The following is a 58,168-nucleotide window of genomic DNA, read 5'->3' on the forward strand; positions in this document are numbered from 1 at the left end:
CTCGATGTCTTAATTAACAAAATTTTGAGACATTTGTGTAAAATCATGTACAAAGTAGATCTTCTATCTAAATTTTTCGTATTTATTTGTCTCAGAGAGGGCCCCATTAAATAGCTTGCTACTGGGCCCCTCGAGCGTCGGTCAAGTATGGCACTATGACTTGGGCCTGGCGCACCTTTCCAAATTTTAGTTCAAATTTTCCTTTTTGGGAATGGAGTGTGGATCTAATAGCGAGATATATAAAACATGTTGTCTTTTTGTTAGGTTTGAAAGCTTAGCTTGGTGAGTTACCTGAATACTTCATCTAAATCTCAATTCTACAAAAACTTTCAGGTTGCTATGTCTCTTTCACCCTATCTTCACATACACACTTTGGTAAAATCTTCATTGATGTTGTAGGGTAATCATACAATTTGTTTTTAAAGATTAACACTTCCATTTATTTAGAAAGTAAACCCCAAAGAATCTTAAACTATATTTTCTTTTCATTTGTAGTAATCACGCACTACGAGATAATCCACAACAATTCTACCTTATAATAAATGAAACTCTTCTGTCAAAAGTAACAAACTAACTAGGTAATTGTTTATTAATGTTGCTTTAGAAATAAAGAACAGACCTTGTTAGTCTAGAATCAAGAGTTAACTAAGAATTTAAATGAGTAAACAATTATAAGGTTTACATCAAATCAATTTCTAAAATTTTCTTAACTATACAATTTTTACATTCTCTAAATCAATATTTTTTATGCACTTCCTCTCTATTAAAATCACTAATTTTGAAGACAAATAAGATGGTTGTAAATGAATAGAGGAAATGAAAGTTTAGAGATTTTTGTATAATTGTGATGAACAATGAGAGACTTAGTTACAGGTTAAAAGTGGTTTAAGGAGAGAATCACTTTTGGACGATTTTATCGGTTGGCAAATTTTAAATTTACAATGTGACACATGTGGATATGAATGAGTTTAGAAGTCTCTCTATTTTCAAAAGAAAAATTAAGATAATGGTTACAAAAATTTAAATTATGATAAATATTATTTATTACTCTTTTCAAATTCTATCAACCATACGAAAAAAAAAAAAGTAACATATCTATTGTAGCATTTGCATTTCCTATATAAATAGTGCTATGCATATGGTAAGAAAATCAATTTTTTACATTTATATGCTAACTTGATTCATTTGTAGTATATATGTTGATCCTTGAACTTTTTCTAATAAAAAAAGCCGTCTTAGATGAATTTCAGATTTATCATAGTTTACTTAATTTTTATTTAAATTATTGTTACTACATTGTAGTAAGTTTACACACTTAATAGTTGAATATGCATTTGTATTATGTCAATTCTTGAATTTTTTTAATAAAAAAAAAACAATGTCTTAAACAAATTTTAGATTTAACATATAGTTATTTAATTTTTATTTAAACTAGTATATGATTACTAATACATTTGTGGTAATTTTTTGCATTAAACCTAGGTTTGATGGTGGAACTTTTTCAAAATACTTAAAATTTCAAAGGAGTTGAAAAATATAGAATAAAAAATGAGAAGTCTTGAAGGTGTTGAAAGTCATTGCATGACGCAGTAACCATACATTTCATATTTATTTATTATTTATAATTTAATAAAGTTACTTAAGATTTACCCCAATACAATATTTTTGTCTCACTCTTTTTCATCTACTAACAATCAATAAATATACACAAAATTCAAAACTTTAGTTTAAAAAGGGAAAATTTATAATAAAATACTTATGACCTGTGTAACAAATTTTAATCATTTTTTAAATATTACAAGTTTGCCCTTCCATCTTCCTTTTCCTCTGTAAATCGTCTTTCTTCCTTTACTGCTTTTTTTTGCTGCGAATCGTCTTTCTTTTTTTCTTTTTTTTTTCTTTTATGTCCCAAATCTATTTCTTTTTGTCGTTGTGTGTATCATCTTTCTTCTTTTCCTTCTCTTTTTTATGTCGTTTAGATTTGGGTAACCAAATCTGATTTCTTTCTATTGTATTTCTTCTTTTTCTTTTTTTCGCTATGTGCATCGTCTTTCTTCTTTTCCTTCTCTTTTTTACGTCGTTTAGATTTGGGGTAACCAAATCTAAAAGATCGTGTATAAAAAGAATCTTGAAAAAAAATATTTCCAAAATAATTTTAAAAAATCTTTTAGCTAAATATAAACAATCGTGTACCAAGATCTTGAAAAAAAATAAACAATCGTGTACTAAAAGAATCTTGAAAAAATATTTTAGCAAAATCTAAACGATCGTGTAACCAAATCTAAACCATTGTGTAACCTAATTAAACGATCGTGTAACTCAATTAAACGATCGTATAACCAAATTAAACGATAGAATTGAAAAAATAAATCATTTAGATTTGGCTATCCAAATCTAAATGATTGTGTACCAAATAATAGTCAAATCATTGTACCAAATATATTACGCGCGTTGTTGAAGGGCATTTTTTGTATTTTTCATCGTGGGTCTGTGGGCTTTTTTTCGTTTTTACAATTGTTCTATACATTGTAAATATTTTGTCACTTTGTTATATTTTTTAAAAAACCCATTTAAAAAACTTAAAGTTTTATCGATTTTGATACTCACTATTGATTTCATAACATTGTAAGTTAGACTTAAATTTGAGTTTGTGCAATTTATCAATTTAATTTAATTGTTTTCTGTGAGGCTCAATTTTATTACGACTATTAATAATACCATATCTTGAAATTTATTTTCTTATTAGACAATTTTAGGTTGCAGTTGCACTTTATAGAGCGATCTCAACTAAAACAACAAAATTTTTGTTAGATTCGAGTGTTGAAAATTTAACTGAAAAAGAAGTGTTCATCACGAGGTTACTCATTTAATGAGACTAAAGTGAGATTATTCAATCATTAGCTTCCTCCTTTTGAGATTGAAAATTTCTCCTCTATCCCATGAATACTGTATTAAAAAATTATTAGTTTAATAAACTAATATTTTCTTTAATTATCACATTACGTTTCTTTAAAGCTATTGCTTCTCAATTCAATATATATATATATATATGTAAGAAATGCTTTGACAACATGCCACGCACGTTTGTGTACATTCTAGTGTAGTTAAAAGGGTCATATAAATTCAATAGCCAAAGTGGGAGGGTCATATACGACCAAATAACTCAACACAAACTGTTTCGTATTAATATGAATATTTACATATATCCAACACGAAAACATTAGATACAATGGCAACAGGATCAACTAGCAAATGCGAGAGTCCCAAAACTTCATAAAATAAAAAGGAGAGAGAGAGAATTTGAAGAAGATAAAAAATAAAAAAAAAAAAAAAAGGAAAAATGATGAAAAGCTTGGTATTTGGCAATATGATCTTGTTGAATTTATTTTTTAAGAAAAATATTGTAATAATGTTTGTGCATTATAACAGAATTAAATTGCAAGTTATTGATGGTACCCCTATACACATAGAAATACACTATATGCGAAAAATACCAGATTTGAATACAAGAATTTTCATAGGGAAAATACACTCTAATATAACTATGGTTGCATATCACAAAAATGAATCTTGTCACTAAATGTAATGACATAAGTCATCAAATTTTGATTATGGAAACCAATAAACATGACTAAACAAAGTTGAATTTAGTACTAATATAAACAACACTAGCGTAACTCGAATTTGATGAATTTAGAAAATATCAGTTAGCATATCTTTAACGAGTGAATTGTGAGAGTGCCTAAGTATTCATTAGCATCTTTCAACGTATTCAAAATAATGATAATGTATTGTAATATATTTAAATTGTAATTAAGTCATCTCGAAGGTGCCACTATATATAAAGAAATACAATGTACGTACGTGAAATATACCATACTTGAAGACAATAATAAAAAGTAGTCTTTACTCGTTGTAAATACATAACAAAAACTTATTGGTTACAATTATTTTCCTGTCTTCCAGTCATAATAATATACACAACTTTTCAAAATATATCGATAAAAGATGTAGTACATAGAAAATAATTAACATGAAAATCATTTCAAACAAGAAAGATATAGTCTAAAAATTAGTTTAATACAATCTTAAAATAATAAAAATGAATAAGATAAACATACATATTTCCGAAATCGAACTTTAAAAATATAAATATATATTAAACATACATATATTCAAAATTTATTAAAGAGATACAACTAATAAATATCTTTAAACACTAATTAAAAATACATATAATCGAAATCTAACTAAAAAAGATTTTAAGTATTTCTTAAATATATATTTTCGAAATTTAACTAAATAAATATATAAGGATTTATCGAGGATAGATATTTTTCGGAATCTATATAAATAAAAAAAATTATATTTAATATATCAGTTCCAAGATCTAAAAATATAGGGTAGATTCAGCCCTTAAATCTCGATTTAATTAGGATATAATCTCATAACCAATTGAGTAAAATACACTATGGTTTTACAAAATCGACCATCTTATCAATGTCCACAATTACAATTACAAAACCGAGATACATTTAAAATACATTGTATGTGTGAAAAATGATGTACCCCACAACTAGGGGCTAAAAATGGGATATAATATGAGAAGTCAGAAACGAGTGTATCACAACTTTGCTAAAAATCTTATTTCCGTCGGTTTTTGCTATATTTCCAAATACCACCCCGAATTTTGCTAATTCTCTTTCACCCCCCTATCTTCACATACACAATTTGGTAAAATCTTTATTGATGTTGTAGGGTAATCATACAATTTTTTTTTTAAGATTAACTCTTCCATTTATTTATAGATAGAAACTAAACCCGAACAATCAATCTTAAACTATATTTTCATTTTATATTTTAGTAATTGCACACTACGAGACAATCCCCAACAACTCTACCTTAGTTTATGACAAAGAAAACTCTAGTGGCATAAACTTTAACCTATAATATTTGAACGAAAGAAATTCTAGTGTCACCATGAATTAAACTCGTAATCTTACTTAGTTTTTAAGACTATATCTTCTCTTTTTGTATAGGCCATCTTTTTAACACTAGAGGCTAACCATGATATTCAATATATTCACTTTAGTTTGTACTTTAAAAAATGGTCATTTTAATTCATATATCATTTTTTCACTTCATATTTTCAAGATTAAAATGGTCGGTTTTTTAAAAGCTTAAAGGACTAAAATGTACCAAAGTTGAAAATATAAAAATCAAAACAAACCAAAGTTGAAAGTATGAGGATCAAAATGAATATTTTTAAAGTATAATGACCAAAATGAACTAATTTTCAAATTATAATGACCAAAATGAATTAAAATTAATAATCAAATAATTATTTATTGAGATTAGATCTTAATTTTCATAAACATATAACTATTACTGATTATTTATAATTATATAATTATTTATTGTGATTCTTTTTTAACACTCACCCATTGTTAACTTATCATATTTACAAAACCTTTTTTAGTAGATAAATATTTTAAATCACGAAATGGTTGGAAATATTCTCCAACGTAATACAAGAAAATACATTTGAATGGTTTTTTTTTTTCTTTTGTCAATATCCGTAACATGTCATATTTTTATCTCTTTTTTTCACTTTTCATATAGTATATTGTTTATATATTTTTTTTCTTTTATGATTTGAGGGGCATTTTGAAGGAAATTTGTTAGAAATAGCTTTTAACAGGTTGTGTCTCGTAAAACTAATATCATACTTTAAAAACCGTTTAACCATCTTTTTTTCAGTTCATCCCGCATGAGATCGATTATCGAGATTTTTCTAAAATATTAAAATTTTCCAACTTATTGATTATTTAGGGTTTTCGGTGCATCGCTAGATATTAGACCAAATCTACGAGATTAACACAATTTTTCAAATCTTTCCAATTGTTAACTAATTTTTTTTCCATACACAACTTGAAAACATTGATCTATGCCGGTTTTTCAAATTAAAATATAAGTAATTTTCTTATATAATTCCTTAAATCTCTTATTCTAATTGATGTGTTGACAAGATTACCATAAAAAACTTATTTACAACTAACAATTATATATAAAATTTGTAAGATTATAATAGAAAATTTGATGAGAGTTAGGTCAAAGATTTGGTTGTTCTTGGATTATCCTATATAAAATTATACAGATAAAGTCTAAAATTATCTATTTTTTTAGGCGTTCTTAGTACAATTTTGGTCAAGATGAACTAAGATCATCAAGTTTGTAGGCTTTCCCAATACAATTTTGTCCAAGATGAACCAGATTCCATAATTGTTTTGAAAAGATAAAAAGAATTAGTTAAGATTTTTTTAAATTAAAAAAGATAAAAAAAATTAGGAAAATTATTAAGAATAACAAATGAAACTATTTATAAAATATAACAAAATTTTCAAAAGGGCTATAGTAAGTAAGATGAATGTTGCTATATTTTGTAATAATTTCAATAATTTGTTATTTTTGAAAATGTCCCAAAAATTTAGTTAAGATTTGGTGTAAAATTTAGGAAAATTTGAAAATTTGTAGAATTTCAATTAGTCTACCGAGATGCACCGAAAAACTCAAAACAACCATGTTGGAAAATTTTAATATTTCAGAAAAACGTCGATGATCGATCTCGTCCAAGAAAATATGTTTAAATGATTTTTTAAAAAGATGCTAGTTTTACGAGACAAAACCTATTAAACGATGTTTCCGGCCATTTTCTTATTTCAAATATAGAAAAATTAACCAAATACTTAAAAAAAATACAACAAGAGTATTAGATTTATGATAATAGACACTAATAGTTACTATTAATAGACTTTTTTTTTAGGGATAAATTACTCAATTTTTAAAGAATCATTGATTCTTAGTTAATTAGATTTTATCAATATATTAAATGATGTTTATTGTTTAGTTAACTAATCTATTAAAATTATATAAGATACAGTCATCTTTACTTGTAGGAAGTAAATACTAACACAAATTTGTATTTAATTCTAATAGTATTTTTTTTGTACAACACAATCATTTTTTTTTTATTTGAACATTTTACTTTTAGACCTTCTTTATTCACATACATCAATACAACTTAAGCCAAGCAAGCATAATTTTTTTTTTTTGGGTTAATCTCTAGCAACATATTTTTAAGTATTTAAAATCAATTCTCAAGAGGACATGGGTTTAATTTAGGGTAACCACTTACCTGAAAATTAATTTCTAGGTCTTTGACACACAAATATTGTAAGGTCGGGTAGTGGTGGATCCAAAAATTTTGTATAGATACACTATATAATAAACACACTAAAAAATATTTTAAAAAAAATATTAATACAGTACTTGATTTAGTAAAACGATTATTCAACTCTTGAAGTTATATATCAATGACAACATAAAAAGACTTCAACACGATAATGATGCAAATTTGTGTTTGGTTAATATTTTTGACTTTTTCGTCCTCGAACTAAAAACATAACATCCATTTTAAGAACTTCAATGTCATGACTATTGCAGAAATTAGAAACTATTTTCAATAATGAATCTCAACCAAACTCTCTTATTGTATTCACAATATCTTGATCTTTTGTCTGTAAAACTTGAGACAAGTCATTTGTGATTCTCAATATATTTTTCATGGGATGCATATTGAAACATCAACTACTGAAGAGAACATTGTAACTAAACTCGTTAAAGTGTTGTAATGTATTCTTTTGAAGAAATAAAATTATTGTGACAATTTATGAAGAAATTTGATATTTGAAGAAAAAAATCGTTGATATTTGGAAAGATATTTGATATTTGGAAAAAGAAAATTATTGATATTTGGAATAAAAATAATTGTAATTAGTAAGATTTGAACTCTTACACTTTGGGTTGGGGGAATAAAGTGAGGGTATAATCACTAAACCAAAACCAAATATTAATAATTATAAAGCATTATATAATATATATTGTAATCTAACACTTCAAAATTAATATTAAAATACAAAAATTGATAATATGAGGGGAGCACATGTCCCTGCTGGTCCCTTAATAAGTCTGCCCCTGGAGTTAGGTTATCCCATGAGATTAGTCGAGATGCGCATAAACTGGTTCGAACACTCACGAATGTTAAAAAAAAAAGAAAAAAATCAACCCTCAATTTGCTGCTTATTTTTTTAGCTGTGGGGAGAGAAATTTCACCGAAACTATAATTCTTGGAGAAGAATTAAAAAGATTCTTTCATTAATTTTTATTTTTATTTTTATTTTTTTGCTCTTCCAAAAAAACCTCTACTTGACTGGACAAAAAAACTTTGGTACAAAATTCTAAAGATAGAGCAAGATCCTCTAATATTAATGTGTTATCGACTAATATTTAAGAATATATATTTATATTGTGAATAAAAAACCATATGAAATTGATCAATAGATATATTACAAATTTACGGTGTGTGAACAAAAAGTTGCAATAGCCAAAATTTCAAAACCTATGTTGGTTAGACGGGCCCATTTTTGCTTTTTGAAAATTGGATTTGAAATTAAAAGAAAAAAAAGAAAAGAAAAGAAAATACAAGAATGGAAATAGGAAATTTCACATTTTGTTTTGAGCAAAAAAATAAAATCATGAAAGGAAAGAAATCACTTATTGAATTTCATGTTTGAAAATTTGAATACGTTACCTCAAAAAAAGAGAAACAAAAGTGCATACGTGACACGTGTACCATTTCTACCCCATCTGGAGATCTGTTTATTACTATTTACTTATATATATATATATGTATATATGTGTGTGTGTGTGTGTAAAAAGTCATATTTTAGGAAATGGACAAATAACGGAAGAGCGATGTGTAACATTTCCCCAGAAAACTGCCCTAATTTACTCTATTAACCAAACGTGTGTTTCTAAAAAATTTGATACATCATCTTATAATTCATTAGCGGATAACTCGAATATAAGACTTCCACTCCAATAAATATCGATATATTATAATCAATTTAGTTCAATTAATTTAGTTTAATGATAATTAATATGAATTTTAATTCTAAAGTCAGTAACATGAGATTAACTAATCGATAGAAATTGTATCTATATCAACCAATAAACGGAAGTAGTAGAAATTTTCCACCTCTATTAAAAATTTCAAAAAAAGGAAAAACAAATTTAAAAGGAAAAAAGAAAACATAAGTCTATTAATGACTTCGAAGTTCGAACAACCTGCAAAACAACAACTCAGCTTTCCAGTTTGCATGCATGAAATGAAAGGTGTTTGAAGCACATCATTTTTTAATTTTCAAAACCCTTTTGGATTATAGTTCTAACATTAATAACAAACTATATTTGTAGTTTTATATTTATTCATATACATATATATATATATATATATATGTGTGTGAATTCCTTCTCTGATTAATTGGCGAATGATTTAGAGAGGAATTAATAAATTTAATTAAAACACGCCGTAATGGCATCGGAGAATTCCAGCGTTGGCAGTTTCCGACCAGACGCCGCCGCTGAAGAAGATTCTCTCCGATGGGCTGCTCTTCAAAGGCTTCCTACTTATCAAAGGGCTCGTAAAGCCCTTCTGCATGGTGTTGCAGGTCAACTCTCATCATTATTATTTTTATTTTTATTTAAATTCTTATATATATATATATATATATATATATATATATATATATTTAAATATATAGATTTTGTTTCTGAAATCAATTGGCAGGGGAGTTGAAGGAAATTGATCTTCAAAAGCTTAATGTTAAGGAAACCAAAGAACTTTTAAACAGAGTGGTCAAAAATGCTGAAAGTAATGAGGAATTTCTTCACAAACTCAAGAACCGAATCGACAGGTTTCATATTCCCTCTTTCATTTTCTCTTTGTTTTTATAAATTACTCTTCCAACTGTAGCTAGTAATTTGGTAACTATTTACATTCTTCTTTAAGTTTATTTTTGTCATGGTTTGTATGTTTTTCATATAGAAGAGTTGAATCATTAGCCAAATTTCAAGTTTTTCAAAACTATACTTTTTCTAAGTTTTTAGAAACTTTGCGAAAACATTTAAATAACAAAGATGGATAGCTTCAAAGTTGTATAATGTTTAAATTTGAAAGATTAAATAAAAAACCAAAGGATTATTTATCTCGTTTATAATTTATTGGAATATATCTTTTTGGACAGAGTTTCTCTTGATTTACCAACAATTGAAGTGCGATTCCAGAATCTTAACGTTGATGCTGAAGCATACTTGGGGAAATCAGCTTCCCCCACAATCTTTAGATATTTTATAGACCTCGCACAGGTAATTGATTCTCACCTCTAACCTTCTTTTTATAATTGTTTTCTATATTTATAAATGCTATTGTGAAGACGAGAAGTCTACCAAATGTTTTCTCTTAGCTTATTGTTGAATATGATCCATTATTTGAATTGTTGAATATTCCGTATTGGTTAGGAATTGAGAAAATCTTGCATATATAAGTAAAGAAAATATTTTGAGGCAAAATATGCAATATCGTGTACGTGTTATTGCAGAGATAGAAATAGTGCAAAGGAACTATTGTGCATGGAAATCTATTTTATTGAAATGCTTTAAATTTATAATCAACCAAAGTAAGTATTATTGTTTATCTTGTTTTTTCTCTTTTTTTTTTTTTTTTTTTTTTTTTTTTTGGTCAAGAAAAATATTTGGACTCTATTTTCATAGAGATAACTGTTTAGTTATTGAATTTTCATATGCAAAGTTTGATAACATAATTTAATTTCTGTAACAATTTACCTCCTAAACTTGTGAAAACTATTATCAGCATGAATTAATCAAAACTATGAGCAATGCATGTACATGCATAAGAAACTCCATTATACTTGCCAAAGTGAGCATCACGAACATGTATATTCCTTTTCATGAGCTTGGCAGTTCAAATCTCCCATTTCCTCACTTGTCGTACTCACAAGAAAAAGCACAAAAGAAAAAACACCCTTAATAAATAATTTTACGACAGACTAAATTGTCACAAAATTACAAACTAAATAGCGAAAGTATAGGATCAAATGTGCTTTGACCTTGTTGATCTTTTTATAATCTCTCAGTTATATAATCATTTTGTTGACATCTCATAGAGTGCAGCAAATTGCATTCATTTATATTCAACCCAAAAGCAGCAAGTCTCAATCCTTTCTGATGTTAGTGGAATTATCAAACCAGGAAGGTGAGGTAATTGCTATCCATGGACCTTTTATTATATTTTTTCCTTCTTGTCTTAACACAATGCCCAAATTTTTTAAGTTCATAACTAACTAAAACATGATTTTCCCTTTCAAATTCTCTGCAGAATGACCTTACTTCTTGGACCTCCAGGTTCTGGCAAGACAACTTTGCTAAAAGCCTTATCTGGGAAACTCGAATCAAATCTACGGGTTTATATCGCTTCAAACTTGATAAAAAACTTGATCCATTTTATCAATGCATTAAGTCATGAAAACTTATAGTTGATTCTTGTTTTATGATAGTTTTCTGGGATAGTAACTTATAATGGCCATGAAATGAAGGAATTTGTTCCTCAAAGAACTGCTGCTTACATCAGTCAGTATGACATTCACGTTCCTCTGTTGACAGTAAGGGAAACCTTAGCGTTCTCAGCAAGATGTCAAGGAGTTGGCACTGGCTATGGTTTGAATTTTGAAACCCATTTTCAAGATTTCCTATTTGAAACATTCTAGGAAAGTTTAGTATTCGTTTCTGAAACTGGTTTCGTCAATGATTTAGATATGCTTACTGAGCTTTTGAGGAGGGAAAAGCAGCTTAATATCAAGCCAGATCCTTATATTGATGCATTAATGAAGGTAAAATGAACGAATGTTATCCAAATAAAGTTGAATAGTACTTAAAAACATAATTATATGATATTGTTTATACAGGCATCAGTATTGAAAGGACAAAAGGAAGATATTGTTACAGAGTATATACTCAAGGTCTGTTGTGAAATCCCATTTGTAATAGTAATAACTACTATTTAGTGTAACAAAAGAAAAATTCCCCTTAATTTCTAACATTTTTCCCTTCAGATATTGGGATTGGATATTTGTGCAGATACCATTGTAGGAAATGAGATGTTAAGAGGTATTTCAGGAGGACAGAAAAAGAGAGTGACCACAGGTAGAGATGAATGGTTAATTGAGATTTGAAGTAATATGATCTCAGCTGAATTTTTAAAACTTTGTATTTCGAAGGAGAGATGCTGGTTGGTCCTGTCAATGCGCTTTTCATGGACAATATATCTACTGGTCTTGACAGTTCAACTACATTCCAAATTGTGAACTGTATTCGTCAATCCATTCACATTTTCAATAAGACTGCGGTGATCTCTCTTCTCCAACCTCCACCGGAGACTTTCGAGCTATTTGATGATATCATTCTTTTGTCAGAAGGTCATATTGTGTACCAAGGTCCACGGGAACATGTTCTTGAGTTTTTTGAATCCATGGGCTTCAAATGTCCTGAAAGGAAGGGTGTAGCCGATTACCTGCAGGAAGTAAGTCTGCTAGTTTACTCACTAACATGTAGAACAAAGCTTATTGACATCTGCTGGAATGCCTTGAATATGTGGTTTGGTGCTTTAAACGACTAAGCACGGGGCTTAGAGGCATTGTTATATGAACCCTCTATCTTTATTGGTGCCTCTTAATCCGTATCTTGATATTAACTTTCTAATTAAAAACTACTCTCTTGTTCTGCTCGTGGACGTGTTAACACACTGTTAGTGAATTGCGTAAATCGTTTTTCAGATACTCAATTGTCTATGTCTTTTTGGTTATCTTTGCTTATCAAATTCATAACATCTAATGACATGAGAATCTGAAATCTGTTGTTTAGGTTACATCAAGAAAGGATCAAAGACAATACTGGAAGAATCATGATATCCAATATCGTTATATTTCAGCCGACGAGTTTGTGGAGGCTTTCAAGTCATTTCAAATAGGTATTGCAATAGAGCATGAGCTTGCTATCCCATTTCAAAAGTCCAACAGCCACCCAGCAGCTTTAACAAAAACTAAATATGGAGCTACCAAGAAAGAATTAATGAAGGCATGCCTATCAAGGGAAGTTACTTTAATGAAGAGGAGTGCATCTCTCCACATTTTCAAGATTATTCAAGTTAGTTCTGAAATATCATTTTTACTTTTTTGCAACCTTCATCTAAAATTTTAAAGTGTGACATGAAATTCATTTTGTCATTTTGTCAGCTTGAAATCTCTGCTATAGTTGTAGCATTAGTGTTTGCTCAAGCTAGAAAGCAGCATGATAATATTCAAGATGGACTTGTCAAATTGGGAGCTATCTATTTTGGACTCAACTCGTTAACATTTACCGGATTCTTTGAACTGCCATTAACAATTGACAAACTCCCTATATTTTACAAGCAAAGAGACTCCCTTTTCTACCCATCATGGGCATTTTCACTGCCATCCTCTATCCTTGGAATTCCTGTGTCTTTTATTGAAGTAGCTCTTTGGGTTGCCACAACGTATTATGCTATAGGATTTGAACCTAGCTTCACAAGGTCATGAGCAAATCCTACATTCCTATATTTCTCAGCTTCATTATTGCCTTGGAATCTTAAATTAAACCCTTTGTTGATTCTCTCTTTACAGGGTGCTTAAACAATTTTTTGTTTACACATTGAGTGGACAAATGTCATATGCTTTATTCAGATGTATTGCAGCATTGTCCAGGGATCATGTTGTTGCAAATACAGGAGGATGCCTTGGTGTATTATGGCTTCTGATATTTGGTGGATTCGTTTTATCACATAGTATGATTTAATTTAGAAAGTGAAATGATCAGATTGCTTGTTACAGCCTTTAGTCAAAATAACCAATACTTTGAATTCTTTTGCTTAGATAATATGCAGAAGTGGTTGTCTTGGGGATATTGGACCTCGCCACTAATGTATGCACAAACGGCACTATCGATCAATGAATTTCTTGGTGATAATTGGAATCGTGTATGTATCATGTCGAAACAGGAAGTGGTCTTTGTTGCTCTCTCTGCGTTACTGTGTTGATATTACTTGTAAAAACATATATTGTGGAGGATTCTAAATGTGGAGATCAAATTTAGGTTCTTAACGGATCAACCGAGTCTCTGGGAGTTTCAGTCTTGAAATCACGTGGGCTTTTCGCTAATCCATACTGGTATTGGGTATGTCTTGTTGCATTGATAGGATTTATAATCCTTTTCAACGTAATTTCTGCAGTGGCTCTGGCATTTTTTAATGGTAAAAATCTCCATTCATCCAAATAATTTTCGTTCTACATATATCATTCTAGTTGAATTCATTAAGTGGTGAACTGTTTTTGTTTGATCTCAGAATATGGGAAATCACAAACAGTAATCCCTCACAAAAAGACTGAGAACAAGGAACAGTCTGACATGGTCGGCGAGGAAAAGGATCCCTTATTCGAGGACACTAAACCAAGCTCAATCAGGAGTAAAACTGACAACATGTGTAAAAGTAAGTCACATTTGGCTACTGAGGTTCGGTTGTCTAAAATTTTATCTTTTCTAATGTGCTTACTAGATCTCATCCACAGATTCTGAGGTCAATAGACATACCAATCAAAAGATGCTTCTTCCATTCACGCCACTCTGCATAACGTTTGAGAACGTCAAATACTCAGTAGATATACCAAACGTAATTATGGTGTTGTAAATTACCATGCTCTATCACTTCTTATTTACTTCATGGCATTAAGATCCATTGTTGGGGAATTTCAGGCAATGAAAATTCAAGGTGAATCTTCGGGTCGGTTGGAACTTCTGAAGGGAGTTAGTGGAGCTTTCAGGCCTGGAATTCTAACAGCACTAATGGGTGTTAGTGGTGCCGGAAAAACAACGCTCTTGGATGTGTTATCTGGAAGAAAAAACAGTGGTTACATTGAAGGAAGTATCAGAATATCAGGCTTTCCCAAGAAACAGGAAACTTTTGCTCGAGTTTCTGGCTACTGTGAACAAAATGACATTCATTCACCTTATGTTACCGTGTATGAGTCCCTCATATATTCAGCATGGCTTAGATTGCCTTCAGAAGTTGACTCAAAGACTTTAGAGGTTTGTGAATCTGATTATTCGATTCCAAATGATAGTAAAACCTTTCTCTGAACTCTTCTTTAGATCTTATCTTCCAAAATTTAACCATTGCAGCTTTTTGTTGAAGAAATCATGGAGCTGATTGAATTAACACCATTAAGAGATTCGTTGGTTGGATTTCCAAATGTGAACGGATTATCCATCGAGCAAAGAAAAAGGTTAACCATTGCTGTTGAGCTTGTTGCTAACCCTTCGATAATATTCCTGGATGAGCCAACCTCGGGTTTAGATGCTCGAGCAGCTGCCATTGTAATGAGAACTGTGAGAAATACAGTTGATACAGGAAGAACAGTAGTATGCACAATTCACCAGCCAAGCATTGATATATTTGAATCATTTGATGAGGTATCCACTAACACCAACACAATACAACAAACTTCTTGATTACGTCCAATGCTCAAATGAATTTAACACATCTCCAATTTCAAACCACAGCTCATTTTATTGACAAGAGGAGGTGAAGAAATATATGTGGGTCCTTTGGGGCCACAGTCTTGCCTCTTAATCAAGTATTTTGAGGTAGGTTAAACCCATTAATGATAACTTTCTTTTCCTCATATAAAATATAAAATGGAGTGTTTTTATCAGTTTTACTCTGTGGTGTTGAAGGAAATCCATGGAGTTGATAGCATAAGGGATGGATATAATCCAGCAGCATGGGTTTTGGAAATGACAACAAGAACACAAGAAGATATTCTAGGCATAAAATTTGCTGAAATATACAAGAAATCCGATCTTTTTAGGTCAGAAAATTAATTAATTCAAGCTGTTATGAACTATGTTATTTTTAGCTGCTCTAAATGATAATCTCTTGCTAATATTAATACAGGAGAAATGAAGCTTTGATTAAAGAGTTGGGTGAACCTCATCCAGATTCTCAAGATCTTCATTTTCCATCAAAGTACCCACATTCCTACTTGACTCAGTTCAAAGCCTGCCTATGGAAGCAACACAAATCGTATTCCCGGAACACTGCATACACTGCCGTCCGGCTGGTGTTTAGTGCTTCAATGGGACTTATGTTTGGAGCTGTTTTTTTGGGGCTTGGCAGCAAGAGGTACATTAGACAAAACCATGGATACATTGATTAATTAGATTTGTAGATATAAATGTTATGATCTTTATAACTCAGGAACACAAAGCAAGATATTTTCAATAGCATTGGTGCTATGTACATTGCAATTAACTTCATGGGGTCACAAGGCGCTCTTACGGTACAACCTGTGATCATCACCGAGCGAACCGTTTACTACCGCGAGCGGGCTGCTGGAATGTATTCTGCTTTGCCTCATTCTTTTGCTCAGGTATATTTCCTTCAATTGCAATATTGATAAATGTGGAAATATCAGCATCTTATTTCAAGTAAAGCTGAACTTAGCATTTCTTTCATGGAGAATCCGTTGATCGACAAATACAGCACGGACACTTTAGTTTGACTAGCGTATCCGTGTCCGACACATATCAAACACTTGTTAAGGCAACAAATAAAATGCTTGTTGAGTAGACTAAAAAGATACATATAAGACCATGATAATAAATTTTGAGTATGAACTACATCAAACTAATTTTTGAAGCATATAAATGCATCAACCCACTTACCTTGAATTTTCTTGTGGTATAGAAATTTATATTTTATTAAACATGTCCTTGTCGTATCGTGTCCTATATTTAAAAAAAGTATGATTTGTCACATTGTCTGCAGTGTACCGTATCTGTATTTATGCTTCTTAGGACAAATCTCAACATAACATCGATCTCTGAACTAAAATTTAATCCAAACACGATGCTTTCATGTAACATCTGTTTCCTATGATGTCAGGTTGCAATCGAGATCCCATACACCTTGCTTCAGGTATCACTTTATGCACTTATAGTGTATGCAATGATGGGATATCAATGGACAGCAACCAAGTTCTTCCTCAATTTCTTCTTCATGTACATCACGATTCTTTACTTTATATACTATGGTATGATGGTGATATCAGTGAGTCCTAACCAAGCAACTGCCACTATACTTTCTGGCCTCTTTTACGCCTTCTGGAACCTTTTCACCGGTTTCGTCATCCCCCGAACGGTAAGTTGCTTGTACCGTTATTTCGTTTCATAATTCCCAGTTGCTTAAGTTTCAATTGATGATGATACCTTGATGTTTTGAATGCAGAGAATTTCTGTATGGTTGAGATGGTATTCTTGGATTTGTCCAGTTTCATGGAGTTTGTATGGATTGGTGACTTCCCAATTTGCTGATATAAAAACTAAAGTTGAGACAGGGGAGACAGTGGGTGAGTTTATTAACCAATATTATGGGTTTAGATATCAGTACTTGTGGATGGTTACAGTTGCTCTTTTAGGCTTCACTTTGCTCTTCATTTTGGTGTTTGTTTACTCGGCCAAGTTCTTGAACTTTCAAAGAAGATGACAAACACATACATTTGAGCTTCTCATTACATTATATGAGAGTGACAAGATTGGTTATCTTTTTCTATTTGAATCTTCAAACTACTTCAATCTTGTCTAGTCACCTTATTAGGATTTGACATATAGTGTATGTTCTCTTTTGTTTAGTAGTTTGATGTGAGAGAGAGATTGAATAATTTATAAGTCCGAATAATTATCTATAATATTTTCATTAGTCATTTTTATTATTATTTTGTTATATCGTAAAAATTTAGTCTCTCTCTTATACTTTATCTTTTTCATCCCTAAATCTTAGATAACCGTCAAAAATAGTCATCAAAGTTTTTCATAGCAACCTTTAACTTTTTTAGGGACATCATATTATCGATTAATTTTTGGGTTTTATCAGTAGAATGTTGGCCAGGAAGAAGAAAAAAATTATTATTCTGATTGTGTAAGAATTGGCAAAAATATGTAAGAATAATGGTTAGTCTCGATCTTCGTCCTGACCAAGATTCCACCGAGAAAGAAAAAGAATCGTTGTTTTGGATGTGTCATTAATTTTCTTTTCTTTTGTCGGTATGAATCTTGGCAAAGATGCAGTTGGGATGAGCCATTAGAACAAGTTGCCAAAAGTTGCTATCGGTTAAAGGTTGAATTTTTTTAGCTTGAATTTTTCAACCGCAGCCATATTTGGTCCGTAAAACTTGAAAATATACCCTTCTAGTTGATGAGTTTTAAGGATAGAGTTTGAAAGCAATTAATTATTATTAAGAAGGGTAACAATAAAAAAGAACTCCTACTCGTTAAAGTGAATTTAGTCCTCAACAATAGTTAATAGGACACAACCTCCTTTCTTAGAAATTTAATACTTTTCATCTTCGTGAAACTACGAGAAAATTAGAATATCTTATTATATTCACACACAAGTACAAGAGTTAATATTAGTATAATTTAAAAAGAACAATAAAGAACGCTAAACTAAAGTATTTATAATAACAAAATAACTCTAATATATCTTAGCAATTGTTATACTAAAAAAACTATTATTTCCCTTTCTTACCCATTATTTTTAATTTAAAAGGGCATGTCAAAGACTCATAGAATTTAGATACCAAAATATTGAGTATGATTAAAAGTTTTAGACACCAAAAACAAAAGCCAAATTATATCATCATAATTTGTCAAGTTGTTTTTTGAAATAGTCGAAATATTTTGATAGTGTAATTTAAATGAAATGATGAAATCTATTAAAAATAGATACTTCAAAGTATGCAGAGAATGAGATTTAGATATATTCAATTACGTGAAATAAAGTATTTGATCTTTTTAAAAAAAAGTTTAAAATGGGATACACTAATAAATTATATATATTGGGGATGAATAAGAAATGGAACATATATATATATATATATATACATACATACATATTTACCTAATATTAAAAGGGTTTAAGAGGGGAGAATTTTTCACTTCCCTCATTCCTCCTACTCTTTTTTATTAATACCCATGACCCCTACACTCAGCATCCTTCCGTTGTAAATACGTGACCTTTTAAGTTTATGTTCTTTTGAGCATCTGTTCTTTCTTCTTACTACTACTTCAAGAAGGCATTTTATAATAAACAAACTTAAAAAGGTTAAAAAATATTAATAGCTTCAAATATCAATTAATTTAATATGTATTACAATTGTCCTCTATGAATTTTCATGTTTTGAAATTGACATTAACTTATCCACTACATCTTTCTCAATATAAATTATAAGATAAATATCGATAATAATTTGAAATGTTCAAATTTACTTTGAAAATTAATATAATGTATGGTGATACATTGTAATAAAATATAAACTTTATAATATAATTTGATTTTTGAATATGATCCAAAATTTATTTATGAGAGAATAAAGTATTTGAATATTAATTTAAGGAGTCTTTTCAAAAATATAAAAAAGCGGCAAAGTATTTACATTGTATAGAATAATTTCGAAAATGGAAAAAATCGAGAGGTCCAATGTGTAAAACACCAAAAATGCCCCGTCAACAATGTACAAAATATATTTGGTAACGCGATTTGATACACGATTGTTTAGATTTGACTACGATCGTTTAGATTTGGCTGCACGATCACCCCAAATCTAAACTATTTTTTTTCAACATTTGGTATACGATTGTTTAGATTTGGGTTTAGATTTAGCTACACGATTGTTTAGATTTTACCCCAAATCTAAATGATTTTTTTTTTCAAAATTTTGTATAAACTAATTTTTTTTAATATTCTTTATACACGATCTTATTTAAATGTCTAACCAATTTTTTTAAGATTCTTATACACCATCAGATTTGGTTACCTAATCTAAACGTAAAAAAAGAAAATAAGAAAGACGATACAATACATGCAGTGAATGAGAAAAAAAAAAGGAAAAAGATGAAAGAGGAAGAAAGACATGCACGCATCTAAAAAAAAAGATAAAAACAAGAAAGACGATAGAAAGAAATAGATTTGGTTACCCAAATCTAAAAACAAACAAAAAATGGAAGAAATCGCTTCTAAAAAAGAAGAGTACAAAGGAAGACGATTAGTACAGACGAAAACAATTAAAAAATCGCAAGTATGAGAAAAAGATGGAAGGACAAATCTGAAATATTTAGAAAATGGCTAACTTTATGGGTTTTGTTACACGGGCCGTAAATATTTCAATAGTTTGTTATATTTAGGAAAGTTTCCCTTAATTTAATGTGAATTAAATTCATATTAAAACTATAGATTAAGATTTAATACGTATATTATATATGTTAAACTATAGGTTAGGAGAGAAATTTATATATGAATATGATTCATATTTGTATTAAATTAAATATAAGGGAAATTTTCATAAGTGTAACAAAACATCAAACTATTTATGGCCCGTGTAATAAAACTCATGAAGTTAGTCACTTTTTAAATATTCCAAATTTGTCCTTCTATCTTTCTTCTCCTCCTTGCTGCGATTTCTTTTATCGTCTTCTTCTTCTTTTTTTTTTTTTCCGCTGGGATTTCTTTCCATGTCTTTCTCCTTTTTTCTTCTGTTGCGATTTCTTTCTATGTCTTTCTTCTTTTCCTCTTCTTTTTTTACGTTGTTTACATTTGAGTAACCAAATTTAAACAACTGTGTATAAAAAATAGCAAAATCTAAAAGATCGTGTATAAAGAATCTTCTTTCTCTCTTCTTTTTTTTACATCGTTTAAATTTGAGTAACCATATTTAAACGACAGTGTACAAAAAATAGCAAAATCTAAAAGATCGTGTATAAAGAATCTTCTTTTCTTCTTCTTTTTTTACGTCGTTTAAATTTGAGTAATCAAATCTAAATGACCATGTACAAAAAATAGCAAAATCTAAAAGATCATATATAAAAAATCTTGAAAAAAAATCATCTAGATTAGAGTAGCCAAATGTCAACAAATAAATAAATCATCATGTAGACAAATCTAAACGATTTTGTACCAAAAGAATTAAAAAAAAAATCGTTTAGCCAAATCTAAATGATCGTGTACCAAATTTTGAAAAAAAATCGTAACTAAATTAAACGATTGTGTAACAAAATTAAACAATATAATTGAAAAAATAAATTGTATCCAAATCTAAACGATTGTGTACCAAATATATTATACGCACGTTGTTGACGGCGTGATTGACAGGGCATTTTTGATATTTTCTGACCTATAGGCTTTTTCCATTTTCGGAATTGTTCTATACAATGTAAATATTTTGCTGCTTTGTTATATTTTTTAAAAGACCCCTAAATATAAGATATTTAATTTAGCAATTAATTAGCTGTTGAATAATTAATTAATAATTCTATTTAATTAAAGGCGAATTGGTCAAAGAAAAATTGTCAAAAACAAAACATTTCACAAAATATTTACACTTTTTAGAAAAATCAAGTATAATAAAACTTGTATTTTAACGGTTTTGTTCTATAGAATATAAATAATTTTTTTTCTATTTTTTAAAAAACCACATTGTCAAAAATGACAAATTTGACAAAATATTTACAACTTAGCAAAATTTCAGATTTTATCAATGATAGACATTGATATGCTTCTATCAATCATATTAATAGACGATAACAGAAATCTATCGATGTTTATCATTGTAAATATTTTAGTTTATTTTACTATATTTAAAATGAGTCTTTTAAAAAATATAATGAAGCGGCAAAATATTTATATTGTATAAAACAATTCCGAAAACGAAAAAAGTCCATAGGTCCACAATAGAAAATATAAAAAATATCTCATCAACCATGCCATCAACAATGTGCGTAATATATTTGGTACACGATCGTATAAATTTGACTATTGTTTGGTACACGATTTGGTTGTTTAGAATTGGATAGCCAAATCTAAATGATTTATTATAATTTCAATTCTATCGTTTAATTTGGTTACACAATCGTTTAACTTGGTCACATGATCGTTTAGATTTGGTTACTCAATCGATCTTTTAGATTTGGCAACCCCAAACCTAAATAATTTTTTTTCAACATTTGGTATACGATCGTTTAGATTTGTCTACCCGATCGTTTATTTTTTTTACACAATCGTTTAGATTTGCTATTCCAATCTAAACGATTTTTTCCAATATTCTTTATACACAATCTTTTAGATTTGGTTATGACGTAAAAAAAAGAGGAAAAAACGATGGAAAAAAATAGCAGCGAAAAAAAAAAGAAAAGGAAGAAAAACGATAGAAAAAATCAGATTTGGTTATTCAAATCTAAACAACATAGTAAAAAAAGAAGAGGAAAAGAAGAAAGATGATGAAAAGAAATCACAACGGAAAAAAAGAAAAGAAAAGGAAGAAAGATGATAGAAAAAAATTGCAGCGAGGAGAAGAAAAAAGACGGAAGGAAAAACCGAAATATTTAAAAAATGGCTAAGTTCATGGGCTTTATTACACGGGCTGTAAATATTTTAGTAGTTTGTTATATTTTTAAAAATTAACCTATTTAAAAAATATCTTCTAATTAAATTTGATTAAATTAAATTAATTAAATTAAAACTATAAATTATGTAAGAGACGTTCATTTAAATATGATTTAAATAAAATATTAATTAAATATGATTTAATTAATTATTTAATTTAATTTAATTAACTTATCATTTTAATATTAATTTAATTTAATTTTCGAGGGAAACGTGGGATGTTTTCCCACATATCCCAAAATATAGACCTTCCTCTTTGGAAGGAAGGGGAGTATTACGAAATTCGAATGGTTTTCTTTTGGGTGTAAAAACCCAATTTTTCGAAATCAACTACGACCCTTCTCTTGCCAAACTTCTTGCAATTCGAGATGGTCTTTGAATCATCCACCCAGCTACTCACCTTAGATTTGTTGTGGGTTATGATAACTCACTCCTTGTTTGAAACACGGGTGATGGAAACCCTAGTTTTAAGGTTTCTATAACACCTCATTTACCCATAATCCCTTAAACAAATTCCTCCTACCCATAATCCCATAACACACTATTACCCATACAAACTCCTTCCCATAATCCCCCAAACTCCTTTCCATAAAAAATAAAAAATTGAAAAGCCTTTAATTATTCATCACTCTTATTTTCTTAATTTTTTTTTCTTTTTCAATTAAATTAATTTATAATAAGGGTTTTTTTTTTTGTAAAAAAGAATAAATTAAAATTAAATATTGTTTTAATATGCTCTTTTTTTAGTTCAACTTCAACAATTGTAGGATATGAAAGAAACCATTCAAGAAATTTCGATATTGAAAATTATGTTTAATTAAGTAGTCTTTTTTGTTTGGGCTGACAAAAAGAATGACAAAATTAAAGGTTTAATTTGGATAAATGAAAATTTTGTTTTTAAATTAACAAAATAGCAAAACATAAAATTTTTAAATAAAAATTGGGGAGCAACGCCTTAAATGCCCATATCTAAGAGGCAAATGCGATTCCTAAATACAGTTGTTTCTAATCCCAAAATACTCTGTAATTAAATATTACTTTTCACCCACAATAGAATATTCTACTTTCCCCCAAAACAGAAAAAACCCATCAAATCTTCGTCCATTCTTCACTTCTTCGTTCGTCCGTTTGAGCCTTGGTCACATCTCCTTTGCTTCGTCACTTCGTTTGTTCGCCTTCGTCAGTTCACTTCGAGTTTGCTTTTTTCCGTTTTCTTTCGCTTCCCTTCACTTCTAGTCTAAAGAATCAACGTTCGTCCATTTTCTTCCCTTCATATTCTATGTTCGTCCATTCGCTTCCCTTCATATTCTACGTTCGTCCGTTTGATTCCATTTGAAATATCTTCAAAGGGGATGTCTGCCACTTTCTGCCGTTCGTTCAAAGGGGATTCAACATTTTCTATTATTCGTACACAGACCACGACAATCGTATGTTCAACGTTTTCTGTCGTTCACTATTTCCTTCAAAGGGGATTCAAACTCCTCAAATTTTTGTGAGTTCTTCAAATTTCCTTCAAAGAAAATACAGTGAGTTCCTTTCGTCTCCGTGTCGTACCTTCAAATCTTCAGTGAGTGAAAATAATTGAAAAAATTGGCGAAATTATTCAAAATGTGTGAAAATAATTAACTGAAAAGTATTGTGCTAAACTATTATTAAATTGGCAAGATTTAATTTTTAGCACAATTGTAGGATAATTGCATAATCAATTTGAATCATTCCTACTGTTGATCTTAAATTATTATTTCATAAATAATACAAAATAATGTTTAAAATTTGAATTAAAACTAACACTATAGGGTGGGATATATATTAAAAATATATCAAATATTATCTTTGGCATATTCTTAAGGATTCAAACTAACAATCTAAAATTAACGTGTAAAATTTGGATTTAAAAATAGTGTTAGAAATTTGAATTAAAATCAACATGTAAAATTAGGGTGGGATGTATATCAAATACTATCTTTTTCATAATTTTTGGATTCAAACTAACAATTTAAAGGTGTAAAAATTGGATTTAAAAATAATTTTAAAAATTTGAATTAAAACTAACGTGAAAAATTAGGGTGAGATATAGATCAAATATTATCTTTGTCATAATTTTAGGGATTCAAACAAATAATCTAAAATTAACGTGTAAAATTTGGATTTAAAAATAATGTTAAAATTTTTAATTAAAACTAATGGTTTATGGTGTGAAATAATGTCAAAATATCAAATATGTATTATGTATTATTTATGTCTATTTTTTAATAAATAATTTGAAAAATAAAAAATGCAAAATAGTTGAATTTATCTCTGTAGTTATCTTAGGGATACGAGTAAACTTTGAATTCAAATTGACGATTTTAAGGGATGATATAGAATGTAGATTGAAATTGTTATTAAAAATATGTAATATATATTATTTAATATATTTTATATAAATAGTATAAAATATAAAAAATCATGAATTATTTGATTTAAATTCTAATAATCAGGGGATGTTGAAACTAAAGTCATATCTTTATGGTATGTTGGTTCAATCTTCTCCAACAATAAAATATTTTTTAATTTAGTTAAATTTATCAAGAGTGATTGTGTTTACAAAGTTTGATTTTTTTAGTTCAACAAATATACTGTATTTGTATTTGTATGTGAGCAATTGTTATTCGTAAAGGGTATACTTTGGCGGAAAAAATTAAAAAAAATAATTTGACTAGCGGTTTTTCCATAAATCAAAATAATTTTGAAATTTGCTAATTTTCTTTTTTCTGTCCAAGATTTTTTGTTATTTTTTTTTATGGTTTTCTCTTTTTGTTTTGTTCATTAAATTATTCCATTGAGTTTAAACATAAAATCAACAAACCAATTTTTGAGTTTCTATCAATCTTATAAATTATTCCATTGAGTTTAAACATAAAATCAACAAACCAATTTTTGAGTTTCTGTCACTCTTATCCAAATATTTTATTATTAGCTAATGAGGTCTTGTTCTCTAACTAAATTATAGAAAATTATCTTAGAATTTATTGCTTTTTTTTTTTTTTTTATAAAAGTTAGTACTTACTGTATTTTATTTAAAAAAATATTTTTAAAGTTACATTAATACTAATTAAACATTTTTAAAGGTTAAAAATACGCTAGAAAAGAAGCAACTAGACCTAAACACTTTTTAGTCTTTTTTTAGGAAAATATCTTAGTCTTAAATTAAAGAAGATGGCCAACGTGTAAATGAGTATCTGAAATGGCTTTTGCATTGCTTTATTACCCAAGTTACAAATAGTAGCGATGTATGCTTAAACTAGTATATGTCGATGTAAGCATTATGTCGAGATAGGTCGAAATTTAATGGAGTAAGAATCTTATATAAGCAATTTTAATAATAGCGATTTGTGTTTACATGCTTTCTATTACATGTGTATGCAAAAATAAAAAAAAATAGTGAAAAGTAATGATTTAATAATAAATTTATGGAATGAACGTAGTAATTAAGAAAAATGATTTTAAGAAAAATATTGCATCTAATGGCAAACATATATGCATGAAAAAACAGATTGGTACAAACACAATATCACAGCTTAAATTATTGATATGAACGTTCAATTTAGGGAGTTTCTTTAATTGAATGTGCAATGTATACGCATGAAAAAAAACATGAAACATCACGATGGATGCTAAGTTTATTGAATAAATACCATAAATAAGATTATTTAATAAAAATAAATTTATGAAATTTGTGTATTTGATCTACATGATATATTTTAGAAAAAAATTATCATAACACTACATCATAATCCTTCCCAAAATGCATACTATCATAAATATTAGAATTGTTATAATATTAGGATTATTATAACACTACATCATAATATTATGATTATTATAACACTAATCCTAACATAGATAACCCTTCTCCAAAACACCCCGTACAAGTATGGCTTGACAACATAAAATTCATCCATCCTAATAGAGATCGGTCGCTAAAATTGTAAGAGCAAATTGACTAAATAGGGTTTGGTTTTTTAATTTTCCTTTGTGGATTGTTAACCAACTCTAGAGAGACTCTTGTAATTTTACCCACGTGTTGTCTTAATAAATCTACTATTCCTCCTATAAAAGAAACTAATCATTGAATACTTTCCTTAAACTTTATTTTAAATAATAAATAAATATATGAAGGGAAATTTTCGTAAATCTAACGAAATATCAAACTATTTACAGCTGCTGCAACTTAGCAATTTTTAAATATTCTAGATTTGTTCTTCCATCTTTCTTCCTTTCTTTCATGAAATTGTTTTTCTTGCGATTTCTTTCATCGTCTTTTTTTCCTTTCTTTTTGGAGATTTATTTCAATCATCTTTCTTATTTTTCAATTCTTTATTTACATTGTTTAATTTGTCTTCCATATTTTCCTCCTCTTTTTTCGATTTTTCTCTCTTTTTTCGCTACAATTTCTTCCCATCGTATTTTTTATGTTGTTTACGTTTTGTTAACCAAATCTAAATGACTGTCTACAAAAAAAATAAAAGATCCTATATAAAGAATATAAGATCGTGTATAAAAAAATTAAACGAACGTGTTAAAAAAATAAATCATCGTTTAGGTCGTGTATAAAAGAATTAAGAAAATCGTATACTAAATTCTAAAAAAACCCAAATCTAAAAGATTGTGTAATCAAATTTAAACATAACAAATTAAAAATATTAGGCCCGTTGACGATATTTTACTAGCCTTTTTCCATATCGTAAATATTTTGCAACTTTTATATATTTTTTTTAGAAAAACTCCTATATGAAAGAAGTACCTTTAAAAATATTTATAAAATATAATAAAATTAATCTAATATTTTATAACTAATTTTAAAATTTTGCTAAATTTTCTAAATGGTTTTTTTTTTTTTAAATATTCATAACCATTCCACCGTAAAAAAAGATCTCATCCCAAATTTTAACTTTTCATAAATTACTGAATAGTAATATATCCGTACGATGAATGGCGTATAAGTATTCGCTTTTGTGTTGGATGAAACGCTTATCCGTTTGTCTTTAAAAAGAAAAATAATATAGACTTGAGGCAGTTAGGGAGTAACCCAATCTATTGATATTTTGCTTTGGAAAATCTCTCAGCCCGCCAAAGAGGACACACTGAATCCCCCCGTTAGTCTCTGTGCTGTTCCTTCATCTTCCCTTTCTTCTCCTCCATGTATGGCTGCTCTTCCTTTTCCCCTTCCCACTAATCCCCTCCCTTCTCTCTACACTCCCAGAAAACTCCACAACTCATCTACCTATTTCGCGAGCTTGAATCAAATTGCTGGAAATGTTCAAATCTCTTATAAATCTTATCTCAACCAGATATCTTCTCTCTGCAAACAAGGCCATCTTCCAGAAGCCCTGGACTTGGTTACTGATCTGGAATTGGCAGACATCACAATCGGACCTGATGTTTACGGTGAACTCCTTCAGGGTTGCGTTTACGAGAGAGCTCTTTCGTTGGGTCAGCAAATTCACGGCCGGATTCTCAAGAATGGTGAGTACATTGCAAAGAATGAGTACATCGAGACCAAATTAGTGATCTTCTATTCAAAATGTGACGAGTCAGAAACTGCCAACCGTTTGTTTGACAAGCTGCAGGTACAGAATGAGTTTTCTTGGGCTGCTATTATGGGATTGAAAAGTAGAATGCGGTTTAATGAAGAAGCTTTGATGGGTTTTCGTGAGATGCACGAATATGGGCTAATTCTTGATAATTTTGTTATTCCAATTGCTTTGAAGGCTTCTGGTGCTCTTCGGTGGATTGGGTTTGGGAAATCCGTACACGGTTATGTAGTTAAGATGGGTCTAGGTGTGTGTATCTATGTTGCTAGTAGTCTTCTGGATATGTATGGTAAATGCGGGTTGTGTGGAGATGCAAAGAAGGTGTTTGATAAAATTCCCGAGAAGAATATAGTAGCTTGGAATTCAATGATTGTTAGTTTTACACAGAATGGACGGAATGCAGAAGCAATTGAGACATTTTACGAGATGAGGGTGGAAGGTGTTGCACCTACTCAAGTGACTCTGTCAAGTTTTCTTTCAGCTTCAGCTAACTTAGGTGTGATCGTTGAGGGTAAGCAGGGGCATGCCTTAGCAGTGTTATCTGGACTGGAATTGACTAACATTTTGGGTAGTTCGCTTATAAATTTTTATTCCAAGGTTGGTTTGGTTGAGAATGCCGAGCTGGTTTTCAGTGAAATGTTGGAGAAAGATACAGTGACATGGAATTTGCTGGTCTCTGGTTATGTACATAACGGGCTGGTTGATCGGGCACTTGGCTTATGTCACGTAATGCAATCAGAAAACTTGAGGTTTGATTCTGTAACTCTTGCTTCAATAATGGCTGCGGCTGCTGACTCTAGAAATTTGAAACTAGGGAAGGAAGGACATTCTTTTTGTGTTAGAAACAACCTTGAATCTGATGTTGCTGTTGCAAGTAGCATAATAGATATGTATGCCAAATGTGAAAACTTGGAATGTGCAAGACGAGTTTTTAATGCAATGATAAAGAGAGACCTTATAATGTGGAATACTTTGTTGGCTGCCTATGCTGAGCAGGGTCATAGTGGTGAAACATTAAAATTGTTTTATCAGATGCAGCTAGAAGGTCTGCCACCAAATGTGATATCCTGGAACTCTGTGATTTTAGGTCTTTTGAATAAAGGTGAAGTTGACAAGGCTAAAGACATGTTCATGGAGATGCAGTCTCTTGGTATCTGTCCTAATTTAATTACTTGGACTACTCTCATTTGTGGACTTGCTCAGAATGGTCTTGGTGATGAAGCATTTCTGACATTTCAGTCGATGGAAGAAGCTGGCATTAAACCCAACAGTTTGAGTATTAGCTCCCTACTTTCAGCTTGCTCAACTATGGCATCTCTGCCTCATGGAAGAGCAATTCATTGTTACATCACAAGACGTGAACTTTCAGTATCAACACCAGTCTTATGCTCCTTAGTGAACATGTACGCTAAATGTGGTAGTATAAATCAAGCAAAGAGGGTGTTTGATATGATATTGAAAAAGGAACTACCCGTCTATAATGCAATGATCTCTGGCTATGCATTACACGGTCAAGCAGCGGAAGCTCTTTCACTCTTTAGACGTCTAAAAGAGGAATATATAAAACCAGATGAAATAACCTTTACTAGCATACTTTCTGCATGCAGTCATGCTGGGCTTGTAAGAGAAGGGTTAGAGCTTTTCATCGATATGGTTTCTAATCATAAAATAGTAGCACAAGCAGAGCATTATGGTTGTCTCGTTAGTATTCTTTCTAGGAGTCATAATTTAGATGAAGCTTTAAGACTAATTTTAGGTATGCCTTTTGAGCCTGATGCATTCATATTTGGATCCCTACTTACTGCATGTAGAGAACATCCTGACTTTGAACTCAAAGAACATTTATTTGAACGCTTGTTGAAATTAGAGCCAGATAATTCAGGAAACTATGTGGCATTATCAAATGCATATGCTGCTACTGGAATGTGGGATGAAGCATTGAAAGTGAGGGGTCTGATGAAAGAAAGGAGCCTAAGGAAGATTCCTGGGCATAGCTTGATTCAAATTGGAAACAAAACACATGTGTTTTTTGCTGGAGATAAATCACACTCCAGAACAAAAGAAATTTACATGACGTTGGCACTACTCAGAATGGAAATGCAATCTACGAGGTGTATATCTGTGATCAGTTGAGCTGCTATCTACCATTTCCGTTCTTGAGAATGAGGAAGTCATATCTGTTCTGGTTGATGCAGTTGCTTTTTGCGTTGGACAAATATAGAAAATAGTGATGGTTTAAACGATTAAAGGCCTCGCTGGACTTGGAACAGCTGCAAAATATCATTTACCCTAACTTACAGCAACACTTTGACGACCTGTGCATGGCTTGGAAAATATACTCTGAATATTGAATTATCTGAAAAATAGAGTATTGGTTTTTGAACTGTTATTCCTTTTGGACGGCTAGAAATGCTCTACCTAGTTTAGGAGTCGGCACTCCTGTTTAGTGATTTGAAACCTCTTGATTTGTTTTCACCTGTGACAGAAAGAGAAATCTAGGAACAAATACACTAATTCCAATATGAGTCCCTCATTGAATAAACTTGAGTTGATTAGCAACTATGGAGTTCAAGACATCGTGTACAATGCTCAAGAAACCCATTTGTCATTGCCTATAGTGACAACCAATGCAGAGAAGCAGTGGTGTAGAGTTCTGATGAAATATGTAAATGAGTTGTACGACGTCAAACTCAGGTTCTTGGTCTCTTTTGTAAAGCCTGTAGATGATCTGATTCTTTTACTGTATATCATTCAAATCCTCTTCCAATTGAATAGTCCACTAGAAGCACAACTTTGCTTGGTCTCTACTACAAATATACGCAAACATGCGAGATGGAATGGCCATAACATACTTTCTCGGTCGCTTCTATTTGGTTCAAGATCCTCAAGATCTACACATTGAAATTTTCAAATAAACAGTTAGCTCTAGTCTAAAAGGCTTGAACATTTTACTGTTTAATTGATAGGGACTGCTGACTTTCATCCACCATGCTCAACATTGGATTCTTTTTTTTTCATATAAAACAGCTAAAGATAATACAGCCCACCGAACTTGATTGTATGGTGTTTGAGAAGTGAGACTTACTAGACGAAATTTCACTTCCCCTATTGTCATCATACCATACCCTGCCAGATTAACAGGAACTGGTACTAAGAAATGAACTCAGGACAAAAACATCAACAAATATTCTTGCTTCTGCCAGGTAACAGGTTAGCATCTGTGAACATCTGTTATTTTTTCCCATTTTCTTGTTACCTGTTCAACGATTCCAAATCAATTTACTACACTCAAGTTTTGATATCATTCAGTGCATGACACCTTTACAATCTCAAATGGCATTTCTCTTTCCTTCTCTCTCCCTCGTTTTCTGTAAATGGAGATTTTGAAATCTTTATCATGACCATAAACACAGAGATGCTGTTTATTAGCTTTGTTGTAATTTTAATGTTTTTTTATTTACTTTAATTGTTGACATAAAACTTATGATGTGGTCCTTGAAGTTGTGTTTGTTTACCTGTTTTTGGATTGATATCATTAAAAACATGCACTCATCCAAGTCTTATATTGAAGCATCCTATGCTGTAATGAGCAAGGACCAAATAAAACTTGCCCTTTTCTTTTCTTTTTCTTTTCTTTTGGGTGATTCGTACTATCCAAGGAAAGTGAAATGATGAAGGAAACGACTTCTTTTTACATTTTGTTCAGTGGGGATCAATGAGTTATTATTATTATCCACACCTTTTGTTTTCGTTTGACAGCAGAGACTGGAAGACCGTGCTACTTTAGAGAAAGACATTCCTTGGTTTCGTCGGTATGTCTCTCCTTCTCTTTCTTCTGTATCTTTCTTAATATTGCTTTGCTTTCATAGAAATAGTAATAAAATAACTCTATAGTATTCTTTTATCCTTGCTACTTTCACATGGGCATTGATTTCATTGCATAAAGCTAAAGTGGCTGTCATTGATGGATGCACAATATTTAACTTTATGGACTACACCTTTTCTTTTCTTTTTTTTTTTTGAAAGAATGCTCTAAACTCTCTTATACTTTGTAGAAGTTGAATAGCCATTTAACTATTTGCTGTTAATTTAAAGTCATATGATGAAAAATAATAAAGGGTTGTTCTATAATTCTTTGTGCTAGTCATTCGTTTTTATTTGGAGTTCTGCAATTGTAAAGTGCGCGGGATCAAACCGGCTACTTTGAGAATTGTATTAAGTGCTTTTTATCCAATAATTTATTTTCGGATTGATTATTGTGCATGATTATAGTTGATGAAATTATCGAGTTAACTTAAAAAAGAATAGATAAAGAAAAAAAAATGTATTAGGAAAAGGCAAAAGTATCCAATTGGGCATATCGAGGGAAAGGGTATTTTAAGAGACATCATTAAGGCTGTGCATGGATTCCATAAAATAATATTATAAGTTCAATCAAATCTCCAACAACTAGTTGGTGGTTGTCTTTCAACTTTATTTCATTAGTGTCATTCATGGAGCTCATCTATTTTCTAGTAATAGACCTCAATTCCACACAATCAAATTTATTATAAGTCTAGGAGGCTCTTCTTCAACTATGTATCACTTATTAGCCAGTAGTAAATTTGGCTTCCAACTTCCTTCTGACTCATTTTAAAGCTCTACTCTTTACCATTTACCTTTTTATATAATTTTCATTGAATTATAAAGTTTATGTTAACAAAATTTGTAGATCCACCCATATATGTATATATATAAGAAAATAAAGAATAAAGAGCTTTCCTATGACAATTAAGCGAATGATAAGATGAATGTAATCTAATTTGCTTCCAGTTTTTTAATCTCATCTAATTGTTTTATATCTTTCCCCATTTATTTTCTTAAGGGTAAAAAGTACCTTCTTTTTTAAATAATTTTATAAAATTAATAATTTAGTTCTTGAACTTTATTTTGTAATGAATATTTTCAAGTTATTATAACTATTTAATCTTTTTATTTTAAATTTTTTTAGCAGTATAGTTTTTAACATAATTTGTTCAATGTCAAATTTTATTATTTTAACGATGCAGTCATAACTTATAAAATATTGAGCATAATTAGCTTACTGGTTAATTTAACAATAAATCTCACTAAATTTTAATACTAATTTTTATAATAGAAACTAAATTGACACAAACTTTCAAATATGATGACTAAATTGTATAGGTTAAAAGTTCAAAACTAAATTATTATAAAATTAAAATTATTGTTAAAAATTAAAGTTCAATGACTAATAAAGGTTGTATTTAGTTCGACTTTTAAGTGTAAAGAATAAAAGTGTTTTTTAATACACACGAAAAGTTATCGCAAATAGCACCATTTTAAAAAATAGGTTATAAATATAGTATAAGGATAAATATTTACAAAATTAGAAAAATGATGATCAGTTATTAGTAATTTTTTTAAACTATTAATAGAAATTGTAAATGATAGTTGCTATCAATGATAGTCACTATTTATGATAATAGCTATGAACTATGGTTGCTATTACCTTCCATTTTGAAAAATCAAGAAGAAACCAATAGAATTATAATTGAGCATGTGTTTTTTTCAGTGTTTTACCGACTTTTGTATTATAGTATTATATATACAATTATTTTATCTTTTATGTTATATACTCAATTATTTTGGGTTCAATTATATATATATATATATTAATCTTGTGTGAAGGGACAGATTGAAATTATTGGTAATGGGTATGGCGTATGGGAAAGATGTTTAGAGGTTTGGAAAAAGAAAATGAAAGTAAAGAGTTTAAATTGATGAAAGGGGTGCTTCTTCTGACATCATCCAAATTACTTAAAACAAATCTCAGATTATGTTCTGACTGACAAACACCAAATACAAATGTCATTTTATTAGCGTTTTGACCAAAATTCTCTTCACACTTTGGGTGCCATCTCTCAATTCTTGACTAAATAAGGGACCAAATACCTCGTTAGTTACGCCACCACAGCTCTACACAATACGACACAACTTGCCAACTCATCCTAAGAATCCACACCCCTTGCTTTATCTCATTGGATGCATACTTCTACACTACAAGATATTTCCTTGGCTGCTTCAATTTGTGGTGTTTGTATTTCTTCACCCGTGATTTACTATCTTCTCAATTCTCATTTCCTTTTCCTTTTAAATACTCGTCTTTTTTTTTTCTTTTTCTTTTTCTTTTTTTTATGCTAACCATTATTGTATATCCATTAATATATCATAGGTCACAATTTTATAAAAAATATGGACATTATCCCGATTCTTATTTTTATTTTTATTTGTGTTTAGTAGATTTTTTTGATATAAAAGATGGTACATACCTTTTATGTTAAATGTCGAATCTATGAAAATGTACACATAAGTAGAAATATCCTCATGTCAACTAAAATTTTATAACACAACAATTAGATTCTTGTAGTTTTTATTTTAAATATTTTTCCATTTAAAAGTTGATCAAAATATCATTTTTTTATGAATAAAATATGAATTTTGAATAAAAAATAAAGGTATTTTTTAAATGCAGCGAAAAATTGAAATTATTAATAAAATATAATAAAAAATTTCGAATATGTTCCTCAAATCTTACTCAGCTTTGGTTTGATTGTCAAATATTTTATTATTATTGCAAAAATATTGAACCGTAGGACTCAGAAAAATTCTCATTTTTTATTTAATTTAAAACAAACCTAATTAAGATATTGAGAGTTTCCTAGTATACTACTAGCTTAGGTTAGCTCAATTTATAAGAGTATAGAAAAATAATGATACTTTTGGCAGTGCTGATGATACAAAAGTTGTTGGTGGTTCAACCAACATTATATTTACTTTAATAATAATAATTTTTTATTATTATTATTATTATTATTATTATTATTATTATTATTATTATTATGCTCTTTTAATAATAATTAAAGGGTAACTTTGAGCAATTAAAAATTATCCAAAGGACTTGGTGGTAACACAATTAAAGAGGAAATTGCGTGATATTATATGTTAAGGACAAATAGTTAAAACTTAAAAGACAGAAAATTTTCAGAAATGAATGGGATATTTTTGATGAATAAGATACCCAAATAGAAATACAATTTTGATCTCAAAAAATAAAAAATAAAAGACAAAGAAAAAGAAAAAGAAAAATGTGAGAATCAATAATGCAATGGTCAATTCCAATATGACCATTGTACCCTTCCACTTCACTCACCCAATTAACAATTCAAATCCTCCTCCCAGCTGTAACCAAAAATAAAAGGATAAAAATATTCAAATGAGCTAACTTCAAATTACAAAACTACCCTAAACAGAACATCGCCGCCAACCACAGTGACGATGAACCATTTCGGCCGCGCACTTTAACCGCTTATTTACCAACTGTGCACTAATCTACGGCTTTTAATAAAGAACATCAAACAATTTCTACGGTGGTCCGCCAGCTCCGGGTGGGGTGGTGCTCGACTCTTGTGGCGGCGTCTGACCGTCTGATCCTTTAGATGGGTCATCGGACGACTGCCGTAGCCCGTCGTCGGTTTCCACCCGGTTCAATTCCTCAATCATTCGAACCACCTCCTGCATCGACGGCCGCTGGTCCGGCACGGTGGCGACGCAAGCCATGGCAATTTGTAAAAGTTGAACCATCTCCTCTTCAATATTGTGGTACCTCATTAATTCCACATCAAAAACCTCTGCCGTCCATTCCTCTCGGACCACTGACTGGACCCACCGAGGAAGATCGATCCCTTCTTCACCCAACGACGCTTGGTTCGGTGATTTCCCGGTGAGAAGCTCCAACAGCAACACGCCAAAACTGTACACGTCGGACTTGAAAGTGACCTTTCGGGTTTCAACAACCTCCGGCGCGCGATAGCCAGCGATCCGGTTGGGTGGCGTTGAGGCGCCGAAGAGAGGGTTCAAACCGAAGTCAGAGACGGCAGCGTCGTGGTTGGGGCGTAGGAGGATGTTCGACGATTTGATGTTGCCGTGGACGAGTTTTCCCGACACATGAAGGTGAGCCAATCCTCTTGCTGCGCTTAATGCGATTTTCATCCGGTTGTCCCAGTCAAGTGGCGTACGGCCGGATCCTCTGCTTCCTGTAAGTCACCGGAAGTTCAGGTCATCACCACAATGGGGCAATAATTTTGATGCTCTTTCTTTTTCTTTTTTGCCCTTTCTAGTTTCTATCGACATTTCAGCGAGACATAATTCAGAAAAGAAGGTTTTTCTTAAAAGAAACGAAAGTAAATCAGAAAATAAGGAAAACCCATCACTCATTTGCTTTTACTTTTTTCCACATGAAATTGAGAAAAAACCCCTTTTCCTTGAAAGAATGAGAGTGATAAACAGAAATGGTCGAAACAGAGCAATGTACTTGTTAATAACGAACTCGGCAAATTCAAGCAAGAATGAATGATAATTTTTAAATGGAAGTTAATTTAGAAATGAATTGGAAATGGGATTTAATCTTTTTAGAGATAATACCGTGAAGGGAAGAAGAAAGGCTGCCGGCGGCCATGTAATCGGAAACAAGCAATTTCTCATCTCTGGAAAAGTAGAAAGCTCTAAGAGGAACCACATTTTCATGTTTAACATTTCCCAGAGCTTCCATTTGCGTTTCGAATTCCTTCTTCGTCATCACCACATCTTTCAATCTCTTCACCACCACGGTGGTTCCTTCTTCCAGCACCGCCTTGTACGACGTTCCAACGCTTCCTTTTCCTAAAACCTCTGCCGAAGCCCTCAACAAGTCCTCCAAATCAAAGCTGTAAACCCCACCTTCAAAGAACACTAATCTGTTTTTCTCCGTCTCCACTGATCCCCCGGTGATGTCGTCTTTCGACGACGATGTACCTGCCTCAACTGGAACAGATCGAGCAGCAACCACCGTACTCGGAGGCTTCGCCGGCTGCCTCCGCTCGCGCTTCCGGAGACAAAACATAAGTAAAAACAGTAATATAAACGCAACGAAAGCAGCGCCAACCACAATTCCGACAATGGCAGCGATCGAGAGCCTTTTAGACTTCTTCTCGACGGGAAATTGTGGTGGTTTCACGGCGGACGTCGGCGACGGAGCAGGGGAAGGAAAAAACGGGCTGCACGACGGCAATGGACCACCACAGAGCGCTAAATTTCCGGCAAAAGATGAAGCAGGGAACTTCGAAAGGGTTTCTGGAATGGATCCATTGAGCTTATTATTCGATACATTAAATCCCGTTAAACTAGTCGCAGCCGCGGGAATACTCGGCAGAGAACCTGAAAACCCATTATTCTCCAAGAAAAGCCCACTTAAATGGGTCAAATTATTCACCGAAAATGGAATCGGACCAGAGAAATTATTAGACGAAAGATCAAGTCGAGTCAGCCGAGTCAACTGAGTCACACTTGCCGGAAAATTCCCAGAAAGCTCATTGTCCTGCAGATAAAGACTCCGAAGAAATCCCAAATTAGAAAAATCCGCCGGCAACTCCCCAGTGATTCTATTCGATCGGAGACTAAGAACTCGAAGCCGATTCAACCGGCCGATAGTATTTTCCGGAATCGGACCAACAAGCCCCACACCAGGCAGCCGGAGGGCAAAAACAAAGGACCGGGTCTCATCACAGACAACTCCAACCCAAGTACAGGCAGAGGCAGAAGCATTCCATTGAAGGCGACTCTCATGAGGGGTTTTGTTCAAGAAATCAAGAAGAGCAGCCTTGTCGGCGGTGGGCTCAGATTGAACAGAACGAAGAAGAAGAAGAAGAAGGAGGAGGAGAAATGAAATTAGGGAAAATGGGAGCTGGGTTGTAAAGTAAGACACTGCAGCCATTAGAAAAGAGTTGGAAGTAGACAAATGAAGGATGAGGAGAAGAAAAAACAACGATGGGGAGATTGTTTTCTTTTGTCTTCTATATGTGACTGGCTCTGGTTCTGAGAGAAGGTTGTTGACGGTGAGGTGAGACAAAACCAGGATTCCGGCGATGACCCATTTAAGAAAAAGAGAGAAACAATGGAGATATGAGTGAAAATTGAGAGTGAGAGTAAGGAAAGAGGAAGGGAGAAGGAGTAAATCGAGACGAAAAAAGAGGAAAGGCTGGATCCTAACCAAAAGCAGGCCACTGCAGGCTTCCAGGATGTTATTACATATGCATTTATCTTATCAATAACAATTTTAATTATTCTAATTTTGAATATTCAACTCTCAATTTCAGTTTTTAACTTGTTTTTAGAAAAAGGTCAATTTATATTAACCCTACAAACTTTTACACTCTAATTTACACTTTTAATACATTTTGGTTCAGGTGAAAATTATAATTATACCAATTAAGTCCTTAAATAGTGATAAATTGATCCATTTAGACTTTTAGTTAAAAAAAAAATCGAAAGTGGTTCAAGTAATTATTCTAAGTATCCCCTTTATAAAATTGACATGTTCAAAAGGTCTAAAAGTTAGTGTATTGATAATTTTTAAATGTAATACAGAAAATCTAAATTAAATAGTTCATAAAACATTAGAGTTTAATTTACTCAATTATAAGTCTAACATGTTGGATGAAAATTGGAAATTTACCTTTAGTTTATTTAAACTTAATCTTGAAGTCACACAAATTTTGAAAAATTAATGCTTTTGTCATTTCCCTCTATTTTGGCTTTTAGAAAATTCACAAGGGTTGCTTCATCTTGGTATGAATATATATTCGAACCAAAACAAGTTAAAGGTAAATATTAGGTGAGCCAATATATAGGGGGCAAGGAAAATAATGTTTGTTTTGACTTGTCAGGACAAAAAGCAAAAAAAGAAAAAGAAAAAAAAAAGGCGTATTTACTAAAACAGGGTTGGAGTGAATTTAAAGGTTCTTGTAAACTAAATCATATAAAGACGTAAACTTTTAATAAATAGTTGTGAGTACAAAATTGAATTCACATGCTTATATACACTTTTCAAACTTTGATGTTATAAAATACAAGAAATTTATAACACAATACCAGAAGTTGAATTAGGATGGGTTGAAGTTATAATGTTTAATTTTAGGGTTGATTGTTACTGGATGGTCAATAAGATTACATAACAGATTATTTATTTATTGGTTTGGTTTGAGGGGTGAAAAGCAATTAGATTGATATAACTCTGGAGGGGATAGGGGATAGGGGATGTGAGGGGCCATGATAATTAAGGTAGGACCCACATGGCCCTTCTCCAAAGTCATTTGTTGTGTAAACTGGGCGCGCCTCATGGGTCCCACTTCCCCCATATACACATAAACCTAAACAAAACAACACAACACTACCAAACACTTCCTCACTTCTTCTCCCGACCTCCTCCTCCCCATTATTCTCTTCACTCTCTTTTACTTTCTTATATCTATTCTATTCTTTTTTATTACTTCCCCTTAATCAGTTATTAAAACCTACTTACTATGTTTTGTTAAATACCACGATCCAATCTGGTCTATAATGTAACTTCTACATTTGTTTGTTTTTTTTCCTTCTTTGAATCGAAAATTTGAGTTCAAGTTAATAATACAAGTATTATTATGTTACTTGATTATGAGATTAATCAGAGTACGTAGACATTGCTAATATAAATGTAATAATTGCACAAACAACGAAAGGAGCGGTAGAAGAGAATAAAACAATCATGTTGGTACTTCAGTTGGATGGCAACATCACCTACGTTTGGGGGACTTTGGCCCGAGTGAGGAAATCTATATTAAATTTAAGATAATTGTGAAGTGCTTGTTCGGTTGTATGGTGGTGGTTTTTTTATTTATTTTTATTTTTATGTGGAATGTTATCTGCTATGGTGTGGGTTTCCTTGAAAAAATAAAAGAATTTATTGTTGTCGAAAGGAGAAGTTTGTTATGGTGTTTGACTTACGAATTTCTTTATTTCTTTTATTATCTTCAATTATCTTAAAAGATACATTTTTGTTGAGGGTGTTTCTTTTCTATTGAGAGATTTGTGGGAATTCAATCTTTTTCAAACATTTGATGTTTTGGCTATTTCACTAGATTTTTCTGCTATTGCAGCTTCCGATGTTATCTTATATATGACCCTTTGTTCTTTGTTGTTGGGTGGTTTTTTTCAACAAAGGTTGTGTCATGTTATGAGTGCTGCTTCTAGTCGAATTGCAGGTGAGTGTTTTAGTGAGAAGTATCTTTGAGTTTTGTGTTGTGGAGTCGTATCACAAGTCATAAGTTGTTAACTGTACTAGAGTGGAAATCACAGGAAGTTTGAGGAACCTAACTGACAAGTAAATTCATGAGGATCACACTCAAGGAGAGCTTGTTCTATGTATTGAAGTGTACAGTCAAGTAGTTGCCAATTCAGGGACGGGGAGTTTCGATAATAGTCCTAGATTGACTCATTTTGGTCTAAACAAATGTCTAGATGATGTTATTGTTCATAAACTCTATACCTATTGAACTATCTTAAATTTAATTGGAGTACACAGACATTGTCAATACAAAAGCTAATAGCTACACAAATAGCGAAAGGAGTAATAAGGATAGAAGAGAATAACACAAGATTCAATAAAACAATGGAAGAGGGCTCATAATATTAAGAGTTGTCAAGCTTTTGACGCATTTGGCTATTTCTTGAGCTTCTAGTATTTTAATTGGTCACTCGCGGTTGATTTTCCCATACACCCAAATACTGCTGCAAGACAACGATGTGTTCTAAAAGGTGTCCTGTCCTACTCTTAGCCTAAGAGACGACATGAAGTCAGCAAATATCGTTTCCCTCTCAACAATACCTGCTAACTCTCTTAACTAACACTAAACTTAACCTTTGCACTAAATGCATAAAACATTTACACAATGTGGAAACCTGAAAACAAACTTTATATATAAAGCAGTGCATGTGCATTCCACACTACAATACCTAAGTTCTGACAAGTCTAATATAGACAACATATATACAACATCCTAAAGACTAACTTTGATCATCCCACAACTTTACTCAAAATATAACTATGAAGACATCTATAGAAAACATGTACGTTTAAATTACAAGACATACTAGAACAAAACTCAAGACTCTAATAGATAAGTGGTGGTAGTCAAGCTCCAGGTCCACAATCTCTTCCCTAGAGAGTGAGAAAACATTTTGAAGAGTGTGAGCTAAAACTCAATGCTTTTTAAAACAAATTATATAAATAATCTCAATAAGAAGTCTCTAGCAAAGTAATTCATGTTCAAACATAACTGACATGCCTTTTCTACGTTATACGTAGTAGGGTACGTCCATTACTCCCAACGATTTTAGCTAAACAGTAATTTATACGATGTAGTAAAGCACACTCAGTACTCCCATCATCTTTGTTGTAGTGGGGCGTGCTCAGCACTCACTACAAGAAATATCGGGATCTCTCGACGCAAAAATAAGCATCGGCGAAGGCACCGTTGGAACAAAGGTCCATCCCTAACGCCTCCAAACATACGTCTGCCTAAATGAGTAATCTCGACGTTGTGGTTCAAGACATCGGAGGAAGTTAAATTATTATTTAATTCTTGCATTTTTGCCGACGTTTCTACAAAAGGCATCTAGAAACGTATCGTCGCTTTCGACGTCTCTGTTGACTACGTTGGCTAAAAGTATACAATAAAATAATTGTTCAACTCCCCCCGACATCATGCAAGAGACATCGGGAGAGGTTAATCTCATTCCCTATGTCATAAGTAAAACGTTGGTATAGATGAAATCTATTCCTGACGTTTTACTTATGATGCAGGAATAGGCGGTGTCTCCCGACGTCTTCGTTATGCGTCGAAAGTTCCCTATAGAAACCAACTTTTAGTTCTGTAGTTCATAGAACTGAAAAAGAAAAGGCAAGAGAGTTGAGAGAGAGATCGAGAAAGAGAGAAATCGTCTCCCCATATCTCCTTCAATGCAGCTCATAATAATCGCCGCTATCCTTGTTTGTTGTTCGTCATTGTCGACGCTCTTCATTCCGGTAGGTGGTTTAGTTTATTAGTTTTAGTATTTAGATTTCAAATTAGTTTGAGGTTTTAGATTTCAAATTAGTTTGAGGTTTTAGATCTCAAATTAGTTTTAGTATTGAATTGAAATTTAAAATATTGTTAGGAATGTGCAAAGAGGAAAGTTGAACATTATTACGAGTTGCTTCGAAGGAAATATGAAGGCAGCCGTAGGACCAAAAAGCTCTACCTCACCCCGACATTTTTGTACAACTTGTGGTTTGCTTAATTTCATTTTTCATTTTAGGTTGTTTTATGTTTGTTCTGGACGCCCAACTTTTTGTTACTTGTTTTTTGTTTATGTTTAATGGTTTAATTTATTTGAGATAAAATCGATCTTGGGTTTTTCTACTTTTGTAATGCGCTGGAATTAGCATTTTTTCCATTTATGGATTAAGAGAAAATGCATATTTGGGGATTTTAGGGAGATTCATAACATGCTCTTTAAAGTTTAATTTGAAACATGAACATTAATCTTTATATGCGTTAATTTGAAGGAACGAATTGATGGTTTTAAGAGTATGTATAAATTTTTGTGCTGTTGTTTTTGCCTATAACAATTGTGGCTGCTTTATTCAACCCTTTAGGTGTTTGAAATGCTCCGCGAACTACCATTTTATGAACCAAAAGAAGAAACTTACATGAAGCTGCTTGTTCTACTTGGAAGGTCTGGCCAACCACACCGTGCATGTCTGCTTTTTGATACAATGGTTGAAGAAAGATGTTTTTAGTTTTTAGTTTTTAGGTATTACAATTCATGTAATTTATGAACCTACAAACATGTACTTTTTTTAATGTTTGAATTAATTTTAATATAAATTTGATTTGGTATTTTAATAATTTTTTATTAATTTTACGTTAATTGTTCTTAGAATTTGATTTAATTTGAATCGAATTCAATCTCAATAGTGAAAATAAATAAATAATAATAAATTAAAAAATATATAAAAAAGGAAAGTTTTCAGACGCATAAAACACGTCGGGCATGGATGCCTATTTTCGACACTTTGACCGGACGTAGTACTGCTGACACTTGGGATAAACATTCTGATGCATTTTGTGATTTTGGTCAACGCACGTGTGCTTCCTTACTTTTTGTAGTGACTCCTGATAGTATCGTTGTCATGAAGTATATTCAACATCAACAACAAAAATATCTTTCTGTGTACGCACAATAAACTGGCATTGGGCTCAATTTCTCAGGCATGCAGCTAGTAAGAATTTTAGAAACTCATGAAAGACTTTCAAAACATGCTTTGCTATAATCGTTCAAATCTCAAGCTCAACTTACCTTATGCATAAATGCGAGAAATCCTTGAATTAATGCTACTTAGCATATATAATACTCACTTGAATTATATCTCTTTCTTAAACACTTGAAAACATTTCTGAAATCACATACTCAAGAAAAAAAAGGGTATATCGATGCAGAGATGTGTCGATAGAAGTCAGGATTGCGTCGGGAGAGGCTACGTCGACGCAGAAATGGACATCAGCAAGAACGTCGTGAGAGAAGCATTGTGAAAGGCATTCTCGACCCAAAAACGGTACGACGTCGACAAAGGGTTACTGTCGATCCACTGTTTGCCAAGATGGTCAACACGTTGGTAATAACATCGCAAATAGGTTACTGTCGAAGTCATCAAGTACGTCGACATACATGAACCACCAAAACGGTGTCGATAGACCTTCTGATGAAGCCGTGTCGGCAAAATGATCATTTGCGATACATAATACGCATTGCAAAATCCTTATTATAATATTTTTTAAATTTTCTTTTATTTAACTTAATTTTTTTTTACAAATTGGAATCAAATTCGATTTAAATTCATTCAAATACTAAAAATAATTAACGTAAATTTTAAAAAATATCAAATAAATTTTATATTAAAATAATTAAAAAATACACGTTCGTAATTCAGAATTACATATATAATGAAAACGAAAAACTTAAAACTAAAAACAAAAAACTAAACACATAATCTAAGCATCAGTGTCTCACCACGTTTAAATATATATCACCAATAATATGAAATTAAAGAACGTAAAAGTTGAAAATTATGTACCTCAATGAAATCAAGGTCCTCTCAAAGCCCGGGAGAGGTCTTCAATCATTTTCCTCAGTTCTTCTATCTGTCGAGCCTATACTTCCATATAGCGAGCCTGTTCTTCTATCAAGCGAGCACTTTATTCGTGCTTCTTGTTACTCTCTTCTTCTACTATCTTAAGACGAGGTTTTAGCTCGTTAACTTTCCTGGCGTGGACCAGCTCTCGCTCGATAGATGTAGATGAAGAATTACCAGCAGCATGTCAGGACTTTGGCTTGGGACCAAGATCTTTTAAGTAGCCTGGTCGTCCACCCAAAACAGTCTCGCATATCTCGTCCCCAAAGAGTGGTTGAGAACCCTCTAGGGTAGGCTGGGACTGGAGTTCCAACATTTTTTTCTACAAATAAAAGTTTTGTTAATTAAGTAAAACGTGTAAATCAACTTTTGTGTGAAACAAGACAAATGAAAAGCTTATAAACTTACATGTGCATCTGCTGCTGTCCGCAAAACGAATTGGCCACCTCGAGCGTGTGTTTTCCTGAATAACTCCACACGGTCGATCGAATGACTTCATTGTTCAGCGAGCTCGTGTTGTCGTTGTAGAAACGACTTGATGCCGCTACTATGGTTGTAGGGCTACTTCGTTCTAGCAACCCTGTCCATCGACAATTGCTCATACATGCAAACAATTAAAATGTTACATAAAAAATGAAGTACCATTTGAGAACATTAAAAGTTATAAATCACCTGAAACTGTTGAGTGAGGTAGTGGTCGCAGAGGAAGTGCCAATCTTGCACCCGATTGCTCAATCTAAAGGGTGGGTAATCAGGTGGGTTGGCACGAGCCTGTTCAGGATCATCGAACTTCTTAAAATGGTGGTGGTTCTGTCCCCTAAACTCCTTCCACACGGTGAGCATTTGGTGCTCAACAAATCGAGTAACTGCTGGATTAGTGAAATCCAACACAAACAATTGCGGTAAAAGAAAAGTACACAAAGATTAGGATTGAGTCTATGTATATACGTATAGGTAACATATATGTACGGGTGATTTAAAAACTTATCTGTAAACTGCCTTTAACGACCTCGATGTACTCTAGTGTCACATCAACCCACTTAAAAAAAGGAGATTGGAAAAGTGTCTCTTGTTAACACGTCGATGGTATTGCTAAAACGAACAGCGTGTGGCGAAATAGACTTATCCTAGTCTGGAGCGATAGATATGAGGATCTTCCCACTTTGTGCAACATATCTATCCAACTCCAAGTTCCTGGTGTGTTGTCATCTCCTAGGAGTGGGAGCAGTAAGTTAAGAGGCATGTAGGAAAACAAAATAATTTCATAAACATAACAAAAAGATTTATACATAAATAATTGTTTATGTAACGGTGACTAACCAGATGTGTCGCCAACCAATGACGTGCCTGGAATGGTATTGAACTCCTCGACATTAAAATCGAATAGATCATTGCTCTTATCGAAACTGACGAAGGAGTTAGACATAGTACCTGTGACATATAAACCAAAATTAATTAAACATATGAGAGTACGTGAAACTTTGCAATGTCTAAGAATTTGAAAACTCCTTTTCTATACTCAACCGATAACTTATTCCTAATGTTCATCCAACTCTTGTCCATCGTTAAAGATCTATAACATAAATATGAATTATCTTCAATAAGAGAAACCATAATTTTAACTAAATAAACGCACCCTTACTTCTAACAAACAACTTGTGTTCACAAATAATAAACTATAGACTACCATAACTGCAGGATAGCTACAACACATCAATAAAAAGTTTCAAATTCTTTAATTTCATCAATATCATAAATTTAAAATTTTCATCAATATCACAATTTCAGTCATTATTAGTATCACAATATCAATAATAATTATTCCCTAACATATTGCAATTGTTAGAATTTCATTCACACATATAATATGGTTCTTAAACAATTATATATACATTATAACTAAAAAGCTCTAACAATTTCAATTTACAATTTAAATTACAAAGGTATTTACTTATTCAATCTACAAAAATTTATACATTCTACAATATACATTATTTCTTAACATACACATACAATATTTGTACAATCTACAATATACATTATTCCCTAACGTACACATACAAATTTATACAATATATGATATACAATTTATACATACAATATAATTTATACATACTATATAAAATTTACAATTTATACATACAATCTAATATACATTTTTTAGAGAAAAAAAAAGAACAATATACACTATTTTTACTAGTAGAGATGACGAACCAAATAGACGACGACACGAGGATGGTAGGCGACAGACGACTGTGCGGCGGACCTTCCTCTCCTGTCTTTTATTCCTTTCTTTTTTTCTCTTTTCTTTTTCCTTTGTGTGGTTCTGTATTCTGTGAACCATAGAACTAAAATGAGAGGGGATCTCCCAACGCAGCCGGAAACGTTGAGAGAACCCCTCACTCACAACGCCGTCACTTATGGTGTCTCAGTTCTCCAAGAACTGTCGACGCAATAATTTATGGAGTCATGAGAACCTTGTCAAAAGTAGTCAAAACATCACATATCTTGCGACGTTACCTACCCTACATCGGCAGAGGTTCGACCTCTCACGACGTCATGCAATCTGGCACTGTGATATTGTTGTCAGAATTTTTTAAATGTTTAACCTTTGTGGATTTGATCAAAGCAACGTCATTAAAAGGTCGACTCCCACGACGTCTTTCATGCAATGTCTGTAGTTATTGGACCAACAGTGATGTGTACATGCATGGCATCACAAAAAGTCTATATTATTATTTAGATTAAACGTTTTTCTGATGTCTCCTCGCTCAGCGTCATGGAAGCTTCACGCTTTGCCGACTTTATTTATATGACGTTGCCAGAGCTCCACACTACTGACGCCTTCTTTACGGCGTTGCGAAAAGGTTCTTCTTATGACGTCTCTTTTTTCGACGCTTATTTCTACGTCGGCAGACCTTCAATTTTTTGTAGTGACAGTCATATTTTCAACAATTCTCAAATTCTATGTTAAACTTATGCTTTCGAAGTATTTTTCAAAGATCAGTGTACAAAATAAACACTTAAACTCAAGGCATGCTTAAAACATTTAGCTATTAAAACATGTTACGGAAACAACTTTTAAATTCATTTTGTCACTTACTAATTGAAGCTAGAACTCTCGGGTTTAAAGATTTGTTCAATCTCTTCTTGACCTTAAATCAAACCATAATTGGGTAGTTAAACCTCCTAGCCTTCTTATTTCACTTTTATGCTAAGCAAATAATGACATACGAGAGTCATCTTAAACCTCTAGCTTAAGAAAATTCCTTATTTCGATTACTTTTCAATCACATTTTGTTTATCCCTGCATCTCATTTCCAACCAAATCAATCAAGCTAATCTATGTAAACCTCTTACCCATAGTTAAAGCAAGTTTACCTAAAAAATTGGGCATCTAAAACACTCTCGACCTCCTTGAAGCAAAGGAACTTCTCACGTGTAAAACCTATGAATTTTACGGCAGCAATCATTCACCAAAACGGGTTTTGTTTCCCTCATCCCTTAACTAAATTATATTTCTTATCATTCCAGCCATTGCAAGCAAGAATGAGCTCTTACATCCTTCATACAAACTGTAGAGAAGACCTTTAACTTACTAACCTCAAAATTTCAGCTCCTAACTTCTCTTCTACATCTCAAATTGCTGCCAACATGAAAGACTACTCCAAATTCATGAATTAACTAGTCCATTGTCTTCTACCTACAATTTCATCTCTTTCCCTTCATTTTCAGTTCAAGCATCCTTCAAAAGTCTAGACTACTACTAAAGGATATGAAATTGTACTTTGCTTGCTAACTTCTTCCCCTTTGCTTTAGCTTCTTGAGCACCAATCTTCAAGGCAGACCAGATCCACCTTCTTCAAGCTATCCCCTTCATTTTTCCTGAAGAAAGCAAGTTGAAAAATGATGAAGAAGTGGTTCCACCATTTGACACAAGATTTCAACTTCCTTACCTTTTTCCTTGCAAACAACACCTCTTCCATTTTACCATTTAGCTTTCACCTCCTACTTCCCCTTCCCTTTTAGTGCCCATCCTCACTTTTTCACTCAAAATTTTAATTTACTTTGCTTGCACACTTTAAATTAACTTGAACTTAAATAAATAATCAGACAATTTATCACTATTTTAAAAGAAAATTGTTGAATATTTAAGTATAGAGAAATAAGAAAATGAAAAGTGTATCATTCATTCAAAAATGCTCAAAATAAATACACATCTTAATTCTAAAAATAGATTACACAATGTTAGCAACTAATACCACTAACTCCATAAGAATAGGAAATTAGACTTGACTACAACTAATAATAACCTCAACTATTTCCTAGAACCTAATAATTGACTAGACCAACTCAAAACTAATTTACAATTTTTGAGCTGCTAACATTCTCCTCCTAACTCAAATGTTACAAACACCTAACTTGCTTCTAAGAGCTAGAAAACGATCCACACAAAAAGTCTTAGTGAAGATATTTGCTACTTGCTCTTCTGAGCTACAATGCACCAGCTGCACTTCTCCTTCCTTTTGCATTTCTCTTAAAACGTAATACTTGATCTTAAAATGTTTGGTCCTTCCATGAAAAACTGGATTCAATGAAATGGCTAGAGTGGCTTGATTATCAGTTCTCACCACCTAAACCTTATAGTCGCTTTGATTCTCAATCCAACTTTTAAACTACAAAAACAGTTCAGCTACTTCAGACTTATGCTTCATGAAATATGTCCAACACATTTTGGTATAATCATCAATAAAGATAATGAAATACTTGCTAATATTTAGTGAGGGAGTTGGTTGAGGTCCACACAAGTCAGAGTGGATGAGTTGCAACTTCTTAGTTGCTTTCCATTGTGATTTCTTGAATGGTAGCCTTGTTTTCTTCTCTGTTAAACAAGCTCTACAGTTTGTTTTTAGCTCCTCGGAACTGGTATTCCTATTGCCATCTCATGTTTCTGCAAATACTTCAACCCTTACTGATGAAAATGCCCAACCTCTTATGCCAGAACTTAGTGTCATTCACTTGACACTTGAAAGCTACTTGCTCTTCTTCAAGCAGATTCAACGAGAAGCTCTTGCGTTGCATGTTTATTTTGAAGAGCTCATTCCCATTGGAATCAGAAATTAGGCACTTTCCTTCTTCAAACAACACTTTGAATTCCTTCTCTACTAGTTGACCAACGTTTAACAAGTTTTGATCAATCTCAGGGATAAACAACACTTTAGTAATCAACTTGGTTCCAGCACAACTGTCTGTTGACACTGTGCCTTTCCCCTTTACTTCTAAATACGCACTATTTCCTATTTTCACCCTTGACTTGAATGATATGTCAAGGTCCTTGAACAACTCTTTGTCACTTGTCATGTGATTGGTACACCCACTATCAACCAACCAACCATCACATTCAGTGGTTGATGAGAAACAAGTAGCTACAAAGAGTTGATCTTCTTCTTATTATACTGCAATATGTGCTCCTCCTTGCTGTTGAGTTTTTACTTCCTTACAGAATCGTTCCATGTGCCCCAATAAATGAGACCTTCTACACTTCACATCTGGTCTTCTCCAGCATCTTAAATGTGAATGATTCTACTTCCCACAGTGCTTGCATGCACTACCAACATCCTTGCTAGAGAGTCCATGCTACTTTTGCCACTTCCCTTCTTCCCTTTTTACTTCTTCTCTTTTTCACCTTCTCCCTACTACATTCTAACTTTCAATGCCCCCTCAATGCTTCTTTCTTGCCTCATCAACCTCCGTTGCTCTTGTGCTTGCAAAGCACTAACTACTATTATCGCCATGAGTTTTGAGAGGTCTTTAGTATTTTCTAAGGAAGCAATGGTTCCTTCATATCGCTCAGGTACTGAAACCAGAATCTTCTGAACCAATCTACTATCAAATAAATCAGTTCCTAATGCTCTTGCCTTATTAGCAATCCCAATCAACTTATTTGAGTATTTTGTGATGGACTCAAAATCCTTCATTTGATTCACTCTAATTCTCGCACCAAGTTCAACACCTTCATGCCTTTAATCCTTTCATCACCTTCATACTCACTTTTAAGAAACTTCCAGATCTCCTTTGCTGACTCCAAGGCCATAAGTCTATTAAATATAGTAGAATACACGACTACATAAAGGTAAGCTCTTGCATTTGCCTTCATGGTGATCCTTTCCTTGTGAGTCTTGATCTGATTTAATGTTGGATTATCATAAAGTGGAGCAATCTTATAGTCTTGCTCAATTGTTTTCCAATAATCACAGCCCTCCATGTAGGCTTGCATTTTGATAGCCTAAGCTTAGTAGTTTTCACCATCAAACACAGGTGGAGCCAATGAAGTAAAACTGTTTTGATCCTAACTCCATCTCTAATAACTCTCACAAGTGTATCACTCAGTTTCTCTTGGAGATTCTCACTTACAGATCCCTTAAGAATCAGGCTCTAATACCAATGTTGAATATTTAAGCTATATAGGAGAAATGAGAAAATGTGAAGTATATCATTCATTCAAAAATGCTAAAAATAAATACACATCTTAAGTCTAAAAATAGATTACACAATGCTAGCAACTAATCCCACTAGCTAACTCCATAAGAATAGGAAATTAGACTTGGTTTCTATTAGCCTCAACTAGGAAGAGTCCAAGCCACCTTTGTTGATATGAATGTTAATTTTCTTAAGAATGTGTTGATTGAAGTTGTCTCCCCACTAATATTGATATCTCAAGCATGTCGAAATTAAGGTATTCGACCATTCAGCACTAATAATCCAACACACACCACCCAACCCTACAACCAATAAAAAGATCACTTATAATAGAGAGACAAAAAGCCATCATTTTTTTTTTAACTAAAAAACACTCTAAAAAAGAATGAGTGTAAGTTTTAATTTCATGATTATACAATAAAATCCTAATTTTGTATAAAACAATAAATGTTAAGATCTCTACTAGAACAAGGTCATTTTTACAACAACATTAGTTAGAATAGCATAGCTTAATTCATGATAATGGTCTTCTAAGGAATTACATTTCTTTCTCTTTGACCTTCATTTTATCAGGTTTCTAGATAGGAGAAAAAATTTCTTAGGGGGCTCAATTCTCTTTATATAGACACCTTCCATCATAGTGTTTAATTAAGTACTTATTTTTTTACTTAATTTGTCTAATAAAATAATAAGCTCAAAAAGATAAATTAGCTAGTAGCACATAATGTGTATGGATCATATTAATGATATTATTAAATTTAAATAACTCTAACTGTGATTAGCGTACTCCTCGTATTTCCTACACAAGGGATATACAAGGAATAGTCATAATTCCTTTTCTAATGATATTCACTTTCCAAGGGATGATATTTGGGATAATTTGTCGAACACAATGTTTAGTTTTGGAAATGCAAAGAAGGCATTTGACTTTCTTTCTTGCTTCTTCCCTATGTCAAAACCTAGCATTTTATGGGCTTTAAATAAAGGGCTTTACCACCAACTGTCCTCATCGCTAAAATTTGAAGATGAGCTTTCTTTGTTGAACCTTAGGGAAAGATGGTAGGCAATTTGTACTACTACAATATCATATGACTAGTCAATATATAGATATTGTGGGAAAATGTAGAGACATTTAAAAACTATTTGGTAGCCCAACACACACTATATATGGTCATCAAAAATGGCCAAGTAATAACAATTCTTTTCATGCAAGGAAGTACAACATGGGAATACGTTTTTAAAATTCGTAGTAAAGATGTTATTAGATAATAAAAATGGTTTAGTTAAGAGTTAATTAACAGATTAATGATGCTAAGTGAATTATTATTCTTTTATTTTAAATCAGTACCTTGTAATATCAATTATATGACGATTCAGAACTTAATAGCACACATTTATGCAACCATTAAAATTTTCAAATCATAAATTATAATAATAATGAAATCAAACAAACCAAACATCTCTATATCTATATCTATAGTATATTAAGTAAGAATCTCTCGCTTTTTGTCCTTGTCATTTTTAATAATTTCTACTCTATCTCTATTGTTGAAGCCTAGAGATCTCATAAATTGAACCCTTTCAAGTATTTGCAGAAATTTTATATAAAATTATTTGAGATCAAAATCAAATATGAACGAGGATTAAAATTGGAAAAATTAACTACTCCAAATTAAATGATAATTAAAGGTAGAATTCAAAAACGATAATTTCAAGTTTTGCTTGCTCCATCTCTTTTATTTTTGTTGAAATTACCTTTTTTTTTGGAGAAATTGCTCATGGTTGTTGAATTAATGCAAAAATAAAGTTGTTGGAATTTGAAGATGACAACTCTATGTTTTTGTACTTACTTTATGGGAAAGAAATGTTAATGCGAGTATAGTTTAGTTTAGTTGGATTAATCTGACAATTTTTGTGATTTGCATTTTGCATATGTTAGGTTAATGGTAGCATAGTTTTTATTTTGGTTAATTATTGATGGTTTTTTGTGCTTAAAGAAATATTTCTTTAAAAGAAATTCAAATTATTTTTTATTTTATATATTTATTTTTTCTTTATTATATTTGAAAAGTGGGTTCTTTCATAGAATTAGACCTATATAATTCACGCCTTTAAAAAACAAGAATAATTATTGGAAGGGGACAATGTTTGCGTTTTGTGGAATTATAAATTATATAACCAAAACATACTCAAAATCAGATGTTTTCAATTTTAATACATAATATATATATATATATATAGTTTCCAGAATCTAGTGAATAATTAGAACAAACATTACATCCAATGGCTGTATTTAACTTTATTGTTATTAATATTATTATTTAATGCTACGGGTTTCAAAGTAAAGTATATTCTTTTGGCTACGTTTAAAATCAATTGTTTATTGCTATAAAATTCATTATGCCATAAGCACACCATTGCTACAAAATATTGTTTTAAATAAGGGGGTCTTTTAATAAAATATTAACAACATGGTTTTATATTAGTCTTGTGCAGTTGTCCAAATTTTTAGGTCATATTTTTTCTTGGTCAAATGTTTGAGATGACCATTCAATATCAAATATGGAATTAAAAAGGGAAATTTACATAAATGTAACAAAACTGTAAACTATTTACGGCCCGTATAATAAGTCCATTAAGGCAAATTATTTTTTTAGAATTCCTTATTTGTCCTTAATTTTTTATAATGATCTTTCAAATCTGATTTTCTTCTTCTTCCCGATCTTTTCACGATTGTTGTTTTCAAGTTATTCATCTCGTCTTTTATATATCTTTCATCTTGATCATTCTTTGTCTTTTTCGTAATTTTCGACAACATTCGCTCTCATATCTATCATCTTCAATAACATCGTTTCTCTTCTTGTCATATTGGACAATCAAGACCGTGTATATTGCTATGTGAATATCATCTCAGTTATTTTGGTTTCGGTGAGTATTCTAAATATTGTTTTTTCTTTTAACTATTTAGTTGATTATAAAATTTCGTTCAGAATTATATATTTCGGTGTGAATATAGAATGTTTAGAATATGTAGGTATTACTGTAAGACATCCGTATTTGGTTATGAAGATCGTTGAAGATTTTGATTATTGTTTACGTTGATTTAAGAATTTATATTTTAGTATGAATGTTATTTTTGTTTTCTGTTGTTTGTAAAGAATTTAAAGTTTTTCTTTTCGTTTTGAACTTTTAAGAATCACTGTAAGAATTGTGTATTTTATTATGAAGATCGATAGTTTGAAGTTTTTCAGGATAATTTTCATTAAATTACTTGATCGTTTACCTCTATCAACATCATCGTTTAACAATATACAGACGATCGTTTTGCTAGAACATGATCGTTCATCTTTATGAACACGAAAATTTTTAATATTTTGTATGATCAGCGTCTTTAAACGATCGTGTATCAAAGTCAATACGATTGTTTTAACGATCAACTCTTTAAACGATCGTGAATCAAATTCAATACGATTGTTTAAACGATCAGTATCTTTACGATCGTGTATCAAATTCAATATGATGGTTTAAACGATCAGTATCTTTAAACAATAGTGTATCAAATTGAATACGATGGTTTAAACGATCAATGTCTTTAAACGATCGTTTATAACTTAATTTATACGATGATTTAATTTATTATATACGATCGTCTATTGGTGTTAAACGATCGTTTAGTATTTATTAACTTCTTTGCACGATCGTTTAGTATTCTCTTATTACATCTAAATACTTAATTATATTTTCTTCTTTTCTAGATTAGAATATCTATTCCTATTGTTGTTTTTTTATGGAGGTCAATGGAATGACTGCAATGTTTATGGGAATTACTCAGTGTTCGAAATTTTGGTAGATATTCAAGTCAGCTTTAATTCTTTGGTTGCTTTGACATGTGTAACTTGAATTTGATGAATAAGTAGAATTATCTGTTTTACTTGATTTTGGTAAAAGTAATGTTCAAACTGTGGTGCCAATAAAGAAGGATAATGATGTTACTTGGTATTTAGCTTTTGCTAAAGATGCAACTAGTAGACATCCATTAGTTGCCCATGTAAATGTTAATTGTTTGGGATGTCTACTGACCAAGGGCTATATTTGAAACGTTTTGAATGGAGATTCATTCCAATTGCAATTGTGAGTGAAGGGATGCATTATGCAGGCATTTCAAGAGCTTCATCAACAAGTTTTTTCTTAACATATTTTGGCATTGAGTCGAACACGTAGATCTTGCATTTTCTCATATCAGTTGCAATAGCCAACCAGTGTTCTCTTGTGTTGATGTAGCCAATCACGTAGTTGACATCTCCCCACCCTTCTTTTTCTTGGAAATCATGAAAAGTTGTATTAAAATAGTATTCCAAATTTGATTTTGTCCACAGCTTTAAGTGTATGTCTATCCATTCAGCTTTCTTATTGTTTGTTGTCAGCACATGATTATCAAAAAGTCGTTGTCAAACTATGCAATGTGATTTATTAATTCCAATCTTGAAGAACAAGTAAAAAATTTTAGTCAAAATATAATTATGCAGTTTAACTTCTATAGAAAAAAATTAAAGAATAACAACTTACTATAACGCTGAATCTATTACTCTAAAAGTATACTTGCAAAGTTGCTTGATATGCAACATTTTTTTCTGCAAGTGGGACAATAGCAAATCCATGGTCTACAAAAAAAAATTAAACGATCGTTTAGTGAATAGAAACAATAGATTAAGCGATCGTTTAGCAAATACAAGTGATCGTTTACTTACTAAGCGATCGTGTAATATATATAAATGATCGTTTAGTGAATAGAAGCGATACTTTAAGCGATTGTTTAACAAATACAAGTCATCGTTTACAATATTCTTTTCCTTACTAAGCGATCGTTTAATATATATAAATGATTGTTTGGTTAAATAAAGTATGTTATACTCGATCGTGTAGTTTTATATATAAAATGAAATTTGAAAAGAGTATTTACGTCTCCTAGTATCCATGTGTTTTTTTCAAGCTTTTTGAAAAATTCTTTCTTTCTGGTTGTGGACACTACTTTTCTTTCTTCATGAGTTGTTTCTTTTCGATCTATTCCAAGAAAAGTATGCCTTCTATAATTTTGGATCCACTTGCCACATAAGATCATATCTATCTATATCTCTGATTTCGACATCTGGAACAGGTATTGTAGGTTCTAATATGATCTCAGTAGATGTTGTGGGTGAATTAACTTGTTGATCTTGGTCAATCATCTTTTTATTTTCTATTTTACATAGCTTCCTTCTCTTTATTGGTTTTTGTTGTTCATTTATTTCCTATAATGCACAATGTTGTTAACTAAGGAAAAAATAAAAAACAATAATAATTGATGCAAAATACTTCAGAGTTCTTTTATATACATACCAATATAGATTCTAAATCAATTGTAGAACTTTCTTTCTCCGTTACTGGTTCATTTTCAACCAAAGTAATTGCTTCATCATTTTTTTGAATCTCAACCTGTTGTTTTGATCTTTCCTGTAATGTATAATATTAGACAAGTAACAAACTATTAATTTAAAGGACTACACATTTTGTTGCGTTTACATACCAATTGAGATTCTATTTTTTTAGTTGAGGTAGATTGCTGCATAATTCCAATTGTTTGATCCTCAGTTACTTGTTCATTTTCTTTTTTATCTCAACCAAAGTAACTGTTTGATCATATTTTTTGTATTTTCTACTACGCAAAATATTAGATAAGAAACAAACTCTTAATTCAAAGGACTACACTGTTGTTGTGTATACATACCAGTTAACATTCTTCATTTACAATTGAAATTGATAGTGGCACTTCATGAATTTGTACAGTTTGATGCAATGGAGTCATTGCAAGTTGTTTCAGAGTACTACTTAATGATGGTAGTATCTCACAAAGTGGAAGAGGTTGGCTTATAAGTGGAAGAGTAGTAATCATTTCTGGCAGGTCTTTTTCTTTTTTACTTTGACCATTTATATTATCCGATAAATGTCTTATAGTTAATAGCAAGTCTGCATCCTTGCCGTCTATATTAATATCACTACCTGATTCCTCTTGATGTTCCCTAAACAAAATGAGAAAAAAAAATTGAGAATAAGAAAAAATACAGTTACTTATTTAGAATGTAAGCAATTTTCAACAATATAAAGCAGTAAACAATGAATGAAATGTTAACCTTTGTGTTTCCTCTTGATATTCAATATGTTGTTCTTCAACATATGGTTGGTCATTGGTGATCATATCTTCTCTATTCTGATGATCATCATTGTCATTCTGATGAGTATGATCATTCTCTTGATTTTGATTTTGATTCTAATAAACAAATAAAAACGAAAATAAAATTAAAAAAAGGATTGTTAAACGATCTTTTATATAAAAGTAAACAATGATGTATTCTATATAAACGATCGTGTAACTTTGATAAATGATCGTTAAAGTTTGATAGACAATCGAATATTTTAGTTAAACGATCGTTTATTTAAACAACTAATAAACGAAATACTTTCTGAAAACAAAGTTTACCTGGACCAATCTCTTCAGCATCTGCTTCATTTCAGACAGCTCCAATAACTGCTTTCTAATTGTATCATCCATCCTAGAGACTATAGAAGTCAGTGTGGATAAATCCTTACGAACTTCTTTTATTTTCTTCTTCAGTTTTTTGTAGGATTTTGAATGACTTTGTTGTTTTTTGTCATTGGACTTCTTTGATCTGCAACGTTTCTTATTGGTGATTGGATGCATTTTAGATTGGTCAGCCACTCTTTGACTTTGTTTCCTTTGTGCTGACAGTTGTGGAGATGAGTCTGATTCCTCCAATGATTAATTGTTCATTGCATCATCAGGACTATTGGTATCACTGTTGTTAATATCTGGAATGGATTCATTGTCCTCCATTTCCATGTTATCATCCCCTCGAATTTGACTCTCCATGAAAGCTTTCTCTTGGGTTGATAGCTTCAGTTTAGATTGAACAGTCTACAATGTTACAATCAAAGAATTGTTAATATAAATGATCGTTTATAAAATAATATGATACTACATATGGTATTCAATATAAACGATATTGCATTAAGCTAAACGATCGTATATGTTAAAATGTAAACGATCATGTAATTGTATTAAACGATCGCTGACAAGTTTTACTTACATTTTTGTTTTCGAACATGTTCTTCTGCAACATTTTGTAAGATGGAGCTTGTGTACCAATTCTATTTTAACATCCCTTACTGTTTTTTGTGGCTAGATGCTCACTTGCAATTAAGAGTACTTCATAAGCTCACACCTAAAACATTTAAACAAATATGTTAAACTTTGATGTTTAGTTTGTATTTAATTAAAGTGGATAAACAAATAAAAATCACATGAAAAGCAAAGCACGTAGCCTTTGATGTTGTAGTATACCACATTTTGAAATTTTTTGTCTTCTTTAACTCGTATGCTTCTTTTTTCCCTTGTAGACTTGTCTTTAAACTGTTGAGCAGACGAGTGTAGAAGAAAGTTGACCAATCAAAGTTCTTAAAAACTTCTTCATCATCAACTCTTCCCAAAAT

The 58,168-nt window shown here is 31.5% G+C and overlaps 3 protein-coding genes across 3 annotated transcripts; 2 read left to right on the forward strand and 1 right to left on the reverse strand.

Annotated features, from left to right (window-relative positions):
- Positions 1-9,433: 9,433 nt before the first annotated feature.
- On the forward strand, positions 9,434-17,762 carry LOC103501569 (ABC transporter G family member 38). The gene is made up of 25 exons (XM_008465179.3): positions 9,434-9,569; positions 9,689-9,815; positions 10,146-10,266; positions 11,085-11,173; positions 11,297-11,381; positions 11,475-11,634; positions 11,731-11,807; positions 11,883-11,936; positions 12,030-12,120; positions 12,195-12,496; positions 12,838-13,119; positions 13,209-13,525; positions 13,617-13,777; positions 13,866-13,969; positions 14,086-14,242; positions 14,336-14,479; positions 14,559-14,659; positions 14,743-15,075; positions 15,169-15,459; positions 15,550-15,633; positions 15,724-15,857; positions 15,944-16,171; positions 16,247-16,418; positions 16,934-17,188; positions 17,276-17,762. Exons 1-25 carry the CDS (start codon positions 9,434-9,436, stop codon positions 17,531-17,533), a joined length of 4,263 nt encoding a protein of 1,420 aa, XP_008463401.3. The 3' UTR covers positions 17,534-17,762.
- A 9,757-nt stretch (positions 17,763-27,519) lies between these two features.
- Positions 27,520-30,987, forward strand: LOC103501523 (pentatricopeptide repeat-containing protein At5g55740, chloroplastic). Its single transcript, XM_008465118.3, has one exon. It carries the CDS (start codon positions 27,670-27,672, stop codon positions 30,190-30,192), a length of 2,523 nt encoding a protein of 840 aa, XP_008463340.2. The 5' UTR covers positions 27,520-27,669; the 3' UTR covers positions 30,193-30,987.
- Positions 30,988-35,097: 4,110 nt separating this feature from the next.
- Positions 35,098-38,242, reverse strand: LOC103501524 (probable inactive receptor kinase At2g26730). Its single transcript, XM_008465121.3, has 2 exons — positions 36,541-38,242; positions 35,098-36,152 (listed from the first exon to the last, which is right to left on the reverse strand). The coding sequence occupies exons 1-2, from the start codon at positions 37,865-37,867 to the stop codon at positions 35,482-35,484; spliced, it is 1,998 nt and encodes a 665-aa protein (XP_008463343.2). The 5' UTR covers positions 37,868-38,242; the 3' UTR covers positions 35,098-35,481.
- Positions 38,243-58,168: the final 19,926 nt, after the last annotated feature.

The sequence above is a fragment of the Cucumis melo genome, chromosome 2, assembly GCF_025177605.1.
Source record: "Cucumis melo cultivar AY chromosome 2, USDA_Cmelo_AY_1.0, whole genome shotgun sequence".
Lineage (NCBI taxonomy): Eukaryota > Viridiplantae > Streptophyta > Magnoliopsida > Cucurbitales > Cucurbitaceae > Cucumis > Cucumis melo.

Coding starts and splice junctions, on each gene's coding strand:
- LOC103501569 (XM_008465179.3), top strand. CDS start 9,434: ATGGCATCGGAGAATTCCAGCGTTGGCAGTTTCCGACCAGACGCCGCC. Junction 14,660..14,742: donor ACTCAGTAGATATACCAAAC/GTAATTATGGTG, acceptor GGGGAATTTCAG/GCAATGAAAATTCAAGGTGA. Junction 15,634..15,723: donor TCTTAATCAAGTATTTTGAG/GTAGGTTAAACC, acceptor GTGGTGTTGAAG/GAAATCCATGGAGTTGATAG.
- LOC103501523 (XM_008465118.3), top strand. CDS start 27,670: ATGGCTGCTCTTCCTTTTCCCCTTCCCACTAATCCCCTCCCTTCTCTC.
- LOC103501524 (XM_008465121.3), bottom strand. CDS start 37,867: ATGGCTGCAGTGTCTTACTTTACAACCCAGCTCCCATTTTCCCTAATT. Junction 36,153..36,540: donor CCTTTCTTCTTCCCTTCACG/GTATTATCTCTA, acceptor GGTGACTTACAG/GAAGCAGAGGATCCGGCCGT.